We start from the raw sequence: 72,089 nt of genomic DNA on the forward strand, positions 1-72,089 counted from the left end.
ACTTATATGCCCACAAAAGCTGCTTTTCCATAAGAATGGCTAGTCTTGGCTCAGACTTCACAACTTCCTAAATCCTATCAAATAAGCAACAGCTAAGTGGCCTTAGATCCAGCAATAGCAGCAGCCAGCTTAGATTCACACTTGGCTTCTCCCAGGGATCTCCAAGCCCAGCACAAGTAGCAGCTATCTCAGATTGCTTTATAGCTCAGGCAGGGTAGCCCCAGGCAGAAAATAGGTGGGAACTGACCTTGGTCTGCACCACCTGGGAAACCCCATAGTCTGCACACCAGTGGATGGCTACAGACTACATTGAAGCACCACCACACTTCCACTGCACACTGATCCTACACAGAGGGCAGAGCTGGTGGTCCATGGTCAGAGCCAGTCTGTGCAGCTGACTGGCCTAGGTAAATCCCTCCCATTGACCTGCCAACAGTAACCAAGGCTCAACTACAAGAGGAGGGTATACTCAGCACACACAAAAGGCACATCTCGAGCACCCAGATTTGGTGATAGAGGAGGCTGTACCACTGGACCCTACAGGACACCTATTACCTTAGACCACACTACCAAGACACAGAGTCAAAGCATTTCTACCTAATACATACAAACAGGCATGGGGAGGCTGCCACAATGAGGAGACAAAGAAACATGACCCAAATGAAAGAACAGGTCAAAGCTCCAGAAAAAGAGCTAAATGAAATGGAAGTAAGCAATCTATCAGATGCAGAGTTCAAAACACTGGTTATAAGGATGCTCAAGGGACTTAGGGAGGATCTCAACAGCATAAAAAAGATCCAGTCAGAAACAAAGGATACACTAATTAAAATAAAGAACAATTTACAGGGAAACAACAGTAGAGGGGATGAAGCTGAGAATCAAGTCAATGATTTGGAACACAAGGCAGCAAAAAACAACCAATCAGGACAACAAGAAGAAAAAAAATCCAAAAGAAAGAGGGTAGTCTACACAGCCTCTGGGACAACTTCAAGAGGTCCAACATTCACATCATAAACATGCCAAAAGAAGAAGAGAAAGGGCAAGGAATTGGAAATCTATTTGAAAAAAAAATGAAAGAAAACTTCCCTAATTTGGTGAAGGAAATAGACATGCAAGTCCAGGAAGCACAGAGAATCCCAAACACATTGCATGCAAAGAGGCCCACTCCTAGACACATCATAATTAAAATGCCAAAGCTTAAAGACAAAGAGAGACTCTTAAAAGCAACAAAAGAAAAGCAGTTAGTTACCTACAGTGGAGTTCCCATAAGACTGTCAGCTGATTTCTCAAAAGAAACTTTGCAGGTTAGAAGGAATCGGCGAGAAACACTCAAAGTCGGGAAAAGGAGGGAGCTACAGCCAACATTCCTCTACCCAGCAAAGATAGCATTTAGAATTGATGGGCAGATAAGGAGCTTGTGAGACAAGAAAAAAATAAAGGAGTTTTTAAAGAAAAAAATAAATGGTTGGTCACCAAACCATTATTATATGAAACATTAAAGGCACTTACTTAAGAAAAAGACCAAAACTATGAACAATAAAATGGCAAAAAAGTACAAACCCATCAACAATTGAATCTAAAAAACAAACTAAGCAAACAAGAAGAACAGAGGCAGAACTGTGGATACAGAGAGCATTTTGATGGGAGACAAATGAGAGGGAGTGTGGGGCAATGGGTAAAGAGGTAAGGGAATTAAGAAGTACAAATAGGTAGTTACAGAATAGACACGAGGATGTAAAGTAAAATGTAGGGAATGGAGTAGCCAAACAACTTATATGCATGACCCATGGACATGAAAAATGGTGTGGGGGATTGCCTGGGAGAATGGGGGTGTTAGGTGGATGGGGCAAAAGGGAAAAATTGGGACAACTGTAATACCATAATCAATAAAACATAATTAAAATATATATTACACCTTGTCCCAAACCTTTGCATCAGGGGAGCCTATAAATTTTTTTCTTTTTTTTTTCTACAATGATTTGGTCTTGTTTTATGTTACTTACACCAAGAAGATCCTTTTTTATAGCTCAGTGTGCAGGATAATCACTGCCTGGCATACAAACCTCCTTCACTACTGGCAGATGTGAGTAAATTTTAGGTAGATAATCAGATGACTGAAGAGATATATGACAGACAGCATTGTCAACATATGAAACAGATAAAAGTTACCATTTGTCCATGCATAGAAAAAAGGATCAGAAAGATATATACCCAAGTCCTCACACAGTTAACACTCTGGGATGAGAGAAAGGGGATTTTACTTTTTAATTAACAGCTTCTATAAAGTTTATATTTAAAGAGAAACAGGGATCATTTTAAATATTTAAAAACCTATTGATCTGGAAGGTGTGTAAAGAGATGCCTATGCCATGTCATACACAATAAGTCCTTAGGGGTCCATTACGCAAAGTAGCTGCCAAGAAAATGGCACAAATGACAGGTCCCCTTGCTCTTTCCTGCATAGCTTCCCAACCTTTTTCATGTAAGTACAGTGGGAAGTTAGCATGTCTGTGTGGCTCACAGGATAATGAAAAAAGGCCACATGAAACCAGAATCTGTTTCCTGAGCTCTCTGTCAGGCCCAGACCCTGCCCAGTTGTACCAAGAGCTGAAGGGATTAATTTCTTTAAATGGAACCCATTCCCTGAGCAACATTGGGCCTGGTGATAAGAAAAACGTTCTTTCTACTGAAAATGCATTATTCCCAAGTGAGTCTCCTTTATGCCAAGGGAACTGTATCTTTGTCAAAGTTCAGAAATTTGAGAAACATTATTACAGTTACTTTGATTTGGAAATATTCATGGAACTGATCATTTTACTTTTATTTTACCAGTTTGGGAATGATTTTGGGGTCCCCTCTCTCGGATACTTTCATTACACCATGGATTGTTCCTGAATTATTATTCTACATGAATGCTTCTTAGAGTTCAAAGTCCCACATAGATTCCAGCTTTGCTATTGTTTAAAGAGAGCGAAATTTTATGCCAATCTTGTCAGAAAACTCTTGATGATTATAATAGAATCAGTGTTCTTTGTTGTTTCTTCCAAGTTTGGAAAAAAATTGTAATTTTTATGTAGCTAATTATATTTGGACCCAAATAAATTGTGTGCTAAAGCCTTTTAAAGCTATAGCCACTAAAACATTCCTCTTGCAATTTACTTTTTTGTTTAATCACATTGTCCATAGAAAACAAAACCACAAACTCCTACCTAGGGAAGGTTTAATTACCATAAATTCAAACTTTAGGGAACCCACATTAATGAGATTTTATGGGATTTTTCTAGCCAAGAAAGAACTGTCATCCTCCTCCCATGGGACTGTGATGCTTTTAACTTTACTTACAGGCATACAATATCATTCCCTAGAGAAGGAATTATGGTCAGACTTCAATTTAGATCAATAGATAAAATTTTTAAATCTCTTGAGGGAAGTGTCATTCATTATGTACAAATGTACATAATTAAAGGAATGAGATGTATACAGAAGAAAGACTGTAGTGTTTGTAGAGCAAAGACTTTAATGTAAGTTGAATTTCCTGGGATCTTACCAGGTACATTGTTCTAGACACTTAAAATCTACAACTTGGAAAAATTAGAGATATATGCCAAACTATTATCTACGCTTTTCTCTGTGGATTAAGAGAAGAGGTGGTCATTGAGGGTTAAAGTTAACTTGATATAAAATATCACTGTGGTATTTGGTTTATTTAAATAGTAACTTTAGCAGGTATTTATTAGTCTCCATGACCACCCAACAACTAGAATACCTATCTTATATTTGTAGACTCTATGTCTAAATAAGAAACTCACTTTCTGTGTCTCGCTTGTAATTCAGAAGGCTAATACATTTTGTAGGTGTATTAATTAGAGTCCTTCAGAGAAAAAGAACCTATAGGATAGTAGAGACAATGAGAATGAGAGAGCAAGAGCAATTAGGAGTGACTATGTCTTCTAAGCAATTGGCTCACACAATTATGGAGACCCAGGGAGAAACTGATGTTGCAATTCTAATTCACAGGCAGTATGCTAGCAGAATTTCTTCTTGTTCAAGGAGGTCATTCTTTTTTTCTTTGTAGACCTTCGACTGAATAGATGAGGCCCACCCACATTGTGGAGGACAGTAGGCTTTAATCAGACTCCACTGATTTTAATGTTAATCTAATTTTTAAAAAAATTTCACAGAAATGCCCCCAAATAATGGCTGACCAAATATCTGGGTGTCATGACCTAGCCAAATTGACACATAAAATTAGCCATCACAACAGAATATACACATATGACCTGATCCTTACACAAGGCTTTGGTTTAAAAGTGAGTACAATATGGAATACGTTCTTCAAGAGGAGTGATTGTCAAGAAGTTTTTTTGAGCTTACAAGGGCAAAACTGTGGCAGTTCTAGCAGCAGCACCCTGTTGCTAGAGCATGTGGGTTTTGTGCCAGCAGTGGTGACAGAAGGGTCTCCATAGGAGGTTTCATAGCTTTGTAGTTCCAAGGTTCATTTTTTAGTCCAGGAATTCAGTAAACTACCTAGTTTCCTTAACACATTTCTTCTCTATTTAAACCAACTAAGGTAGATTCTATTGTTTACAACTAAGAGCCCTGAAATTTAATAAGTTATATTAATTATCTATTACTGCATAACAAATTATCCTAATACTTAGTATCTTAAAACAATAATAAACATTTATTATTTCCCACATGTTCTATAGGTCAAGAATTTGGAGCAGCCCTGTTTGACACAATTGGTAGCAGCAGCATCCCGTAACCAAAGGATGGCAGATTCGATTCCCAGTCAGAGCACATACCTAGTTTGTGGGTTCAGTCCCTGGTCTAGACACTACAATCCCCAGTCTGGGCGCATATAATCTCTGGTGTGAGCTCATAGGGAAGACGATCAATTGCTGCTTCTCTCTCGCAGAAGACAGAGATGTTTCTCTCTCTCCCTTCCTGTATCCCTTCCTCTCTCTCTAAAAAGCAATGAGAAAATGTCCTCAGGTGAGGATAAAAAAGAATTAGAGCAGCTTAGTTGGCATGTTCTGGGCCAGGGTCTCTCATGAAGTTGGCTAAGGTTATAATCATCTGAAGGTTTGACTAGGGCTAGAGGATCCAATTTCAAGATGGCTTATTCACATGGTTTCTGGCTGGTGGGTGCTACCTGAGATTCTCTCATGTGAGCCTCTCCGTGGGGTTGTTTGAGTATCCTCACAACAGGTAGGCGGTCTTCTCCCAGAGAGAGTGATGCAAGAGGAAAAGGTAAATGCAACTATGCTTTTTACAACCTTGTCTATATGGAGTCAAACACCATCATTTCCACCCTATTTTATTTGTTACAAGAAAGTCAGAGCACAGCTTATTCAAAAAGAGGAAAATTAGTTTTCCCTTTTTGAAGGAGAGACTGTCAAAGAATTTATGGATATATTTTAAGGTAGCCAGGTAGCCAGCCTCAAAATGACCCACTAATGTTCTTTACCCCCTGATATTCACCCCTTTGTGTATTTCTCACTTATATTGTAACACAGTTGTTCCATTTGACCAATAATAGCCCAGGGAGAAGTGATGATGTGTCATTCCTGAAATTAGGTCAGAGAACACTGCAATCTCATATTCTCTGTCACTCTCTCAGGGCAGCAAGCAACCATGTGTGAGCAGCCTATGGAGAAGATCATATGTCAAGGAACAAGAGTTTTCAGCTAATAGCTAGCAAGAAACTGAGGCTGGCCAGCAACTATATGAGTGAACTGGAAGCAGACCCCTCAACACTAGCTGAGCCTTCATAGACCTGCATCAACTGACAATAGGCACCCTTTCATGACCTCATGAGAACTAGACTCAGAACCACCCAGCTCAGGATTCCTGATCCTCAGAATCTGTATGAGATAATAAATGTTTGTTGCTTTAAGTTGCTATGTTTATCACCATACAAGTATTACTTTTTTCCAGAAGAGAAGCTGCATGTGTGTGTCTGCACATGCGTGTACACAATTCAAGTGGAGATTAATAAAGTAAGATTAAGGCCAGGCTTCTGCTTACCAAGCTGTAATTGCTGCCACCTAGACGGTGTTACACAAGGCCTGGGAAACATCTCCTTCAACATGAGAGTTGGGCACCATCTTGGTAAATTCAGTCCTGAATCGTCCCACAACCACATCAAAATTACAACTAAACTACAGAACAACTATTATTCAGAACCACCTGAAATCTAGCTGAATGGAAGTCTTACAAGTAAAGATTTTAAAAAGAAGCTGCATAGAGACTGGGAGGAGGAGTGCAGATGTGGAATAGGCTGTCCCCATACTTATGAGTGTCAGATAAAATTTGGAAGGGATATCTCAGCTGTGGAGCCCCCCTCCCCAAAATTGAGGAGTCCTGGCCCCACACCAGGCCTCCCATCCCCAGGTTCCAGTGTCAGGAAGAAAAATCTCCATAATTTCTGGTTGCAGAAACCAGCAGGGATTGAGGCTGAACAAGATAAAGGCTTCTGGAGTCACAGGCAGTGCCTCTTACAGGGCCCATGCACAGACTTACTCAGACTCACTCTCTCTAAGCTCCAGTGCTGGGGCAACTTAAAGGCAGCAGAGACCTAAGCAGAATTGAATTGTCCAGCATTAAGGTGAGAGCTGAAGGGACAGCTTTTTACCAGACAGAAGTGCTGTTGGAGGCTATGCTTCCTTTTCTGAGATGCCTACCACAGAAATGGCTGGCAGGCACACACCATATCTGAGTCTCTTTCAACATGGCTAACATAGCTCACCCCATCCCGGTGATTCCCTGACACCCCACCCCCACCCAAATTCCAGACCCACCCAAGGCTTTTCCATATGAATGGTCCGCCTTGGCTCATGCTTCAAACATTTCTAAAATCTCTTCAACAAGTAGTGTCTGGCTTCAGTGTGCCCCATACCTCTTGCTAACTGGTGCTAAGCCCAGCACTTAGCAGCATCTAGCCTTGGTTCACAGCTTCGCTTCACCTGGGTACCTTCAAGCTCAGCACAAGTAGCCACTATTTGCAGATCACTTTGTAGCTCATGGTGGGTGACCTCTGGCAGAACACAGGCATCAACTAACTTTGACCTGCAACTCCCATGAGGCCCCAGAGCCAGAACATGCCATGGACAGATTCAGACCATGTTGAAGCACCACCCAACTACCTCCACAAGCAACAGACTCAAAGGGCAGACTAAGTAGGCATCAGAGCCCTGTTGAAGAAAGTCCTGATCTGTGGGAACAGTCCTGGCATAGCTGATCTTCCACAGTGATTGGTGGTTGCATCCAGTCCTTGTAGCTGATTGGTCTGGCAGCAGGTAACTACCTCCCATTGAAATGCCAACAGCAATCAACAAGAGGGTGTAAACAGCACCACATGGTAGGGGGCACACCTAAATTGCCCAGTTTGGCTGATCTGGGAGGCTGTGCCACAGGACCCTGCAGAACACCTACTACACAAGACCACTCCACCTAATATATAGAAACATACACAGGGAGACTGCCGAAATGGGGAGGCAAAGAAACGTGTCCTGAAAAAAAAGAGTAGAACAACACTCCAGAAAAAAAAACAACTAAATAAAATGGAGACAAGCAATCTACTAGATGCAAAGTTCAAAACATTGGCTAAAAGGATACTCAAAGAACTTAGTGAAGACCTCAACAACATAAAAAAGGACTAATCAGAAATGAAGGACACACTAATTGAAATGAAAAATAATTTACAGATAATCAATGGTAGAGTAGATGAAGCCAAGAATCAAATCAGTGATTTGGAATATAAGGATGCAAAAAACACCTAATCAGAACAGCAAAAAGAAAAAGGAATAAAAAAGAAATGAGAGTGTAAGCAGCAGCTTCTGGGGCAAGTTCAAGCATACCAACATTCACATTATGGGGGTGCCAGAAAAAGAGTAAGAACAAGAAATTGAAAACTGATTTGAAATAATAATGACACTAAACTTTCCTAACCTGGTGACAGAAATAGACATGTAAGTCCACAGAGAGTCCCAAACAAGATGAACCCAAAGAGTTCTACACATTATAATAAAAATGCAAAATGTTGAAGGTGAAAAGAGAATCTTAAAAGTAGCAAAAGAAAAGCTGTTACCTACAAGTGAGCTCCCATAAGACTGTCAGCTGATTTCTCAACAGGAACTTTGCAGGCCAAAAGAGACTGGCAAGAAATATACAAATTGATGAAAATCAGGATCCCACAACTGAGATTACTAAACCTAGCAAAGCTATCATTTAGTCTCAAAGGACTAAAGAGCTCTTCCAACAAGAGAAGGCTAAAGGAGTTTAACACCACCAAACCAGCATTATATGAAATATTAAAGGGTCTTCTTTCAGAAGACAAAAGAAGAAAAATATGTACAATAAAATGACAATAAATACAGACCTATCAACAATTAAATCTAAAAACAAAATAAATGAACAAGTAGAACAGAAACAGACTCATAGACACTGAAAACATTTTAGCAGTTGCCAGATGGAAAGGGAGATTGGGAGGCTGGGTGGGAAAGGTGAAGTGATTAAAAAGTACAAATTGCCAGTTTCCAAATAGTCATGTGGATGTGAAGTACAGCATAGGGAACATAGTCAATAATATTCTAATTATTATATATGGTATCACATGGGTACAAGATTTATCAAGGTGAACACTTAGTATGTTTAATAATGTCTAATCACTGGGATGTACACCTGAAACTAATACAATATTGTATGTCAACTGTAATTTAAAAAATAAAAAATTATTTAAATTTTAAAAAAGGCATTTTAAAAGATGGCAGGTTGGGGCCATATTGGGTTGTTGTGTATATTAACAGACCCTGTGCTTCAATACCAGCAATGATTGTTTTTTTTACTTTTATTAGCCTTATTACTTTAGAAAGTCTTTAGTTGCAGACTATAACTAGTACCTTGTGGGTTATTAATTATGTTTTTAGATTTAATGGTGAAAACAATCATACAATCTATATTTTATCAATTACTCAAGGTAATATAACATCTATTTGTTCAATAAATATTTGCTGAGCACCTACTGGGTGCCAGCACTGGCCTAGACACTGGACTACTTGCTTTAAATGTCTTCAGCACTGCCAGAAGTGAGAAAATGCCATTGTGGTAATTACAGGAAAGCTAAAAATCTTCCTCTTCCACTTCAGATGAAAACTAGCAGTCAGTTGCCAAGGAACCCTATGGGGTGACTTGTGAACTCATCCAGGTCCATGCCCCAGCTATCAGCTTTACAGGCAGAACACCAGGAATATATCTGTGCCCCAGGGAAAATCTATTAACCATGCTCATGGGACTGTTGCATAAAACTAGAAGGTCAGTTCATTAATTTACAGTGAAAATTCTAACTATCCTAGGGACCAGAACACCATGTTTGCATGCCCAGCCCCAACCTTCCTCCGTCCCCACTTCATTTTTCTTTCCACTTTCTTTCCTCCACTTTCCTTCCTCCCCTGCTATGACAAAAACTTAGAACATGTCTTATGGGCCAGGCATGAGGCTCAGAGCTGAAGGAACACTGGTATGTGGATCAAGAGAGCTCCTGCCTTCTGTCTCAGAGGTAGAAGAAAACACTAAGACATTCACAGAGATAAATAGCAGGTCCCCTTTTTGTGTGATGGAACCCTATGGTACTCTCATGACCATGAGAGTCCTGTGCTCAGAACAATGTGCATTCTCACACATACACAACACTGTGCATACAATTTCAGGGAATTTTCTGTTACCCTGAAACCCATATGGGGATATGTGGTACAGAATTTCACCCTCAGTTGACAGAACTACATGAGAAGCAGCCAAGTCATACCAAGAACTCTGCTTTGTGATCATAGAGTTGCAGCATTTACACAAACTAAATGTTCATGGGAATTAGGCTGAGATCACCTTCAACATGGTAGAAATGGCATTACCACTAGAGATTCTCCACCTATTGAAGGTCTCCTCTCACCTGGAGCAGTATTCACAGAGTCCTGCCAACACTAACATCTATCTTCTTTCTAAAGCTTGCCAATCCCTGGTTTGTTGACTAGTCTCTCTTTAGATAAACCAGTACCTTGATCCATTGGGAGCCACAGATGCATAGCATTGGAGTGATACAATGGCCTCCAGGCAATGTCACCCATCTCAGCTTTGAACCATGATGATTAGATTTAAAGCTTAACTTTAGTGGGGACCTATACCTTCCTTACTTGCAAGTTATTCGAATGTGTCCTGATTTGGGCCCCAACAATTCAGCTGGCTTTTCCAAGAGCATCCAGAAAACAATGAAAGACTCACATCTGGCTCATCAGAAACCTCTTTAGCCTACCCTTCATCTCTCCACAATCTAGAACAAAAGTTGGTGAATGTTTTTTTTTCCATAAAGGGCCACAGAATAAATATTTTAGGTCTCTCTCATAACTCTTAGACTCTCTTGTTATAGTGCAAAAAGCAGCTATAGATAATACATATATAAAACCTTATCTATCAAAAGCAGTGGGCTGGCCAGATTTGACCTGTGGGCTGAAGTTTACTGATCCCTAGTCTAAGAGATGATCACCATCCTGATGGTTCTTATTAGCTCCCTCTTTTCTCCCTCATTTGTCTGTTTGAAGGATTCAATTACATTGTATTTCTGAAGATTTAAACAACCAAAAGGTGAGAGTAGTCCTTCTGTGGAGACAGCAAATGGAAGATTAACTTCAAGTAGAAAATGCTAAACATTCTAGTTTGTGTGGTGAAATGAGTAGGAAAGAAACAAATTACAAATAAGGGAAAAAATGAACAGTGTTTAATCCAGAGAACAAAAGAGTCTGGCAAGGCACAAGGAGTGGTTAAGAGCACTTACTCTTAAGTCAGATAAAATAATAACAAGAACAACAACAAAAGAGACAGCACTTATTGAATGCTTACCATGTGCCAAACACTCTCTAAGTGTTTTTAACTATATTTTATTGATTATGGCATTACAGTTGTCCCAATTTTTCTCTTTTGCCCCCCATCCACCTAACACACCCATTCTCCCAGGCAATCCCCCACACCATTTTTCATGTCCATGGGTCATGCATATAAGTTGTTTGGCTACTCCATTCCCTACATTTTACTTTACATCCTCGTGTCTATTCTGTAACTACCTATTTGTACTTCTTAATTCCCTTACCTCTTTACCCATTGCCCCACACTCCCTCTCATTTGTCTCCCATCAAAATGCTCTCTGTATCCACAGTTCTGCCTCTGTTCTTCTTGTTTGCTTAGTTTGTTTTTTAGATTCAATTGTTGATGGGTTTGTACTTTTTTGCCATTTTATTGTTCATAGTTTTGGTCTTTTTCTTAAGTAAGTGCCTTTAATGTTTCATATAATAATGGTTTGGTGACCAACCATTTATTTTTTTCTTTAAAAACTCCTTTATTTTTTTCTTGTCTCACAAGCTCCTTATCTGCCCATCAATTCTAAATGCTATCTTTGCTGGGTAGAGGAATGTTGGCTGTAGCTCCCTCCTTTTCCCGACTTTGAGTGTTTCTCGCCGATTCCTTCTAACCTGCAAAGTTTCTTTTGAGAAATCAGCTGACAGTCTTATGGGAACTCCACTGTAGGTAACTAACTGCTTTTCTTTTGTTGCTTTTAAGAGTCTCTCTTTGTCTTTAAGCTTTGGCATTTTAATTATGATGTGTCTAGGAGTGGGCCTCTTTGCATGCAATGTGTTTGGGATTCTCTGTGCTTCCTGGACTTGCATGTCTATTTCCTTCACCAAATTAGGGAAGTTTTCTTTCATTTTTTTTTCAAATAGATTTCCAATTCCTTGCCCTTTCTCTTCTTCTTTTGGCATGTTTATGATGTGAATGTTGGACCTCTTGAAGTTGTCCCAGAGGCTGTGTAGACTACCCTCTTTCTTTTGGATTTTTTTTTCTTCTTGTTGTCCTGATTGGTTGTTTTTTGCTGCCTTGTGTTCCAAATCATTGACTTGATTCTCAGCTTCATCCCCTCTACTGTTGTTTCCCTGTAAATTGTTCTTTATTTTAATTAGTGTATCCTTTGTTTCTGACTGGATCTTTTTTATGCTGTTGAGATCCTCCCTAAGTCCCTTGAGCATCCTTATAACCAGTGTTTTGAACTCTGCATCTGATAGATTGCTTACTTCCATTTCATTTAGCTCTTTTTCTGGAGCTTTGACCTGTTCTTTCATTTGGGTCATGTTTCTTTGTCTCCTCATTGTGGCAGCCTCCCCATGCCTGTTTGTATGTATTAGGTAGAAATGCTTTGACTCTGTGTCTTGGTAGTGTGGTCTAAGGTAATAGGTGTCCTGTAGGGTCCAGTGGTACAGCCTCCTCTATCACCAAATCTGGGTGCTCGAGATGTGCCTTTTGTGTGTGCTGAGTATACCCTCCTCTTGTAGTTGAGCCTTGGTTACTGTTGGCAGGTCAATGGGAGGGATTTACCTAGGCCAGTCAGCTGCACAGACTGGCTCTGACCATGGACCACCAGCTCTGCCCTCTGTGTAGGATCAGTGTGCAGTGGAAGTGTGGTGGTGCTTCAATGTAGTCTGTAGCCATCCACTGGTGTGCAGACTATGGGGGTTTCCCAGGTGGTGCAGACCAAGGTCAGTTCCCACCTATTTTCTGCCTGGGGCTACCCTGCCTGAGCTATAAAGCAATCTGAGATAGCTGCTACTTGTGCTGGGCTTGGAGATCCCTGGGAGAAGCCAAGTGTGAATCTAAGCTGGCTGCTGCTATTGCTGGATCTAAGGCCACTTAGCTGTTGCTTATTTGATAGGATTTAGGAAGTTGTGAAGTCTGAGCCAAGACTAGCCATTCTCATGGAAAAGCCCTGGTAAGAGTTTGGGTGGGCCCCTAAATTGGGTGAGGTGGAGTCAAAGGACCTCTAGGGTGGGGCAAACAGTGTTAGCCTGGTTGATGGAGTCTGAGATATGGCACGAGCCTGCTGACTCTGTGACTGTGTGGGGGGAGGGTTTAGAAAAGGAACAATGACTTTTGCCCACCTTCTGTTTGGCAGAAAACTCTCCTCCAGATTCCACTCTGCTGCCTTTCAAGCTGCTACCCTAGTGGTGCTAGAGCTCAGAGAAAGTGTGTCTGTAAGTGTGTGTGGGGGTTCTTTAAGGGAAACTGCCTAGGATTACAAAATTTTCTTCCCCTCACTCAGTCCCCCAGTTTTTGCAGTCAGAAATTATGGCGACTTGTCTTCTTGGCACTGGAGCCCTGGGCTGGAGTGCCTAGTGTGGGGTCAGACTCCTTACTCCCAAGATATTCCCTCCAGAATTTTTATCTACCATACCTGGGTGTCTGACTAGTCCATTCCACATCTCTGTCCTTCCTAACAGCCTGGATGGATTGTTTTCTTTAATTCTGTAGTTGTCAGACTTCCATTCAACTCAATCTGTGATAGTTCTGAGTGATGGTTGTTCTACATTTTAGTTGTAATTTTGATGTCATTGGTTGAGGAGGCAAAGCCATGTTTACCTATGCTGCCATCCTTACCAGAGGTCAGGGGCAGGTATTATTTCAAGTACAGCACAATTTAGGGGCTCAGAAATGTCATCAGAATCTCATTTCTCTCTCTTTTCTTCTCCTTCTCTTCCCCTTTTTGGCTTTATTTTCATACCCCAAGGATCAGCAATATGGCTTCCTGCAATTGGGAGTGCGCACCTCCCTCCAAGTTCAAGTCTGGTAGCAATATGAAGAGACCCAATATAAGTCCCACTGCCTCGGGCTCTGGCCAACCTCTCTATTCCTTGTTACTTTTATTTCTCATTACCCTGTTTTATTTTATTTTTTGAAACACTATTAATAACTGAAATTATGCCAAATATTTGTTACTTATTTATCATTTGTCTGCCTGCAATGGAAAATAACTCCACCAGGGCAGCATCTTCATCTGTCTTAATCTCTATCATATATGCCATGTCCTCTCATCAAATATTTGTTAAATGAATAAATGAATGAAACAGTGAGTTACTGTAGCCAGGGAAATATCATGTACTGATTGGCCAGGCTCAAGTTATATGATTTCCTTTCCCCAAACATGTGGAGTGAAAGTTGGGGAAAAACTGGTAACCCAGAGGAAATCGATGAACTGTTAGCAGAAGAAAAGTGACTAGAATAAATGTGTTGAGAAGCAAAAACCACACAGGTCCACTATGTCAGCTAAGCTTAGACATACATGGATGTCCCAAATGTGAGACAAAATACTGGAGTGCTATGTTTAAATGGGTGGTTTTTCACCTATTTATTAGTTGAATGACCTTTTGCAAGTTACTTTGCTTCTCTCAGCCTTAGTTTCCCTTATGTGGAAAATAAGAAACAGACCTAACTTTTCATGTGACAATTAGAAATAATATACATAAAATGGCCAATAAACAGCAGATCTAGTAAAAAGTCACCTGCTATTTTGTAGCCCTGGTTATTAATTCCTAATGATCTTATCCTTTCCCTATTTTAAATAAAATTTAATAAAGGCACACTTCAAAAATTTTTTAGGGGAAATTAGGGATTGGTCAAATGATCACTCCACATTTTTTAAGCAAAGTTATCAGAAAATTTAACTCCAATGCAGTGTCACTCTGACACTGGAGGCTGCCGGCAATGATTTGAGAGGATCTCTGGTCAGTGTGATTTTAGGTATATTTAACAGCTGGTGATTAACCAATCAGAATGATTAACTGGATTAATTAGAAGGAGTGCTGGCCTTAAGTTACAAGTCCAGTTGTCCTTGGATGCACTAGTTGGAGTCCAGTCTAGCCAGGAGTCACTTCTGGTCAAACCAATCATCAGTGAAAGGTCACACATCTTCATATCAGGAGTGATGAGTGGCTGCACTCATCGCCACCTAGCAAGATCTCTTCCACTCCAATTTAATACTGAGAGGTACAACTTGGCATTTGTGATGCCATAGTAGATGCTAGCAGCCTGAACTCAGAGGAAGCTCCTAACTTTCCCACATGGCTAAACATACCTGCTTAGTTAAGGTGACCAGTCATTCACAGAAAAGAGTGCACATGCTTGTTAACTTGAGGGAGCTGAGAAATACCTAACAGCTTGGGCCAACACTCAGTCTTTAAATGATGTGGGTTATGGCCACTGTCCCATGGGTTATTGGAAATTGGGTGGCATTATAAAATCACTGAGCTGGAAGATTCAATCCTCTGATTTCTCAGGCCGACCAAATCTGAAACTTCAAACACAAAAAGCAAACTCTCAATGCCAGCCCAGAAAATCCATATCAGCTTTTCATCAGTAATCACCTTTAAGCATTTCAGTTAATTGAACTATTTCCTGCTAAACTTTAAATCCATTTTAGCTTCTTTACTTATGATACACTCTTATTAGTACCAAATTTCATCCACTTGAAATAAGTCAGTTTTTAAAAACTGTGGTAAAATAGGTACAGCATAAAATATACCATTTAAACCATATCTAAGTGTCCAGTTCAGCAGCATTAAATACATTCACATTGTTGTGCATCCATCAACATCCATCTGCAGAACTTTTCATTTTCTCAAACTAAAACTCTGTACCCATTAAACAACTCCCCATCGCCACTTCCTTCTACCTCCTGGCAGTGACCACTCTACTTTCTGTCTTATGAATTTGACCACTTGTATAAGTGGAAGCATACACTATTTGTCCTTTTTTCCTGGCTTACTTCACTTAACATAAATCCTCAAGGATCATCCATGTTGCAGCATGTGTCAGAATTCCCTTACTTTTTCAGACTGAATAATATTCAATTGTGCATTTATGTCATATTTTGTTTTTCCATTCACCTGTTGATGGATGTTCGGGTGGCTTCTATTTTTTGGTTGCTGTGATTAATGCTGTTATAATCATGGGGTAAGTCAGTTTTTAAAGTTATTTTTCCCCCCAGGGACTTGTTAACTGTATTCACATTTTGACTGTCAGTTCTTGTATCTACATTAAATGATTAATACAATGACCACCTACTAGGGTTTATACATGAATTTAGAGAGAAAACATGAGGTTTATGGCAGAATTTAAATCCAAGCAAGATCCTAGGTGGCTTCTTGTAAACCACCCACAGTCAAAGTTCACTTGCATCTTGTCTAACTGGGCACCAGAAGCCAATCCTCACTTTCATCTGAAACTGGAGTGTTTTTCATTTTTTAAATATTTAAATTGTATTTTATTTTTTATGCTGTTACAGTTGTCCCAATTTCCCCCTTTCCCTCTTCCTTCCAGCCTCTCCCAATTCCTCAAGCAATCCCCCCACCATTATGTTCTTTCACTAATCTCTTCACTTTTTTCAACCAGTCCTCCTTCCCCCTCCCCTATTACAACTGTCGGTCTATTCCATGTTTTTATGCCTCTGATTCTATTTTGTTTGTTAGTTTATTTTCTTTATTATATTCCATCTGTAAATGACATCATATAGTAATGTGTCTTTCACTGACTGGCTTATTTCAGTTAACATAATAGCCTCCAGGTAAAAGTTTCTTTTTCACTGCTGCATAGTATTCTATTGTGTAAATGTACCACAGCTTTATTGTCCACTGATGGGCACTTAGACTATTTCCTGATATTAATGCTGTTATGAACATAAGGGTTCATATATTCTTTTAAATTGGTGTTTCAGGATTCTTAGGATATATTCCCAGAATTGGAATTGCTGGGTCAAAAGGCAGTTCCATGTTTAATTTTTTGAGGAAACTCCATACTGGTTTATACAGTGGCTGCACCAGTCTACTTTCCTACCAACAATGCAAAAGGGTTCCCTTTTCTCCACATCCTCGCCAGCATTTATTGGTTGTTAATATATTGATGATCATTATTCTGGCATGTGTGAGGTGCTATTGCACTGTGGCTTTAATTTGCATCTCTCTGATGATTAGAGATGCTGAGCATTTTTTCATATGTCTATTGACTATCTATGTGTATGTCCTCCTTGAAGAAGTTTCTATTCAGATCCTTTGCCCATTTTTTTAAATTGGATTGTTTGTCTTCCTGGTGTTGAGTCATATAAGCTGTTCATATATTTTGGGAATTATACCCTTATCAGAGGTATCATTGGCAAATATGTTCTCCCATACAGTCAGTTCCCTTTTAATTTTGATGACTGTTTTTTTAGCTCTGCAGAAGCTTTTTAATTTGATCTCACTTTTTTGAGATCTCATTTCTTTATTTTTTTTTCTTTGTTTCCTTTGCCCTAGAAGATATATTGGCAAAAATATTGCTATGCAAGATATCTGAAATTTTACTGCTTATGTTTTTCTCTAGGATTTGTATGGTATTTCGACTTACATATAAGTCTTTTATCAATTTTAAGTCTACTCTGGTATGAGGTATAATTTGGTTATCTAGTTTTATTATTTTTGCATGTAGCAGTCCAGTTTTCTCAAGACCATTTATTGAAAAAACTGTTTTTACTCCATTGCATGCTGTTTCCTCTTTGGTCAAATATTAATTGACCATAGAGGCTTGGGTTTATTTCTGGGCTCTCTGTTCTGATCCATTGATACATATGCCTGTTCTTATGCCAGTAACAGCTTGTTTTGATTATAGTGGATAGTGGCCTTGTAGTATAGTTTGATATCAGGCATAGTGATACAGCCAACTTTGTTCTCCTTTCTCAAAATTGCTGAGACTATTCCAAGTCTTTTTGGATTCCATGTAAATTTTTGAAATATTTGCTGAAGATCTGTGAAATATGCCATCAGCATTTTAATAACAATTGTATCAAATCTACAGATTGTTTTGGGTAGTATGGTAGTCTGGGTCAAAAGGCAGTTCCACTTGTAGTTTTCTGAGGAAATTCCATACTGTTTTCCATAGTGGTTGCACCAGGCTGCAAACCCACCAACAGTGTGCTAGGGTTCCCTTTTCTCTACAACCTCTCCAACATGCTGTTTGTTGCTTTGCTTATGATAGCAATTCTCACCGGTGTGAAATGGTATTTCAATGTAGTTTTAATTTGCATCTCTCTGATGGCTGGCAATGCTGAACATCTTTTCACATGTTTCTGGACCCTCTGTATGTCCTTCTTGGATAAGTGTCTGTTCAAGTCTTTTGCCATTTTTAAAATTTGGTTGTTTATCTTTCTAGAGTAGAGTCCTATGAGTTCATTCTATATTTTGGAGATCAAACCGTTGTCTGAGGTATCATTGGCAAATATGTTTTCCCATATAGTTGCTTCTCTTTCTATTTTAATGCTGTTTTCTTTAGGTGTGCAGAAAATTTTATTTTGATGAGATCTCATCTGTTTATGCTTTCCTTTATATCCCTTGCTCTAGAGGACATATCAGTGAAAATATTGCTGCACGGGATATCTGAGATTTTCCTGCCTATGTTCTTGTGAAGGACTTTTATAATGTCATGACTTATATGTAAATCTCTTATCCACCTTGAATTTATTTTTGTGTATGATGTAAATTGGTGGTTGAGCTTTTGTTTTTGGTTTTGGTTTTTTGCATGTAGTTGTTCAGCTCTCTGAACACCATTTGTTGAAGAGGATACTTTTACTCCATTTTATGCTGCTGAACTTTTTGTCAAATATTAATTGACTGTAGAGACTTAGGTTTATTTCTGGGTCCTCTGTTCTGTTCTATTGGTCCATGTGTCTGTTCTTATGCCAGCACCAGGCTGTTTTGATTACAGTGGTTTTGTAATACAGTTTGATATGAGGTATTGTGATACCTCCTGCTTTGTTCTTCCTCAAAATTGCTAAGGCTCTTCAGGGTCATTTATGGTTGCATATAAGTTTTTGAAGTGATGGTTCTATGTCTGTGAAATATGACATTGGTACTTTAATAGGTATTGCATTGAATCTATAAATTGCCTTAGATAGTATGGACATTTTGATGATGTTAACTCCATGGATCTGGAAATCCAGTAACACAGTATATGTTTTCATTTGTTTGGAAATCCATGAACATGGTATATATTTTCATTTGTTTATGTCTTCCTTAATTTCTTTCTTCAGTGTTGTGTAGTTTCCTGGGTACAGGTCTTTTACTTTCTCAGTTAGGTTTATTCCTAAGTATTTTGTTTTTCTTGTTGCTTTATCAAATCGGACTTTCTTCCTGCTTTCTGTTTCTGATATTTCATTGTTGGTGTACAAAAATGCCTTTGATTTCCAAATATTGACAATGTATCCTGCAGTTTTGCCAAATTAATTGATTAGGTTGAGCAGTTTTTTCATGGAGTCTATAGGATTTTCTATGTACACTATCATATCATCTGCAAACAATGACAGTTTTGTTTCCTCTGTTCCAATTTGGATGCCTTTTATTTCTTTTTCTTGTCTGATTGCTGTGGCTGGGACTTCCAATACTATATTGAATAGAAGTGGTGAAAGTGGACAGTCTTGTTTTGTTCCTGCTCTCAGTGGGAAAGATTTTAGTTTTTCCCTGTTGAGTATGATGTTAGCTATAGGCATCTCATGTATGGCTTTTATTATGTTGAGGTATGCTCCCTCTACTCGCACTTTGCTGAGTGTTTTTATCATAAACAGATGCTGTACCTTATCAAATATTTTTTTCTCATCTATTGATATGATCATGTGATTTTTGTCTTTGCTTTTGTTTGCATGATGTTTTACATTTATTGATTTGAAAATATTGTACCATCCTTGCATCAAACCCACTTAATCATGGTGTATGATCTTTTTAATGTATTGTTGGATGCAGTATGCCAATATTTCACTGAGGAGTTTAGCATCTATGTTCATCAGAGATAATGGCCTGAAATATTCTTTCTTTGTTGAGTCCTTATCTGGTTTTGGAATTAGGATGATGCTGGCATCATAAAAAGAATTTGGAAGTCTTCCATCTTCTTGGAATTTTTGCAATAATCCATGAAGGATAGGGGTTAACACTTCCTTAAATGCTTTGTAGAATTCTGCTGTGAAATTGCCTGGTCTAGGGTTTTTGTGTGTTGGGAGTTTTTTGATTACTGCTTCAATTTCATCAGCTGTTATTGGTTTGTTCAGGCTTTCTGCTTCTTTTTCATTGAGTTTTGGAAGATTATATTTTTCTAGAAATTTGTCCATTTCACCTAGGTTTTCAAATTTCTTGGCACACAGTACTTTGTAGTAATTGCTTACAATGCTTTGTATTTCTGTGGTATCAGTTGTAATCTCTCCTGTTTCATTTCTAATTGTGTTTAATTGGGTCTTCTCTCTCACTCCTTTTTTTTATGAGTCTGCTTAAAGGCTGGTTGATTTGTTTATCTTTTCAAAGAACCAGCTCCTGGATTCATTGATACTTAGAATTGTGGTTTTACTGTCTATGTTGTTTAATCCTGCCCTGATCTTGGTTATTTCCTTCCTTATATTTGCTCTAGGTTTTGTTTGTTGTTGTTCCTCAAGTTCTTATAGGTGTAAAGTTAGGCTGCTTATTTGAAATGTTTTTCTTTTTTAGGTAGACCTGTATTGCTATGAACTTCCCTCTCAGGACTGCCTGTGTTGTGTCCCATAAGTTTTGCATTGTTGTGAGTTCATTTCCATTTTTTTTTCCAGGAACTTTTTGATTTCTTACTTGATCTCCTTCTTAATCTATTCATTGTTTAATAGCATGCTATTCAATCTCCATGAGTTTGCATGTTTTTGAGTTTTTCCCTTGAGGTTTGCTTCTAGTTTCAGTCCCTTGTGGTCAGAGAAAATGCTTGATATGATTTCAGTTTTCTTGAACTCGTTGAGGCTTGTTTTGTGTCCTATCTTTGAAAATGTTCCATGTGCATTTGAAAAGAATGTGTATTTTGCTTCTTTGGGATCAAAGGCTCTCTCTGATATATATTAGTTAAGTCCATTTGATCTAGGACATTGTTCAATGCCACAATATCTTTATTGATATTTTGTTTGAAAGGTTTATCTATTTTTGACAGTGGGGTATTGAAATCCCATATTATAATTGTGTTGCTGTCAATATCTTTCTTGAAGTCCTCCAAAATTTTCTTTATGTATTTGGGTGCTCCTATGTTGGTTGCATATGTATTTACAATGTTTATGTCCTTTTCCTGGATCAATCCCTTGAGTATTTTTTTAAATTTTTTTTATTTTAATCATTGTTCAAGTACAGTTTTCTCCCTTTTACTCCCATTCCAGCCCACCCACCCACCCTCCCCACGTCTCTCCCATTACCACCCTCCCCCTAGTTTTTGTCCATGTGTCCTTTAAATTTGTTCCTGTAAACCCTACCCATTCTCCCCTGAAATTCCCTCTTCTCTCCCCTCTGGTCACTGTCAGTCTGTCCCCTATTTCAGTGTCTTTAGTTATATTTTGCTTGTTTCTTTGTTTTGTTGTTGAGGTTCCTGTTAAAGGTGAGATCATATGGTATTTGTCTTTTACTGCCTGGCTTATTTTGCTTAGCATAATGCTTTCCAGCTCCATCCAAGCTGTTGCAAAGGGTAGGAGCTCCTTCTTTCTTTCTGCTGCATAGAATTCCATTGTGTAAATGTACCATAGTTTTTTGATCCATTCATTTACTGATGGGCACCTAGGTTGCTTCCAGCACTTGGCTATTGTAAATTGTGCTGCTATGAACATCAGGGTGCAAAGGTTCTTTTTGTATTGGTGTTTTAGTGTTCTTAGGATATAGTCCCAGCAGTGGAATTGCAGGGTCAAAAGGCAAATCCATTTTTAGTTTTCTGAGGAAGTTCCATACTGCTTTCCATAGTGGTTGTACCAGTCTGCAGTCCCACCAACAGTGCACTAGGGTCCCCTTTTCTCCACAACCTCTCCAACACTTGTTGTTTGTTGCTTTGTTTCTGATGACCATTCTAACTGGTGTGAAGTGGTATCTCATTGTGGTTTTAATTTGCATCTCTCTCATAGTTAGCGATATTGAACATTGTTTCATGTGTCTTTGGATCTTCTGTATGTCCTCTTTGGAGAAGTGTCTGTTCAAGTCATTTGCCCATTTTTTAATTGGGTTGCTTGTCTTCTTAGAGTGGAGTCGTTTAAGTTCTTTATATATTTTGGAGGTTGAACCCTTGTCTGAGGTATCATTGGCAGGTATGTTTTCCCATACAGTTGGTTCTCTTTTTATTTTGATAATGTTTTCTTTAGCTGTGCAAAAGCTTTTAATTTTGATGAGGTCCCATTTGTTTATTCTTTCCTTTATGTCCCTTGCTCTAGGAGACATGTCAGTAAAAAAGTTTCTGCGTGAAATATCTGAGATTTTCGTACCTACGTTCTCTTCTAGGACTTTAATGGTGTCATGGTTTATATTTAACTCTTTTATCCACCTTGCATTTATTTTTTTATAAGGAGTAAGTTGGTGCTCGAGTTTCCTTTTTTTTCATGTAGCTGTCCAGTTCTCCCAACACCATTTGTTGAGGAGGCTATTTTTATTCCATGTTATGTTGCTGCCCCCTTTGTCAAATATTAATTGACCATAGAGACTTGGGTTTATTTCTGGGCTCTCTGTTCTGTTCCATTGGTCCATGTGCCTTTTTTTATGCCAGTACCAGGCTGTTTTGATTACAGTGGCCTTGTAGTATAGTTTAGTGTCGGGTATTGTGATCCCTCCTACTTTACTCTTCTTTCTCAAAATTGCAGCAGCTATTCGGGGTCGTTTATGATTTCATATAAATTTTTTAAGTGTTTGTTCTATGTCTGTGAAATAAGCGATTGGTACTTTAATAGGTATTGCATTGAATGTGTAAATTGCTTTGGGTAGTATGAACATTTTGATGATTTTACTTCTTCCAATCCATGAACATGGTGTATGTTTCCCTTTGTTTGTGTCTTCATTGATTTCTTTCCTCAGTGTTATATAGTTTTCTGAATACAGGTCTTTTACCCCTTTGGTTTGGTTTATTCCTAGGTATTTTATTTTTCTTTTTGCTGTTTCAAATGGGATTTTTTTTCTTGATTTCTGCTTCTGCTGTTTTATTGTTGGTGTACAGAAATGCCTTTGATTTCTGGATATTGACTTTGTACCCCACTGTTACACCAAATTCATTTATTAGGTCAAGCAGTTTTTTTATGGAGTCTATAGGAATTTCTATGTACACTATCATGTCATCTGCAAACAATGACAGTTTTGTTTCCTCCTTTCTGATTTGGATGCCTTTTATTTATTTTACTTGTCTGATTGCTGTGGCTAAAACTTCCAATACTATATTGAATAGAAGTGGTGAAAGTGGACAGCCTTGTCTTGTTCCTGATCTTAGTGGAAAAGATTTTAATTTTTGCCCATTGAGTATGATGTTGGTTGTAGGTCTCTCATATATGGCCTTTATTATGTTGAGGAATGCTCCCTGTATTCCCACTTTGCTAAGTGTTTTTATCATAAATTGGTGTTGTACCTTATCAAATGCTTTGTCTGCATCTATTGATATGATCATGTGGTTTTTGTCTTTGCTTATGTTTATGTGATGTACTACATTTACTGATTTGCAAAAATTGTACCATCCTTGCATCCCTGGAATGAATCCCACTTGGTCATAGTGTATGACCTTTTTAATATACTGTTGGATGCGGTTTTCCAGTATTTTGTTGAGGATTTTAGTGTCAATGTTCATCAGCGATATTGGCCTGAAGTTTTCTTCCTTTGTTGTGTCTTTATCTGGTTTTGGAATTAGGATGATGTTGGCCTCATAAAAAGAGTTTGGGAGTCTTCATCTTTTTTGGATTTTTTTGGATAGTCTGTGAAGGATAGGGGTTAGCTCTTCCTTAAATGCTTTGTAGAATTCTCCTGTGAAACCATCTGGTCCAGGGCTTTTGTGTGTTGAGAGTTTTTTGATTACTGCTTCAATTTCTTTTGCTGTTATTGGTTTGTTCAGGCTTTCTGCTTCTTTTTCATTGAGTTTTGGAAGATTATATTTTTCTAGAAATTTGTCCATTTCATCTAGGTTTTCAAATTTCTTGGCATACAGTTCTTCATAGTAATTTCTCACAATGCTTTGTATTTCTGTGGTATCTGTTGTAATCTGTCCTCTTTCATTTCTGATTGTGTTTATTTGGGTCTTCTCTCTTTTTTTCTTGATGAGTGTACTTAAGGGCTTGTTGATTTTGTTTATCTTTATAAAGAACCAGCTCCTGGATTCATTGATCCTTAGAATTGTGCTTTTAGTCTCTATGTCATTTAAATCTGCTCTGATCTTGGTTATTTCCTTCCTTCTGCTTGCTCTGGGCTGTCTTTGTTGTTGTTCATTGAGTTCTTGTAGACGTAGGGTTAGGTTGTTTGTTTGAAACATTTCTAACTTTTTTAGGTGGGCCTGTATTGCTATGAACTTCTCTCTCAGGACTGCCTTGGCTGTGTCCCATAAGTTTTGGGTTGTTGTGAGTTCGTTTTCATTTGTTTCCAGAAACATTTTGATTTCTTCCCTAATATAATTGTTGACCCATTCATTGTTTAATAGCATGCTATTTAATCTCCATGATTTTGAGTGTTTTGTTTTTTTTTTTCCCTTGGCGTTGGTTTCTAGCTTCAGTCCCTTGTGATGTGAGAAAAGGCTTGGTATGATTTCAATTTTTTTGAAATTGTTGAGGCTTGTTTTGTGTTCTATCATGTGGTCTATCTTTGAAAATGTTCCATGTACATTTGAAAAGAATGTGTTTTTAGCTTCTTTGGAATGGAGGCCTCTGTATATATCAGTAAAGCCCATTTCATCAAGGGTATTGTTCAATGCCACAATATCTTTGTTGATATTTTGTTTGGAAGATCTGTCCATTTTTGACAGTGGGGTGTTAAAATCCCCTACTATAATTGTGTTGTTCTCAATATCTTTGTTGAAGTCCTCTAAGATTTTCTTTATGTATTTGGGTGCTCCTATGTTGGGTGCATATACGTTTACAATATTTATGTCTTCTTCCTGGATTCTTCCCTTGAGTATTATGAAATGACCTTCTGGGTCTCTCTTTATGACACTTTTTGGAAGTCTATTTTGTCAGATATGAGTATTGCTACCCTGGGTTTTTTTTTGTACCCTATCCATTCGCTTGGAAAATTTGTTTCCAGCCCTTCACTTTCATCCTGTGCAGGTCTTTTATCCTGAGGTGGGTCTCCTATAGGCAGCATATGTGTGGATCATGCTGTCTTGTCCATTCAGCTATTCTATGTCTTTTGATTGGAGCATTTAATCCATTTACATTTAAGGTTATTATTGATAGGTACTTATTCGTTGCCTTTATGTATATGTGTTCCTCTCTCTCTCTTTTCCTTTATTTCCTAAAGCAGTCCCTTTAGCATCTCTTACAGAGCTGGTTTGGTGGACGTGTATTCTTTTAGACTTCTTTTGTCTGAGAAGCTTCTTATTTGGCCTTCTATCTTGATTGACAGCCTTGCTGGGTAAAGTAGCCTTGGTTGCAGACCTCTGGTTCTCATTACTTGGAATATTTCTTGCCATTCTCTTCTGGCTTGGAGTGTTTCCATTGAGAAGTCAGCTGTTAGCCTTATTGGGTCTCCCTTGTATGTTACTTTCTGTTTTTCCCTTGCTGCCTTTAATATTCTCTCTTTGTCTTGAAATTTTGCCATTTTAATTATGATGTGTTTTGAGGTGGGCCTCTTTGGGTTCCTCTTGATTGGAACTCTCTGTGCTTCCTCGATTTGTGTGACTTTTTTCTCTCACACATTAGGGAAGTTTTCCATCATTACTTTTTCAAATAGGTTTTCTATTCCTTGCTGTTCTTCTTCTCCTTCTGGTATCCCTATTATATGGATATTATTACGTTTCATATTGTCTTGCATTTCTCTTAATCCTTTTCATTCTTCCTGAGCCTCTTTTCCTTTTCTTGCTCTTTTTGGGTGTTTTCTTCTACTTTGTCCTCGACCTCGCTGATCTGATCTTCTGCTTCATAGATCCTGCTTTTCATTCCTTCTACTGTGTTCTTCAGTTCAGAAATTGTACTCTTCATTTCCTCTTGGCCCTTGTTGAGAGTTTCTATTTCCTTTTCCATGTTGATATAGTTTGCAGTGAGTTCATTGTAGTCTCCCTATAGTTTCTGGTAGCTCATTGTGAGCTCATTGAGCTTCCTGACAATCATTGCTTTGAACTGAAAATCTGATAGTTGAATTTCCTCTATTTCATTTAGTATTCTTTCTGAGGTTTCCTCCTTTCCTTTTATTTGGGGATTGTTTCTTTGTCTTCTTATTGTTTGTGAGACTCTTCTTGTTAGCCTGAGCTTCTTAAATTGACCTGTTCTGGCTCCCTGGGTTTGTGGTGTGAACTTCTGTAGTAGAATAGCAGTGAGTTTCAGTGGTGCAGTCTCCTTTGGGCATCCTGGTGTTCAAAGCTTCCACCTACTCTTTTTTTTTTGTGATCAGTTGGAGGGGTAAGGCAAAATGGTTTAAGACAGCAACAGAGTATTCTATGATATTTACAACAGCAGCCAGTAGAGAAGAGATAGGAGATCCTTTGACTATGTATAGGGTTAACTGTTATCTTCCAACCAACTAGCCACTATTTAGAAAGGAGGGAAAGAAGATAAGATTCTTGTTAGAGAGGTAAGGATTGTGAGTTGGATCTAGAAAACAGTGAGGTTGTGGGAGGTCAGATTTTTAGGTAAGGTGAGAGTAAAGGATAGTAAATAGGTGTAGTGTGTGAGAGCATAGAGTTAACCACTACAGTAATAGAGTTCAGGAAACTTTGAAATGGGCTAAGATCTGGGAGGGGTGTTGTGAAGTAATTACAATTGCATGGAACAGGAATTATTTACAATAATATTAGGGCAAAAATCATATGACAGAATCTATGAGATCTAGGTAACAAGAATAGGGAGTACAGACCCTCGAGCAGTGTGCTAATGGGACACAGGTGAGTTAAAGGACAGTAGATTAGCAATACACTATGAAATAGATATCAGGGGAAAGCTGTCAGGTCATACAATATATCCAGCCTAGCAAAGCAAACTATACAAAAAGAAGAGGGATACAAAATACTATTAAAAAAAGATGTAAGAATACAGGAAAAATAATAATACAAATATGCAATAACTTGTAGGTTCTCTGTAATAACAGAGTGAAATTTGTCTCACTGTCCCAGCTGTTGTGATGCCCCTTCTTTGGGTTCAACTTTGGTCTTTTCACAAATCCAGGATTTTGTCTCACTTGTAGGTATTTAGAAAAAAATTTTAAAAATAAAAATAGAAAAGGCAGACCATGGAAGGAAGAAGAGATAAAATTGGAGGAAAGGAAGGAGGAAGGAATAAAACAAGAAATCGGGAACAAGAGGAAAAAGAAGTCAAAAGAGAATAAAAACAATAAAAATTAAAAAATTAAGAATTGTTTAAAAAATAGAATAAAATTAAAAAGTCTCTTGGTTTCAAAGTGGCCAAACCAGTTTTTCTGCTCTTGCTGGCTGCAGCAGGCTGAGGGGTGATTGGTATGGCTTTTCTTCCTCAGTCAGCAGCACTCACACTGGCTACCCCACTGTCTGGGAAGCTAAGGTGGCTCCTCAGCCTTGCACCCTGGGTGTGGGAATCAGGTCTTTCCCCAAGGTTACTGCTGTGGACTGGGATGCAGGATGCTCTCCCTGCACAGGTGCCCTTCGTTGGGTGGCAGGGAGGCTGGAGTGATTGATTACTTTAGGAGAATTCCCCAAACAGTGCCTGTCTATTCACTCCTTCCTCTTGAGAAATTCGTCCTGTTCAAGCCTGCCACTCCACACAGTGGCCTGGCTTCTCCCGCAGCCAAACTCTCCAGCCAGACCAGTGACTGTGGGGATCAGGGCCCGCTGCATGACCCAGTCCCTCTGGTGTCCACAGCCTCCAGAGTTGCTCACAGCCCTTGTGTGTTTGCTAGCACCTGGAATACTCCCAGTGCCGCTCAGAGCTTGTTTGGCTGGGGATGGAGCAGTTGTCCCAGCTCTCTCCCAAGGACTCTGTGGCAAACCCAACAGCAGGCACTTGGCCTGGGGCTGCAGTTCCCAGACCCCACGCTGGTCCCTGGGACCCTACCTTGTTGCAGCACTCTTCTTAGGGTCCAGTTTTTCGTTTCTACCCCAATCCTTGGTCCCCTATTTTCACATATGCTGTAGTATGTTGGTTGCTTGCTTCTCTACTCCATAGATCGGTCAGGATTTTCTCCCCTGAGCAGAGGGAATCCGAATCTGCTCCTTCCTACTCCAATGCCATCTTAGCTCCCCCTCCCTTGAGTATTATGAAGTGACCTTCTAGGTCTCTTCTTATGACCATTTTTTTGAAGTCTATTTTGTCTGATATGAGTTTTGTTACCCTGGGTTTTTTTTCCTGTCCATTTACTTGAAATGTTTGTTTCTAGCCCTTCACTTTCATCCTGTGTAGGTCTTTTGTTCTGAGGTTTGTCCCTTGTAGGCAGCATGTGTGCAGCTCATGATTTTTTATGCATGATTTGAGCATTTAATCCCTTTACATTTAAGGTTATTATTGATAGGTACTTATTCATTGCCACTTTTTTCATATCTCTGTTCTTCTCCCTCTCGCCACCATCCTTTTTTTCCTTTTCTTAAAGCAGACTCTGTAGCATCCCTTGCAAAGCTGGTTTGGAAGAGGTGTATTCTTTGAGGCTTCCTGTGTCTGGGAAATTCTGTATGTGGCCTTCCACTTTAATCGATAATCTTGCTGATAGAATAGTCTCAGTCGCAGGCCCAAGTCGCAAGTTTAATTTTAAACTTATAAAATTATAAGTTTATAACTTATAATATTCCATGTCTTTCCTTTCTGGCCTGGAGCATTTCCACTGAGAATTCAGCTGCTAGTCTTAGCAGGGCTTCCTTGTATGTTGCTTCCTGTTTCTCCCTTGTTGCCTTTAAGGTTCTCTCTTTGTCTTAGGATTCACCATTTTATTTATGATGTGTCTTGAAGTGGGCCTCTTTGGGTTCCTCTTGATTGGGGCTCTCAGTTTCCTGGATTTGTGTGACTTTTTCTCTCATCAAATTAGGGAAGTTTTCCATCATTCTTTTTTTCAAAGAGATTTTCTATCCCTTGCTATTCTTCTTCCCATTCTGGTATCTCTATTATACGGATATTATTCTGTTTCATGTTGTCCTGAAGTTCCCTTTACACTTCTTCATTCTTTCTGAGTCTCTTTTCCTTTTCTTGCTCTATCTGGGTGTTTTTCTACCTTGTCCTCCACCTCGCTGATTTGATCGTGTGCTTCATCCAGCCTGCTTGTAATTCCTTCTACTGTGTTTTTTATTTCTGAAATTTTATTGTTCATTTTTTCCTGGTTTTTGTTTATAGTTTCCTTTTCCTCTTTCATATCATCATAGTTCTCTCTCAGTTCCTTGTAGTTGTGTGTTAGTTCCTTGTGCATCCTTATAACCATTAATTTGAATTCTATATCTAATAGTTTGGTTACCTCCATTTTGTTTATCTCTTTTGGTGGGGAGTCTTCCATTCCTTTTGATTGCATGTTCTTTTTTTGTCTCCCCATTTTAAGATTTCTTTTTTGTTTGTTTCTGTGCTTCCTGATGCTTTGCTTTGCTAGCTGTCTTTGTAGGGTGAACTTCTATGGTAGGAATTCTTTGTGGTTCAGTGGTGTGGTCTCCCTGATCTCCTTGTCTCAATGCTTTAGGTGTGCCCTTTCTTCTGTTTATGTGGATTCTCTTATTGTACTTGGGTTTTTACCTTTTGGTGGTTCCTTTGTTGGTGTTTTCTCTTGTCCAGTGGTTATATAATGTTAACAACTCCCACTTATTCTTGTATGTGATCAGTGGCATGGGATAGGCAAAATGGATTAAAACAGTGGGAGACTATTCTATGTCATTTAACGTACCAACAAATGGAGAAGAGATAGGAGATTCTTTGGATAAGTATAGCATTAACTATGATATTTCACCCAACTAGCCACTTTTGATAAAATGTGAAAGAGAGGTAAGACTCTTGTGAGATGGGAGGATGATTATGAGCTGAATCTGAAAACAGAACAGTTGTGCAAGGTTAGATGATGACATATAGTGGGAATAAAAAATAAAAAGAAGGTGTTGTGTGCAAGAGAATAGAGTTAACCACCACAATAATAATGCTCAGGAATAAAGTGAAGTGGGTTAAGATCAGGGAAGATTGCTGTGCAGTATGTATAATTGTATGGAACAAGAATTATTTATAATTGTATTAGAACAACAATAATATGACAAGAAGTGTATGATTTGGATAACAAGACTAGAAAGTACACAATAAAGAGTAGTGTGTTATTGGAACATGAGTGAAATGAAAGAAGGAAAATTAAAATACAATAGAGAATAAGGAAAACCAGTGAAACAATGCAATACAACAGAGAAATAAAATGAAGAAAACTAAACATAAAGAAGAGAAATAAAAGAATACTCATAAAATAAAAGAAGTAAAAATAATGAAATAATACTAATATGAATAAAGAATAAAATGCCAGTTCTACAGGATAGCAAAGTAACATTTGTCTCACTTTCTCAGTTTGTGGGGTTAGCTTTGTGCTCCCCCTTTCAATCTGTCTCTGGACCTTTCATAATTTCATGATTTATTGTCTAACTTTGGGAAAAAGAAAACAGAGATGAAAGGGAAAAAAAGCCTCCTGCTGGCTTTAAACTCCTTGAGCGAGTTCCGCAGGTCTTCTGCGATGCCACAGGAAGAGGGCGATTGGGCATCGCTTTTCTCCCTTCCTATGATTTGAGAGGATGGGGACCAGGTCTGGGCTGCAATATACACAGTTGCTTCACCTCCAACCCAAGACCTCCATGAGCTGCCAGGCCCCCGCTCTCATTTGCGCCAGGCCTGCACCTTTAATTCACCAGGTGCGCTACGGTCCACGTGGTGCACCTCTTCCTTGATCTTTTGGAACCCATTGTGGCCAAAGCTGACCGCTGGGCAAGCAGTGCCCATCAACCTCTGGGTACACGGTGCCACTCATCCTCTGGGAGAGCAGCAGGAGTCAAACTTGGGTACACTGCTGAAATTACACTTGGGGCTAGCCAGCCGTTTTTTGACAGTTCCTTCCAGCCATTTTTTGACAGTTCCTTTTCTTCTTGATGATTCTAGTTAAAGGCTTGTCAATTTTGTTTATCTTTTCAAAGAACCAGCTCCTGGATTTATTGATCATTAGAATTGTGCATTTTGTCTCTATGCCATTTGATTCTGCTCTGATCTTGGTTATTTCCCTCTTTCTAATGGCTCTGAGCTTTGTTTGTTGTTCAACCAGTTCTTGTAGGTATAGGGTTAGGCTGTTTACTTGAAATGTTTCTATCTTTCTTAGGTAAGCCTGTATTGGTATGAACTTCCCTCTCCAGACAGCCTTCACTCTGTCCCATAGGTTTTGGATGGTTGTGAGTTCATTTTCACATGTTTCTAGAAACTTTTTGATTTCTTCCTTGACCTCATTTTTTGCCCATTCATTGTTTAATAGCATGGTATTCAGTCTCCATGAATTTAAGTTTTTTCCTTGAGGTTGGTTTATACTTTGAAGCTCTTGTAGTCTGCGAAAATTCTTGATATCATTTCAATTTTTTTGAATTTGTTGAGTCCTGTCTTTTGTGCTGTCATGTGGTCTGTCTTTGAAAATGTTCCATGTGAATGTGAAAAGAATGTATACTTTGCTTCTTTGGGATGAAAGGCTCTCTATATATCAGTTAAGCCCATTTGACCTAGGACATTGTTCAATGCCACAATATCTTTGTTGATATTTTGTTTGGAAGATCTAACCATTGTTGACAGGTTTAATATGGGAATAAGAATATTGTAGAAAAATGAAAAGTGAATATGAGATGTCTACAGTAAAGAATAATTATTTTGAGATGATGGGGGAAGCAAAACTAGTAAGAGTAAGGAGTAAAGCCCAGGCTGACAGAGAGGGGAAAAAAGAGAGCGAGAGTGAGAGTGAGTGTAAGAGCAAGCGAGAGAGAGAGAGAAATGAAATAAAATTCCTCACTCAACTGATCAGGGATAGGGTGTTGGTGAAATGGAATAAGACAGCAGAAGAGTATTCTAGGGGATTTAAAGTACAAATAGTAAATAGGAGTTCCATTGGAGAAGTACAGCAATAACCATGTTATTTAATCCAACTAGCCACTGTTTATAACAGGTGGAAAAGAAATGTCTCTTACAATAGGGGAAAAAGAATGTGAGCTGACTTAAGAAAGAAGAGTGCTTATGTGAGGTTAGATGGAAGAGAAATAGTGAGGGTAAGGGATAAAAACAGTGTAGTGTGAGAGAAAATAAAGTTTACACCAACAGTAATAAATCTCAGGAAGATGGCTACCTGGATTAAGACCAAGGAAGGGTGCTTTGTGAGATTTGGAATAAAAATAGTATGATAAGAAATATATAATCTGAATAAAAAAATAAAAAGTAAAAGAACAGTGAGTTATTTGGAATACAAGTGAAGTGAGAGAAGAAAAATCAAAATGCAATATAAAAGGGAAATTTAAAAAACGCAAATCAAACAATAAACACAGTAAACAAAACAAAAAAACTAAATAAATGAAAATAAAGAGGGATTAAAAAAGCATGCAAGTTCTGATGAAGAGCAAAGTGAAATTTGTCTTAGCTGTTGGTTTTTGACTTCTGACTTCTCTAGATCTGTCCCTGGTTTCCTCTCAGCTCTAGGACTTACTGTACTATTCTTGAAATGAAGAAAAAACAAAGGGGGAAAAAAAGGAATAAAACAGCCTCCTGCTGATTGTTAAGCCTGCCCAGCTGGTTCTGCAGATCTTCCTGGTTCCTGCAGACATTTTGGAGCTGGGCCCCATTTTTCCTTTCTTGTGTTTTGGCATGGATGGAGGCTCAGTCTTGGCTATAATAATCACAGGTGCCCAGTTTCTAGTCCATGCAGCCTGCACTCTACACTCTGCACAGTTGCACCAGGCTGGCACTGATAAGCCACCTCACTTTCCACCCATTTGATCAACTCATGAGGTACCCAGAATAGAAACAAATTGAACCCACAATCCCCCTCTTTGTTGGCTGGGCCACTCTGCATGCATGAGGCCCCTGCACCATGTGCCTCAGTTCCCCTGTTGAAAAAAGTCTCTGTAGGCACCCCTGCTGCTCAAAGCCAGTGCCTGGTTTTCCATACACCCCAACTTTCTGGCAAGACCAGAGTCTATCTGGGTCACAGCCAGTTGCAGCCCACCTCCTCTCTCAGATCCAGGTACCACTAGGATCTCCCAAATTCTCTGGTACTGTCTGAGCTGTGACCACTGCCCCAGCCTGGGTACAACTCGGGCTGTGTTTGCACTGTTGCCTTGCTCCCACCCCCACCCACAGCAACTTTAGGCATCCAGGTCTCCCTTGGGGTGAGTCTGGGACTTCCCCACCCTGGGAGTGGAGGGAATTGCTAGGCTGTTATCATCCAGCTGTCCTCCAATGTCCCTGCAGCAGCTGTGTTCTCCAGTGCCAGGCCTGGTGACCTTTCCTGTTGGCCTAAAAAACTTTCTTACCCAGAACATCTGTCTTGAAGAATCCTCTGTATACTTTGGCTTCCAAACTTTATATAAGCTAAGATTCTGTTCGCTGTTCACTTTGTTTTTTTGGAAGATCAGTTAAGTGTCCCAGTTGGGTGCACAAGCAAGTGGGATCAGCTCCCACCTACATCACTGCCATCTTCTCCCTCCCCAGTTACAATTTTCTTTAATTTTTAAGACTTATTTTGTGTCCTAACATGTGGCCTAGCTTTAAGAATGATCCCTGTATACTTGAGAAGAATGTGTATTCTGCTGCTTTAGGATGAAATGTTCTCTAAATATTAATAAAAACCATTCAATTTAGTGTGTCATTTAAGGTCATTTTTTCTTTGTTGATTTTTTTTTGGTCTGGAAGATGTATTCATTGGTGACAGTGAGGTGTTAAAATTTCCTGCTATGACTGTGTTGCTGTTGATCTCTTGCTTAAAGTCCTCCCAGGTTCTTTATATTTTAAGGTGCTCCTATATTGGATACATATATGTTTACAAGTGTTATATCCTCTTGTTGGATCAATTCCTTTACTATTATGTAGTGACCTTCTTTGTCTCTTGTTATGGTCTTGGTTTGAAGTCTTTTTTTATCTGATATAAGTATTGCTACCCCCAATTTTTTGTCTCCATATGAATGAAATATTTTTCCCTTCCCTTCCCTTCCTTTCCCTTCTCTTCCCTTCAGCATGTGTAAATCCTTTTTCTAAAGTTTGTCTTTTGTAGACAGCATATATATGGGTTATATCCTCCCATGCAATCAGCTACCCTATGTCATTTGATAAGAACATTCAATTCACTTACATTTTAGATTGCTGATTGGCACCTAGTCATTGACATTTTTTCTTTATACCTATGTTCCTATATCTATAGAGAAAAATAAATATCTATATTTAGTCTTCTTCTAAAAGTAGTCCCTTTAACATTTCTTGCAATGGAGGTTTGGTGGTAATGGACTTCTTCAGTCTTTCTTTCTTTCTTTCTTTCTTTCTTTCTTTCTTTCTTTCTTTCTTTCTGTGAAGATCTTTATTTTGCCTTCAGTTTTAAATTATGGCCTTGCTGAATACAGTAATATTGTTTGCAGGTATTTACTTTTCATTACTTTGAATACTGCATGACAATCCATTCTGGACTGAAGTGTTTCTGTTGAGAAATCAGCTGACAGCCTTAAGGGAACTCCCTTGTGGGTAACTAGCTCTCTCTTACAGACGTTAGGATTCTCTCTTTCTCTTTACACTTTTCCACTTTAATTATGATGTGTCTTTGTGTCAGTTTCTTAGGGTTCATGTTTTTTGGGACTCTGTGCTTCCTGAACTTGTGTGACTTTTTCTCTTCACCAGGTTAGCAAAGCTTTCTGTCATTATTTCTTCAAATAGATTTTCTATCTCTTGCTCACTTTCTTCTCCTTCTTGTACCCTTCTGATCTGGATATTGCTATGTTTCATGTTGTCCCAAAATTTCCTTAAAGTATCCTTGTCCTTTTAAAGTCATTTTTTCTTTTTGTTGCCCTGAATGGGTATTTTTTTACCTTGTTTTCCAAATTGCTGGTTTGATCTTCTGCTTCATTTAGCCTACTTTAGGTTCCTGCTGGTTTTGTTTTCATTTCAGATATTGTATTTTTCATTCTACGTCCTTTTTCATACCGATGTTGTTCCCACTAAATTTCTTGTAGTTCCCATAAAGGTCCTTATAATTCTCACTAAGTTCTTTGAGCATCTTTATTACCATTACTTTGAACTCTATGTCTGATAAATTGCTTGCCTCAATTTCACTTAGCTTTTTTTTCTGGAGATTACTTTTTCTTTCAATTGGAGGTTGTTTATTTGTCTCCCCCAAAATTTCAGTTGTGCTTTGTGTTTATTTCTATGTATTAATAGATTTTATTTTACTACCAGTTTTTGTAGGATGGGCTTATGTGGTAGGAATCCTGTGGGATCCAGTGGCACAGTCTCCTTGATCTCCTGGATTCCTAAGCTGGATGCTCTAGGAATGACCCTTGTGTGGGTTATGTGGACTCTCGTGTTGTAATTGGGTCTTGATTGCTGCTGGCCCATTTGTGGCTGAGATCTACCCTCTGGCTGGCTGACTGAGGCTCAACCCTAATTACATTTTATAAGCTGTTATATGGGTGCTGATGGAACAAAACAACACACACAAAAACAACAGCAAAAACAACAAAAGAGAAAAAGAATAGTAAATGAAAAAAAGACAGGGAGAGGAAGATGGCGACGGGGTAGGAGGAAGCAGATTCCATTTCCTCCTACACATGGGAGAAAAACCTAGCTGATCTACAGAGGAACAGAGCAAACAGCAAACAGTATCCCAGCATATGAAAATAAGAGACCAAAAATTGTAGCAGACACTGAAAAACCAGACGGTAAGGAGAGTACTTCAGGTCAATAAGGTCCCAAGGACAAGCTGGGGAATGAGGGCAGCTGCAGCTCCAGGCCCAGTGCCGCAGAGTCCTTGGGAGAGAGCTTGGTCAACTGCTCCCTCCCTCCCTGGCCAATCAAGGTTTAAACAGCACTGGGAGAGACCTGGTTGCTTAAAGTGGCAGAGAGGGGATCACCCGCAGAGTCTGTGGAAGCCACCTTGGGAGAGTTGAGAGTAGCACATTAATGAGTGCCGACCTGGATGATCACTGGTCTGGCTGGAGAATTGGGTTGTATGGAGCTGCAGACTTGAGTAGGAGCAATTTCCCAAAAAGAAAAACTGTTCGGGGAATACTCTGGCATCAGCTGCTTGGCCTCCTCCCCAACCAACAGGGCAGCGATCACGAGGTGTCAGGAAAGTTTGTGCAGAAGGCCCTGTGTACCTCCATACCATTAGGAAGGGTGCGCGCCCAAGCCTGTGGCACTGAGACAGCCTGACCAAGCGAGAGCACACTGCACTCTAGTCCACAGCAGTAACCCTGGGGTAATGAGCACTCTCAGGAAGACCTAAATCTGACATCCAAGAATCCAGGGAGAGGTGTCGGACTAGCTCTAGGGATAGTGGGTGCAAGACTGGTTGAGTGCAGAACAGGAAGGGAAGAAAGCCATACCAATCGCCCCTCAGCCAGCAAGACCAGAAAAAACGATTTGGCCAGTTTGAAACCAACAAGAGGTTTTTGTATTTTTAAAAAGAAATCTTTTATTTTTTATTATTGTTTTATCTTTCAATGCCTTCTTCCTCTCCTTTCTTCTTGTTTTATTCCTTCTTCCTTTCTTTCCAATTTTATCTCTTCTTCCTCCATTCTTCTGCCTTTTTTTTTAAATACCCACAAGTGAGACAAAAAACCAAAAAAGCAAAAAACAAAAAACCTGGAACTGTGAAAAGACCAGAGTTGGACCCAAAGAGGGGGCATCCCAACAGTTGAGACAGTGAGACAAAATTCACTTTGCTATTACAGAGAACCTGCAGTTATTGGATATTTGTATTATAATTTTTTTCATTATTCTAACATCTTTTATTTTAATAGTATTTTTGTACTTCCCTTCTTTCTGTATAGTCCTCATTGCTTGACTGGTTATATTGTATCATTTAACAGGTTTCCCCTGTTCTCTCTGACATAGTGTATTGCTAATTTACTGTACTTCACGTCACTTGTGTTCCTTTACCACACTACTTTGATCCTATATGCCCTATTCCTATTATCCAGATCACAGAGATTCTGTCATATGATTGTTGCTCTAATATTATTGTAAATAATAGCTGTTTCATACAATTGTAAATACTTCACAACACTCCTCCTAGATCTTAGCTCAAATCACAGTTTCCTGAACTCTATTGCTATAATAGTTAACTCTATTCTCTCACACACTACACCTATTTACTATCCTTTACTCTCACCTTACCTAAAAATCTGACCTCCCACAACCTCACTGTTTTCTAGATCCAACTCACAATCCTTACCTCTCTAACAAGAATCTTATCTTCTTTCCCTCCTTTCTAAATAGTGGCTAGTTGGTTGGAAGATAACAGTTAACCCTATACATAGTCAAAGGATCTCCTATCTCTTCTCTACTGGCTGCTGTTGTAAATATCATAGAATACTCTGTTGCTGTCTTAAACCATTTTGCCTTACCCCTCCAACTGATCACAAAAAAAAGAGTAGGTGGAAGCTTTGAACACCAGGATGCCCAAAGGAGACTGCACCACTGAAACTCACTGCTATTCTACTACAGAAGTTCACACCACAAACCCAGAGAGCCAGAACAGGTCAATTTAAGAAGCTCAGGCTAACAAGAAGAGTCTCACACACAATAAGAAGACAAAGAAAGAATTCCCAAATGAAGGGAATGGAGGAAGCCTCAGAAAGAATACTAAATGAAATAGAGGCAATTCAACTATCAGATACTGAGTGCAAAGCAATGATTATCAGGAAGCTCAATGAGCTCACAATGAGCTACCAGAAACTATAGGGAGACTACAATGAACTCACTGCAAACTATATCAACATGGAAAAGGAAATAGAAACTCTCAACAAGGGCCAAGAGGAAATGAAGAGTACAATTTCTGAACTGAAGAACACAGTAGAAGGAATGAAAAGCAGGATCTATGAAGCAGAAGATCAGATCAGCGAGGTCGAGGACAAAGTAGAAGAAAACACCCAAAAAAGAGCAAGAAAAGGAAAAGAGGCTCAGGAAGAATGAAAAGGATTAAGAGAAATGCAAGACAATATGAAACGTAATAATATCCATATAATAGGGATACCAGAAGGAGAAGAAGAACAGCAAGGAATAGAAAACCTATTTGAAAAAGTAATGATGGAAAACTTCCCTAATGTGTGAGAGAAAAAGTCACACAAATCGAGGAAGCACAGAGAGTTCCAATCAAGAGGAACCCAAAGAGGCCCACCTCAAAACACATCATAATTAAAATGGCAAAATTTCAAGACAAAGAGAGAATATTAAAGGCAGCAAGGGAAAAACAGAAAGTAACATACAAGGGAGACCCAATAAGGCTAACAGCTGACTTCTCAATGGAAACACTCCAAGCCAGAAGAGAATGGCAAGAAATATTCCAAGTAATGAGAACCAGAGGTCTGCAACCAAGGCTACTTTACCCAGCAAGGCTGTCAATCAAGATAGAAGGCCAAATAAGAAGCTTCTCAGACAAAAGAAGTCTAAAAGAATACACGTCCACCAAACCAGCTCTGTAAGAGATGCTAAAGGGACTGCTTTAGGAAATAAAGGAAAAGAGAGAGAGAGGAACACATATACATAAAGGCAATGAATAAGTACCTATCAATAATAACCTTAAATGTAAATGGATTAAATGCTCCAATCAAAAGACATAGAATAGCTGAATGGACAAGACAGCATGATCCACACATATGCTGCCTATAGGAGACCCACCTCAGGATAAAAGACCTGCACAGGATGAAAGTGAAGGGCTGGAAACAAATTTTCCAAGCGAAATGGATAGGGTACAAAAAAAAACCAGGGTAGCAATACTCATATCTGACAAAATAGACTTCCAAAAAGTGTCATAAAGAGAGACCCAGAAGGTCATTTCATAATACTCAAGGGAAGAATCCAGGAAGAAGACATAAATATTGTAAACGTATATGCACCCAACATAGGAGCACCCAAATACATAAAGAAAATCTTAGAGGACTTCAACAAAGATATTGAGAACAACACAATTATAGTAGGGGATTTTAACACCCCACTGTCAAAAATGGACAGATCTTCTAAACAAAATATCAACAAAGATATTGTTGCATTGAACAATGCCCTGGATGAAATGGACTTAACTGATATATATATAGAGAGAGAGAGCCCTCCATCCCAAAGAAACTAAATATACATTCTTTTCAAATGTACATGGAACATTTTCAAAGATAGACGACATGATAGGACACAAAACAAGCTTCAACAAATCCAAGAAAATTGAAATCATAGCAAGCATTTTCTCAGCCCACAGGGGACTGAAACTAGAAAGTAACCCCAAGGAAAAAAACCCAAAACACTCAAAATCATGGAGATTGTTTAGTATGCTATTAAACAATGAATGGGTCAAGATTGAAATTAGGGAAGAAATCAAAAAGTTTCTGGAAACAAATGAAAATGAACTCACAACAATCCAAAACTTATGGGACACAGAGAAGACAGTCCTGAAGGGGAAGTTCATAGCAATACAGGCCTACCTATAAAAGATAGAAACATTTAAAGCAAACAACCTAACCCTACATCTACAAGAACTGGAGGGATAACAACAAAGACAGACCAGAGCAAGTAGAAGGAAGGAAATAACCAAGATCAGAGCAGAATTAAATGACATAGAGACCAAAAGCACAATTTTAAGGATAAATGAACCCAGGAGCCAGTTCTTTGAAAAGATAAATGAAATCGACAAGCCTTTAATCAGACATCAAGAAAAAAAGAGAAGACCCAGATAAACTCAATTAGAAATGAAAGAGGAGAGATTACAACTTCTACCACAGAAATACAAAACATTGTGAGAAATTATTACAAAGAACTGTATGCCAAGAAATTTGAAAACCCATGTGAAACGTACAAATTTCTAGAAAAGTATAATCTTCCAAAACTCAATGAAGAAGAAGCAGAAAGCCTGAATAGACCAATAACAGCAGATGAAATTGAAGCACTAATCAAAAAACTCCCAAAACACAACAGCCCTGGACCAACTGGTTTCACAGGAGAAATCTACAAAGCATTTAAGGAAGAGCGAACCCTTAGTCTTCACAGACTATTAAAAAAAAGTCCAGAATGATGGAAGACTCTCAAACTCTTTTTATGAAGCCAGCATCACCCTAATCCCAAACCAGATAAAGACACAACAAAGAAAGAAAACTTCAGGCCAATATCTCTAATGAACATAGACACTAAAATCCTCAACAAAATATTGTCAAACTGCATCCAACAATACATTAAAAAGATCATACACCATGACCAAGTGGGATTCATCCCAGGAATGCAAGGATGGTACAATATTCACAAATCAATAAATGTAAAACATCATGTAAACAAAAGCAAAGACAAAAATCACATGATCATATCAATAGATGCGGAAAAAGCATTTGACAAGGTACAGCACCTATTTATGATAAAAACACTCAGCAAAGTGGGAATAGAAGGAGCACTCCTCAACATAATAAAGGCCATATATGAGAGACCTACAGCCAACATCATCCTCAATTGTAAAAAAACTAAAATATTTTCCACTAAGACTGGGAACAAGACAAGGTTGTCCACTTTCATCACTTCTGTTCAATATAGTATTGGAAGTTTTACCACAGTGATCAGACAAGAAAAGGAAATAAAAGGCATCCAAATTGGAGAAGAGGAAACAAAACTGTCATTGTTTGCAGATGACATGATAGTGTACATAGAAAATCCTATAGACTCCACAAAAAAACTGCTCAACCTAATAAATAAATTTGGCAAAACAGCAGGTACAAAGTCAATATCCAGAAATCAAAGGCATTTTTGTATACCAACAATGAAACAGCAGAAGCAGAAATCAAGAAAAAAAAGATCCCATTTGACATAGCAACAAGAAAAAGAAAATACCTAGGAATAAACCTAACCAAGCATGTAAAAGACCTGTATGCAGAAAACTACAAAACACTGAAGAAAGAAATCAAGGAAGACACAAACAAAGGGAAACATACACCATGTTCATGGATTGGAAGAACTAACATCATCAAAATGTCCATACTACCCAAAGCAATTTACAAATTCAATGCAATACCTATTAAAGTACCAATGGCATATTTCATAGACATAGAACAAACACTTCAGAAATTTATGTGGAACCATAAATGACCTCGAATAGCTTCTGCAATTTTGAGAAAGAAGAGTAAAGTAGGAGGGATCACAATACCTGACACTAAACTATACTACAAGGCCACTGTAATCAAAACAGCCTGGTACTGGCATAAAAACAGGCACATGGACCAATGGAAGAAAACAGAGAGTCCAGACTTAAACCCAAGTCTCTACAGTCAATTAATATTAGACAAAGGGGGCAGCAACATAAAATGGGGTAACAATAGCCTCTTCAACAAATGATGTTGGGAGAAGTGGACAGCTATGTGCAAAAAAATGAATCTCAAGCACCAACTTATACCATACACAAAAATAAATTCAAGCTGGATAAAAGATTTAAGTATAAGCTGTGACACCATTCAAGTCCTATAAGAGAACATAGGCAGGGAAATCTCAGATATTTCATGTAGAAACTTTTTTACTGACATGTCCCCTAGAGCAAGGGACATAAAGGAAAGAATAAACAAATGGGACCTCATCAAAATTAAAAGCTTTTGCACAGCTAAAGAAAGCATTATCAAAATAAAAAGAGAACCAACTGTATGGGAAAACATACCTGCCAATGATACCTCAGACAAGGGTTCAACCTCCAAAATATATAAAGAACTTCCACAACTCCACTCTAAGAAGACAAGCAACCCAATTAAAAAATGAGCAAGGGACATGAACAGATACTTGTCCAAGAAGGACATACAGAGGATCCAGAGACACATGAAACGATGCTCAATATTGCTAGCTGTCAGAGAGATGCAAATTAAAACCACAATGAGATACCACTCTACACCAGTCAGAATGGTCATCATAAACAAAGCAACAAATAAGAAGTGTTGGAGAGGTTGTAGAGAAAAGGGGACACTAGTGCACTGTTGGTGGGATTTTAGACTGGTACAACCACTATGGAAAACAGTATGGAACTTCCCCAGAAAACTAAAAATGGAACTGCCTTTTGACCCAGCAAATCCACTGCTAGTATATCCTAAGAACCCTGAAACACCAATCCAAAAGAACCTATGCACCCCAATATTCATAGTGGCACAATTTACAATAGCCAAGTGTTGGAAGCAACCTAGGTGCCCATCAGTAAATTAATGGATCAAAAAACTATGCTATGGTACATTTACACAGTGAAATTCTATGCAGCAGAAAGAAAGAAGAAGCTCCTACACTTTGCAACAGCATGGATGGAACTGGAAAGCATTATGCTAAGTGAAATAAGCCAGGCAGTGAAAGACAAATACCACATGAGCTCACCTTTACAGGAACCTAAAGAACAAGACAAACAAACAAGCAAAATATAACGAAAGACACTGAAATAGAGAACAGGCTGACAATCACCAGAGCGGAGAGGGGAGGGAATTTCAGGAGAAAAGGGGAAGGGTTTAGAGGAACACGTATAAAGGACACATGGCCAAAGACTGGGGGTGGGGGGTGTAAATGGGAGGGAAGTGGGGAGCACTGGGCGGTGGGCTGGGATGGGAGTAAAAGACAGAAAACTGTACTTGAACAACAATTAAAATATAAAAATGGTAAAAAATAAAGAGAAAGAAAAAAGAACATGAGAAGACAAAAGGAAAGGAAAAAGATTATGAGAGCAAAGAAGGAAGAGAAACAATAACATTAAGGAGTATAAAGAGAAAAATATAAAAAAAACAAAGAAAGAAAAAATAGGAAAAGAAAAGAAGAAGGAAAAATAGAGCAAGAAAAGGAAAGGGTAAAAAAGAGATATGAAAGAAAAATAGAAAAAAAACAAAGGTATGATAAAGAAAAAAATAATGAAAATCATGAAAAAGAACAAAGCTGGATTTATCTCAGCAGAATTTAGTGCCTGCCTGCTGGGATCTCTCTTTGGATACTGCTCTGATGTTGTCAGAAGCTGGTGTAAGGCTATATCAATTGCTGTCAATGGGTGGCCTTCAGGAGCCTGTTTGAAACTACAAGTGATCAATAGTTTGTAGATGCCTCCATCAGTCTTGGCTGTGCATGAGAGAGGCCATGTAGTGCTCTCAGGCTGGTTTTTTTTTTTTACTGGCACAGGGCCCAGGGGTGGGTTAGCAAATGTCCCAGAGCACCACAGTATCCTCCTCTATTTGCCTCTGCTTGCAGACAGGCTGTCAATCTTAGTCACCAAAATGGTTGTATCTGAAAGAACTTCTGTTAGATTTGGGACAGTGGAGCCTCTGGATTTCCCATGAGGGGCAGGTGCTGTTCAGACTTCAGGGAAGATGTGGGATCCCAGAGTCACACATCTGGATCTGTCCAGGGTTATGTTCCTGAACTCAGAAGGACAGAGCTCCTTGTAGATAGGTGAGGCTTCTGGTGCCCAGAGTTTGGGTCAACCAAAACCCATAAGGATTTTCATATTGAGTGTTCCTTAAAGAAAAAAAAAGATTTTCTTTATCTTTAGAGAGAGGAGAAGGCAGAGAGAAAGAGAGAGAGAGAGAAACATCAATGTGTGGTTGCCTCTTGTGCACCCCATACTGGAGACCTGGCCGGCAACCTAGGCATGTTCCCAAACTGGAATCAAATCAGTGACCCTTTGGTTTGCAGGGGGCACTCAATCCACTTAGCCACATCAGCCGGAGCAGATATTGGGTGTTTCTATTGTTTCTCCCATGAGGGGGAAGCACCAGTTTGGTTTTCATGGAAATGTAGAGAATGGCTGTGTCCCAAAGTCAGTCTATGACACCCTCTGAGTCTGCTCCTGTTGCTGTCTCCTCAGCAGGGGTTAAGATGTAGGGTGGGGTGAGCAAGGTTTTAGAGGATGTGAAAGATTTCAGATTTGTAGAGGGTGGGGTGGACAGTATCCCACAAGGTGGGGTAATTGCTTTTCCCCAGGTTGATTCTCCTGGGAGGGGTGTACTCTTCTGAAAAAAAAAAAAAAAAGGCTGCTGTGATATTGGGGAATGACTCCATGAAGGGATCCTGGCAGTTGCTCCCCAATGCCTCCAGCTCCTGACTCTCCGCAGGCAAGTCGAGTGTGCATGGCCCTCCCTTTCCTGAAGCCCTTAGTAAGTAGCTGTGAACAAAAAAAACTTGTGCTTTGGCCCTTTAAAAAAAGTGGCTTTGTCTTCAGTGAGCTCTGTCTCTCCTTGGCAGACAGAAACACCCCTGCGTGCTACATGGGTGGCTAATCCAGGCTCTTGAGCTCCATGATGGGGAGTCCTATCTGGGGTCCAGACTTCACTCCTCTCAGGGGGAAGCTCCCATAGCCATGCTATCCCTCTATAACATCAGCCTGCCACCTATGGGAACAGCTATCCACTTTCATCTCTGTTCTTCCTACCAGTCTTGAGATGGCCATCTGCCTGTCCTTGGTTGAAAGTCTCCTCTTCGGGTAGTCTTTGGTTGGTAATTCTGAGTGACTGTTGCCCTATTTAGTTTTATTTCCAGTTTTGTTTTGGGAGGAGGTGCAAGAAAGATCCTCCTACTTTGCCACCCTCTTATGATCCCCCTGAATGATCTTTATTGGAACAGGTCTAATTTTGTCAACATTTGGTCAACAAGAAATAGGAGGAATGATTTTAAAAATAGGTGCTTAGTGGATGATGTTCATTTTCCTTTCTATGTTCTTTGGCGTATTCTACATTGTCTACAGTAGTCTTGTATTACTTTTCTAATTTAAAAAGAAAACAATATTGATTTTTGAAACAAAGTTATGCATGAATAAATCCTCTTCTAAAAGAGGGTCAGCAACTTTTTCTATAAAGGGCCATATTTTAGGTTTTGTATCGCACATGGTATCTGCCAAAAAGACTCAACTCTGCCTTTGTAGCATCTAAGCTGTCATAGACAAGATATAAACAATGGGTGTGACTCTTCCAATAAAACTTTTTTGAAACTAAAATTTGAATTTTGTGCAATGTGCACTTTTTCAATCATTAGTAAAAACCATTTATAGCTTATAAGCTGTGTAAAAACATTTATATCACTGGTCATATTTTGCCAATCCATGTTCTAAAATGAAAATAGTGCACATAAGATAAAAAGTACCTCTTATATTTGGCTCCAAATTCTAGTCTTTTCCATGCCTTCTCTTATTGTTATTTATTTATTTATTGCATTTTATTATGGAAAGTTTTTAATTAACAAAAGCAGGGAAAATAATACAATAATCCTCATGGATCTATCAGCAAGTTTCAATGATGATCAAGTGATGTCTAGTCATGTTATATCTGTTGCCACTTATCCACTTCTTGTCCCCTTCATTACTCAAAGTGAATCCTAGATAACATATTTTATCCATAAATATGTTAGTGTATATTTCTAAAGACAATACTTCATTTAAAAATATCATCACACCTAAAATAAATAACAATAATTTTAAATTTTAAACATTCAAAAACAATTTCAAAAACTCTTTAGGTAACAAAACATCACCAATGGCATCAAAAGTTCATTATAAGCATAGTGGTTTAAAGTAGGGGTTTTAAAACCAGACATAACATAGTAGTGATGTGGTTATGGGACAAGTCTCTCAACCTCTCTGTGCCTCTGCTTCCTCATCTGTGTAAAAGTGAGAGTGTTAAATGTATACAAAGTATGTCCAGAAAGTATCCATTCATGTACTATAAAAAATAGAGCCATTTACTGAAGAAGATACAAGATACAAGAAACATTGTACATAAGACAATGACACCACAGTTCCCTTCAAAGTAGGTACCTTGGGACTTCATACAGTTCTCCCAATCACCAACACCTACCTCATTGTATTTTCCTGAATCTCACTGACAGTCTGAAATCTCTTTCCTTTCAAAGGTGATTTTAGTTTTAGGAAAAACCAGCAGATGCAGGGTGCTAAATCTTAGCTGCAGGGAAGCTTAATCACCTGGATGATTTTATGTTTCACCAAAACACTCTGCATGAAACATGCATGAGTGGGCACATTATCATGATGAAGCTGCCAATCACCAGTTGCCCATAGTTGTAGCCTTCCAAATTATCTGAATAGTTTCCACAGAGGAATGTTCAAGCTTAATGCAAAATTTGATGCGGATTCATTGTTCTACTAACTGTCATGTAAAATGCAACAGTTACACAGTACCCATGCTCAATGGTACCTACTGCCTACACTGGCTAGTCCAGTGAAGTCATCATTGTTCCCTCATGCACATTCCAGTCCACTCTCCTTGGCTGCCAAATTATATAGGTTACATGGATGTTGCACAAACCATTCTCGTTATAATAACAAAATCTAGCTTTTTCCAGCCAAACCTCATATACCTCATAATGTTCCTGTGATACTTAGATGAGCTAACATATATAATATGCTTAGAGCAGTGCCCGGCCCACAGTTAAGTCTTAGTAATTATTATTAAGTTCTTGCTTTTGTTAATATTCTATTCTTAGGATTTTTTTTGAGGTACAGAAGCACCCTCGACTAGTTCAAGTAAAAGGGGTGGGTGTTTAGGAGTTAGTGTTGTTAATCTATAGGAATCTTGTAGAATCTAAAAACAGAAAACTAAGCACAAACAGCTGCACAGGAATGAACTGGAAAGTCAAAATTAGGGTTAGTTGGGGGGCTGTACTTTCTTTCTCAGCCTCCTCTCTCTCCTCAGCCCTTCCATTTACCAGTCCCTCATATCAGGTCTTGTATTTTCCTTGTACTTGGTCCATCATGGCTCATAATCCCAATGATCTGTTAGCTCTTTCTGGCTGCAGCTCTTACCAGGGAGTATCAATCATCTATATGTCTTAGCATACAAATGTTTGAGAAAGAATCTATGGGCTGGTGTTTGATCAGAAATAAAGTATCCACCACCCTTGGCTTAGAGTTGGGAGTAAGGAGCCAAGGACACAGAGCTAGATGACCATTTTCAGAGACACTGGTGGGCAGCTTAATCATTCAGGGCAGGCTAGGCTACGCTAGGATGTAGTAGCAAACCATTCCAAAATTTCAGTGGCTGAAGCAACAGCAGTTTACTTCTTGTTCACAAACATGACCAGCAAGGGTTGACTTGGGGTCTTGCTTCCTCTGGAACCCAGACTGCTGAAGCAGCCACTAGCAGAAACCAAGTCTTTGGGGAGAAATCACAGTGGCACTTAAAGTACCTGCTTTAAACATGTCACTTCTTCTCACATCATTGGCTAAAGTAAGTCACATGACTGTGTCTATTTTCAAGCAGGCAGAGACTACAGTCCTACCATTTCCTCAGAGGAAAGAGAGAACTGAAAAGATTGTGGACACCCTCATGTGTACCATAGAAGCAATGATATATAGTTATTATCTATGTTCTTTTCTTACTAGTCCAGTCATATATGTAAAGGCATAGAGTTACAGTGAAACTACACCATTGCCTTCTTTTTGTACTGAAATACCCATGGAAAGGGTAGTAGAGTCTTTTCTTAAAGTGAAAACTGCCCTCACTTTACTAACTTGTTCACTTTGGCCCCATTTTTATTTCTTAAGTCATTGAGATTATTTGAGAACCTCCCCAGGTGCCTCCCATTTCTCTTAAGATAAACAAGTTGAAATTAGTCAGAATAGAGCCCTTGACCACTGCAGGATGACTAATTGTGCACCTTTCCAAATGAGTTTAGTGTTTCTTTGATGATTGTTACCCTGATGACTTAAGTTCTGTTAGAGCCTTCTATGAACCCAGCATTGCTTCCCAGTTCGAGGTGTTCACTCAACTTTTCCATATCTTCTGAATATTTTCCCCTAGAACTCATCCTGTTTTTGATGTACAACCTCTCAAATGTCTCCCTTCCAAGTTGTTATGATTTTAATAGTAGCCAACAACTGGTCTACTTAAGCCTAAAGCCACCATTTTTATTAAGAAGCCATAGTAACAGGGCAAAATGTACACTCCTCAACTCAGATTCACACAAAAAATATGATTTAAAACCATCTATTAACTGACTTCATTGACTTCTGGAGCCCTCATTTCTGTAGCTGCTTGTGAAAATGTAAACCTGGCAGTTGGAAGTCATTCTGCCTATTTTGGGTTAAAATGGCCTCTTTCAGGTCCAAATTCCCTAAGGGGGTGGTTTCTCTCATCTTAAGGGTTTCCATACTTTATATTTTTTCTCAGGATGAAATCTATGAATACCCTGAATGTTTACCAACAGTAGAATGGATAAATAAATTATGGCACAGTCATGAAGTGGAATACTACCCGCTAACAGGGAAAAATTGAACTGCTCCATGTCAGAGCATGGTCAAATCTCAGAAGTATAATGGGGAATGAAGAGAACTAGACAACAAAAATTACACACTCTATGATTTTACTTACATGGAGTTCAAAAACTATACTAGGGCAATCAAGTTAAAAAGTGGTTCAAAAACTGTGGCAGCAGGTATTGATTGGGAGGGAACATGACATGGTCTATATCCTAATTTGGGTAGCAGGTATATAGGTGTAAACATGAGTAAACATTTATCAAACTGTATACTTAGGATTTGTATACTTCTCTGTGTGTATGCTATAGCTCAATAAAACAACAAAGATGGCATTATGACATGAGGAAAAGCTTAACTATCTTTATTTGGGTGGTGGGAAAGGAACAGCTCATCTATGGAAATTCAGTGGCCTCCTTTGAGGGATTTTCTTGTCTGGTCAGGGCATCCTTCACAGGTATCTATGTGCTGAGGGGTGTTTGGTTTTACCTCTTTTAGGGGACTTCTACCTCAAGTCTCCTCTGCCTCAGCCTCTAGTCCCAAGCTCCTATTTTTAAGCCCAGGCTTCTGGCTCGCTCTTCTCTGAATATTTCAGCTCCTTTCTCCTTTCCAGGTAGAAAACACTCAGGACCTAAGTAAAGGGGCCTACCTGATTGCAAATCTTTCTTCTCAACTGAGTTGGCATCCACCTCAACTGGAGCCTTCCAGAGGATGTGTTGTGTCTCTGCTATGCCCAAAAGGGCTGTTTATTCTTTCTGGGTCTTTTAACAACCGCCTGGGACATTTCCTTTCTGGGGCTAGCTCCCTCCTATTTTCTAGGACAATCATGGGGCAAGGGCTACAAGTAAAGAAACAGCATTGACATTTATGAAAGTAAGGTACACTGGGAAGTATTTAAACATTTATTATATCACTTTTTAAAAATATATAATAACATGTAATAGAATAACATATTATATATAATATAATATAAACATAATAAATAATACAAGTAATAAAATAAATAATAGATTATTAACATGCAACATTCACATACAATATTAATAATATATTAATATTATATATTCATAATATATTATAAATATATAATGGTTAAATAATAATATGTTGATATAAATATATTATTTATATTAATATATAACATATAATGTATAATATATTATATATTTATAGCAATATAATATATTTTAATATAATAATTAAATATATTTATATAAAATATAAGTTACACACATAAAATATATTATTATATATTTATATAAAGTACATTATATTAATAAATGTATATTATTAAACAGTAATTAATATATTATTAATATTATATATTAATACTTATAATGTGATAAATAATATAATATAAGCATAATAATATATAAAACATATAATATGTTTTTTAAATAAACATGTGTTACATCACTTTTGATTTGCACAGTCTGATTTTTTTTCATTATGTGATTTTAGTGATTTGAATCAGTGTGGCTGGAATAGAATCACAGCATTTTCACAATGAAGCAGTTCTTAATTATTGTTCTAGATTCTAAATGGGATATTTTCTCATTGTGTGGTCCTTAGCATTGAGTACATTTAGCATCCTTGCTCTGCCCCCACAACACACACAGAAATGTCACTGATCAATCATTATGACCACCAAAAAACTCCCAACATACCCATGGTTCTAAATGCTCAAAGGCAGGGTTTTAGTTCAAAATGTTTATTTTAAAGATTAGAAAACTAATGCCCAAATAAGAAAAAAAGACCATCCAAGTAAGTGGCAAAGCAGGCATTTGACCCTGATATCCTAATTTCTAGTTCCATGAGATTTTTTTAAAGATTTTATTTATTTATTTTTAGAGAGGGAAAGAAGGGAGAAAAAGAGAGAGAGAGAAACATCAATGTACAGTTGCTGGGGGCCGTGGCCTGCAACCCAGGCATGTGCCCTGACTGGGAATCGAACCTGCGATGCTTTGGTTCACAGCCTGCACTCAATCCACTGAGCTATGCCAGCCAGGGCTTCCATGAGATTTTTATGACACTATACACTTTCAGTTTAGGTTTGAGGAACAAAAACAAGACACTGACAGGGAACTTCTGCTTCTCACTGGGTCTCTTCTTTCCTTTCTTACAGTGGAAGCTGCACTGTCATTTCTTCTTTTCTTCCCTTAGAGTCAGCAGATATTGTAGTTCTGGAGTCCTGGGTTCCCTCCATTAGAACAGCAGTGGAGGACATGTTTGAGAACTTGCTGGTGACACAGCAAATCGTTCTTGTCCTGTTTATTTCTACTCTCCACTCAGACAGTTTACACAAATATGTAAACACAGGGTCTAGCCATCCTTTACCACCTTCCACTTCCCACCAAAAATCAATGAAAGAAAATGGGAATGCATTTTCTTTTTCTCATTTATTCTACTTCAGATGCAGACAGTACTCAATCCTAATGCCTTCTGTCATTCAAGTACAAAAAACATGATGCTGGCAGAGTGTAGGGCAAAATGAGGAGATTCAGCAAGGTTGCTGAGAATACAGGAGTTAGGGTCATTCATTCATTCATTTTTTATCCCAGTATTGAACACTTACAATGACTAAGTCGATTCTGGACACCAGGTACCACACTGGCAAACACAACTTTCCCAGTCATGTATCTTACAGTCTATCGTCTTAGTACCATACCTGGCTGATGCCTGCCAGCTGTGTGAACTTGAGTGAGTAACTTAATGCAATGGTCCCCAACATTTTTGGCACTGTGACTGGTTCTGTGGAAGACAGGGTGAGGGGATGTGGTGGTAGGTGGGAGGTAGGGGGAGATAGGAGGCAGAGCTCAGGTGAGTTTTGCTTGGGGTCAAGTTCCTAACAGGCCATAGCCGGGCAGTTGGGGGACCCCTGATAGTTTCTGAAAATCTATTTCTTCATCAGTAAAAAGGAAGAGTGGACACAGAATTGTGATGATTAAGTGTAAAAAAGTATGGAAAGGGACTAGCCCCATTCCTGGCACATAGTAAGTGCTATATAGTGACAGCTACTATTATAACTAAAAATTTAACAATCCATAGGATAAATCCCTAAATCCTCATACCTATAATCTGGCCCTGAAGTTTTGGTGAAGAACTTTCTATTCATTCCCAAATTACGTATAATAAACCTACTTTTTCTAAAGTTATATAGTTTTATATCATAAACATATATATTATATCTATATTTTACTTATTTGGATATATGTGTTTTTTTGGCTAGTCTTGTATCATGTTTTCTATATTCTAAAGTGAGAATAGCAAACATTTCTAATTGTGGCACACATTTATAAAGCCTTGGACAAAAACTTACGCCATCAGCTATGAATTTTTAAATATTCTTTTCTCTCTCCTGGGCCTTCACTTTTGACAAATACTTTATTTAGCCTCTGTTGCTTAGTCTTGAAACCTTTAAAGCCTCCAAATAGTTTGCTTATTTCAGGCTGGCCAAACTCTCAAAATTACTTTCCAACAGACTTTGGAAACATTCCCTTACTATGAGCAGCAGTAGCCAAAGAGAAGGCCTGTGTGCCTGTTCCCAGCTCTTTTTCCTCTAAGCTGCTGTGCCCACTGCCCAACTGGCAGAAGGAACTATAAGCAGAGGAAGAAGCCCAGCTTTGAGGTCACTGCCAAGTGTTCAATGCTCTGCAAGTTACAAAGCTTTGAGAGACTCTAGTTTTTAGGTTGGCAAAGTGGGGAGCATTCTTTTAGCTTTGAGGGTTGTCAGGTTAATTGACTAAGGAATGATTAGAATAGTCATTCATAAAGGACATCTCACAAATAGATAAGACTTCTAATTACAAATCAAAGATTAGCCTTCAAAAACACAAGCTCCCTGGGAGGGGTGATGGGCTTTTCATTCACCCTTCTTTGAGTATATGACATTTCTGGACACTTTCCATGGTCATTTTACATGAGGAAGGGTGCAGAGAGAAATCTCCTCTAAGACTTCAGGTGTAGGAAGGGAGGGGAGTGTGTCAAGGGAATTGGCTAAAGCACCAAGGGGACACTTCCATCAAGGTTGGCCTTGTCTCACTCTGGGGCTACAGGCTTCCTTAAAGCTCATCATCAGTCCACAAGCTTAGATGTGGTTCTAACAGATGCTTTTCTCAGCAAAGCTGAACATTGTAGGTATGTCAACCTGCAGACCTCTCACATGGTTTTCCAGATGACCCAGAAACTATGTACACACACTATGGCTCTAGGGTTCTGTATACTTTGAAAAGACTTTCTTACATGTTTGTTTGTTTTTCCTTTGACAGTGTTCATTGAGAGTCTACTATGTCCTAACTTCCATCTTTGTAGCTGGGACTCCTGCAGCAAACAGGCTAAATTTCTCCTTCCCTTTTTAAGCTTGTACTCTTGGGGGTTGAGTAAAGACAGCCCATGGTACATGGATGATAAATGTGAAGTTGTGATATACTCTATAAAAGAATTAGATCAGGGGTCAGTGAGTATGTCTAGAAACCTCTGTGAAGAGGTGGCATTTGAGCAGAGACCTGAATGAAAGTAAGGGGGTACCATGCAGAGCTCTGTAGGAGGAACATCCAGGGAGAAGGAACTGCTTTGCAAGCTCAGTGGTGGCAGTAGGTTAGGATTCCCATTCTACTCATGAGAACACTGAGATTCCAGAAAATTAAGTGGCTTGCCCATTAGTGGCTTGCCCAAGGCTACCCATTAGGTAAAAAGAAGACTTAGATCTTGAACCCAGTTGTTCATCAGTTATTTCAGAACTCTTGGTACTCATGTAACACAATTAACCCAGTTACAAAATTATTTCTTCCAGCTTACCCCCACACCAAGGGATAGCCATCATTATTTGGATAAATATTATTATTAATGGCTAATATTTATCAAGTGCTTACTACATACCTGGTGCTATGCTGAGAATTTTACAAGGGTTATCTCATTTCAATCAATTAGGAAATCTATTGTATACTAATTTCACTGATGAGGAAACTAAGGCTTAGAAAGGATAAATTATTTGTTGTGGTACCCATTGCTAATGAGCAGTGGTACAGAGGTTTGAAGACTTGCAATTTGACCTTCAATCACTAAATGACTTTTTTGAAATTTAATGCCTAAAAGAAAAGAATTTTAATAATAAGTGAAGATATGTTTTTTTCTAAACTGGCGCCTTGGAGGAGCATAGGCCTGGGGTTTTCCAATGCAACTGGGCTCTAAGAAACCTTTGCAAGGACCAAGTTGGGGCCAAAGTTGGCAGCAAGGCAAATAGGAAATGAGTTCCAGAGGAACACTGGGAGATCCAAACAGACAGCAGACCAAGGCTGACTCACAGGATTGGACAAGGAAATAAAAACTGGGTACAAGACTTCAGACACAAACCAGAAAGCCCAGGACTAAGCAAGCCACAGGGATGGAAAAACACAGAGGCTGGAGAGGAATGCTGAGAAATGGCGTCTCAGCTGGGGCCATACAGAAAGCCAGGGAGGACTCTGAGTCCCCTACATCTGTGGGCTCTGCATTCACAACGCACTTTCCCTACATGTTCACCTAGGATCTTTCCTTCCACCCTGGTCCTTAATGCCAACCTCAGAGGTGCAGATGGAAAGTTAACTTTCTTCAGAAGAAATCCAAGAAGCAAAGACAATGAGACATAAATTTTATAAGTATCTGTGAAATCTTTGGGCTTTGAGAACTTGAAATAGCAGTAAAGAACAGGGGCTTTAGATTGAAACAAACCTGGGTTTAAATTCCAGTTCTACTAGGGAGCTGTGGGCCCTAAGTGACCATTCTCTCTTGAAGTCTCCATTTACTCAACTGTGAAGTGGGTAAAAACATGTACCTTATGGGGTTATTAGGATTAAATTAAATTGTTATATGTGAAGTATGTAGTCTAGAGTAAGTAATAAGTGAAAGATATTATAATTTTAATTATTATTATTATGCAAGTTTTAAAAAGCTTCTGCAGTTTGGCAGTTTCTTATAAAACTGAACATACAATCTAGCAATCATGCTCTCTGGTATTTACTAAAATTAACTGAAAATTTATGTCCACATAAAAACCTTCAGATAGATGTTCATAGCAGTTTTATTCATAGTTGCCAAAACCAAGACATCCTTCAGTAGATGAATGAATAAATAAACTGTGATACATCCAGATAATAGAATGTTATTCAGCACTAAAAAGAAATAAGCTATCAAGCTATAAAAAAACATGGAAAATTTTAAGTGTTTATCAACAAGTGAAAGAAGCCAATTTGAATACATTACATTCTGGAAAAGGCAAAACTACATAGACAGTGTCAGATCTTTGGTTGTCAGCTTTTGAGGTTGGGGGCAGTGGTAAAAAGATGAAGAGGCAGAAAAGAGAAGGTTTTTAGGGCAGTGAAGCTGTTCTATATGATACTATGGGTTTAGATACTACCATTATAGTATCTAAACCCATAAAACACACAATACCAAGAGTGAACCTAATGTAAACTATGGACTTTGAGTGATAATTATATTTCCATGTAGGTTCATCAATTGTAAAAAATGTGCCAGTCTGGTGGGGAATGTTGATAGCTGGGGATGCTGCATAGGGGCAGGAGTTATATGGGAATTCTTAAGTTTCTACTCAATTTTGGTGGAAACCAAAAATTCCCCTAAAAAATTACAGTCTATTTTTAAAAATTGCAAAATAAAATTAGCAAATAACAAAACAATACAAAGTAAACAAGTCCATTCATGGCTTCTAATTTTTTTAAAGCATCTTTTAATGTCATCTGCTTCATCAATCCACTTCTGACCACTCCAACCAGATGATTAAAATATATTTCCTTTCCTGGAAATCTCATTGCATTGTAACTTGTCTAGCAATTACCATTTCGGCTACATTAAAATTGTTAGGGGATTTATCTTAATTTTTTTTTTACTATAATGTACTTGAAGGTTCATGCAGGAACGACAGTGTACTATTCATTTCTCTATTTGCAGTGACTTCACCATGCTTTGTACATACACCATGCTCAAAAAAGCATAGTTATAGAACTTAATTTATAGATTAAGAGCCTAGATTTCTTGCACTGTCTGATAAAGTACTCACTAACCACATATGACTACTTAAATTTGAAATTAATTTAAAATCAACCTTAGTGTATTTTTTAAAATTATAGTTGACATTCAATATTATATTAGTTTCAGGTGTACAGCATAGTGATTAGACATTTATATAATTTATGAGGTGATTCCCCTCCCCTATAAGTCTAGTACCCACCTGGCATGATACATAGTTATTACAATATTATTGACTATATTCCCTGTGCTACACTTTACATCTCCTACAAGTACACTTTACAAGTTGGTAGTTTGTAACTAAACCCTTCACCTTTCAATCCAGCCCCTCAACCCCTCTCCCATGTAGCAACCATCAGTTTGTTCTCTGTACTTGTCTGTTTCTGTTTTGTTTATTTACTTAGTTTTTTAGATTCCACATATAAGTGAAATCATGCAGTATTTGTCTTTCTCTGTTTAACTTATTTCACTTAGCATAATGCCCTCTTGATCCAATAACGTTGTTATAAATGGTAAGATTTCAGTCTTTTGCATGGCCAAGTCATATTACATTGTATGCAGGTACCAATCTTCTTTATCCACTTGTCTATCAAGATATGGGTTGCTCCAATATCTTGAATATTGTAAATAATGCTGCAGTGAGCATAAATATGAATATATCTTTTCAAATTAGTGTTGGACATTTCTTTGGATAAATATCCAGAAGTAGAATTGCTGGGTCATACTACTTCTATTTTAATTTTTTGAGGAACTTAACATACTCTTTTCCATAGTGTCTGCACCAATTTGCATTTCCACAAACAGTGCACAAAGGCTCCCTTTTTTCCACATACACTTGTTGATGATAGCCATTATGACAGGTGTGAGGTGATGCTCATTGTGGAGTTTGTTTTACATTTCCATGATGATTAGTGATGTTGAGCATCTTTTTATATATCTATTGGCCATCTGTATGTTCTCTTTGAATAAATGTCTGTTCAGGTCCTCTGCCCATTTTAATTCAGGTTGTTAATTTTGGTATTAAGTTGTATGAGTTCTTTAAGTATTTTGAATAGTATCTCTTATGGCATGTATCATTGGTGAGTACCTCCTCTAATTCAGTAACTTGCCATTTTCTCTCTCTCTCCCTCCCCCCTCCCTCCCTCCTTCCCTCCCTCCCCCCTTCCTTCCCTCCCTCCCCCTTCCTTTCCTCCCTCCCCCCTTTCCTCCCTCCTTCCTTTCCCCTTCCTTCCCCCCTTCCTTCCTTCTTCCTTCCTTCCTTCCTTCCTTCCTTCCTTCCTTCCTTCCTTCCTTCCTTCCTTCCTTCCTTCCTTCCTTCCTTCCTTCCTTCCCTTTCTTTCCTTTCTTTCCTTCTTTCCCTCCCTCCTTCCCTCCCTTCTCCTTCTTCCTTTCATCTTCACCTGAGAACATGCTTATGCTTATTGATTTTAGAGGGGGGTAAGGAGAGAAATATAGATGTGAGCGAGAAACATCAAGTGGTTGCCTCTCATTCACACCCCAATGGGGGACAGAACCTGCAACCTAGGCATGTACCCTGACTAGGAATTGAACCCATGACCTTTTAGTTTATGGGATGATGCTCTAACCAGCTGAGTCATATTGGCCAGTGCAGCTTGTCTGTCTTTTGTTGATGGTTTACTTTGGTGTACAAACACTTTTTAGTCTGATGTAGTCCCATTTCTTCTTTTATTTCCCTTACCCAAGAAAACATATCCAAAAAAATATTACAAACAGCAATGTCAAACATTTAACTGCCTATGTTTTCTTCTTATGGTTTTAGGTGTTACATTTAAGCCTCTAATCCATTTTGAGTTTATTTTTTGTGTTGTACAAGAAAGTGGTCTATTTTTATTTTTTCCATGTGTTTGTCTAATTTCCCCAACATTATTTATTAAAAAGACTGTCTTAACACATTGTATATTCTTGCTTTTTTTTTATCATAGATTAATTGGCCATTTAGGCATGCATTTATTTCTGGGGTCTCTATTCTATTCTATTGATCTATGTATCTGCTTTTAAACCAGCACTATGCCATTGTGATTACGATAGCCTTGTAATATAGTTATCAGATAGCATGATAACTCCAACTTTGTTCTTTCTTAAGATGGCTTTGGCTATTCAGGCATTTTTGTGATTCTATATGAATTTTAAGATCATTTGTTTTAATATTATGAAATGTGCCATTGGTATTTTGATTGGATTTCACTGAACCTGTAGATTGCTTTGAGTATACCAGATGGGCATTTTAATAATGTTAGTTCTTCTAATCCATAAGAATGGAATATGCTTCCATTTATTTGTATCTTCTTTAATTTATTTCATCAATGTCTTACAGTTTTCTGGGTATAGGTCTTTTACCACCTTGGTTAAATTTATTCTTAGGTATTTTTTGATGCAATTGTAAATGGGATTGTTTCTTAATTTCTCTTCCTGATAGTTCATTTTTGGTGTATAAAAATGCAACCAATTTCTGAGTATTAATTTTGTATCTTTGTTTCTTACTAAATTCACTCATCAGTTCTAATAGTTTTTTTGTGTATTCTTTAGTGTTTTCTATATATACAATAGTATCATGTTATCATCAAATAATAAAAGTTTTACTTCTTTCTTTCTGTTTGGATGCTTTTTATTTCTTTTTTCTTTTCTGATTGCTGTGGCTAGGACTTCCAGTACTATGTTGAATAAAAGTGGAGAAAGTGGACATTCTATGCTTATTCCTGATTTTTAAGAAAAATATTTTTAGCTTTTCACTGTTGAGTATAATATTAGCTGTAGGTTTGTCATACATAGCCTTTGTTATGTTGAGATATGTTTCCTCCACTTCCACTTGGCTGAGAATTTTTATCATAAATGGATGTTGAATTTTGCCAAATACTTTTTCTGCATCTATTGATAAGATAACATGATTTTTATCCTTCATTTTATTTACATGGTGTATTACATGAATTGATTTGAAGACATTAAACTAAATTTACATTCCAGAAGTTAATCCCACTTAATCATGGTATATGATATTTTTAATGTATTGTTAAATTTGGTTCCTAATATTTTATTGAGGGTTTTTGCATTTACATTCATCAGAGATATTGGCTCATAATTTTTTTTTGTAAAAATTTTGGTAAAAACTTAATAAAAATTTACTAAAAAAGAAAATTACAGAGTAGTGTTTTACTCTGACTTTAGAGTCAATATAATTCTGGCCTTGAAAAATGACCAAAGGCACCTTCCTGCCTCTTTAATTTTTCAAAGTATTTTGAAAAAGATACATTACCATTCTTTAAATGGTAAAATCCTCCTGTAAATCCATCTGACCCAACACTTCTGTTTGTTGAGAGTTTTTAAATTACTGATTCAATTTTATTAGTAGTTATCAGTCTGCTCATATTTTGTTTCTTTTTGATTTTCAGTTTTACAAGATTGTATGTTTCTAGGAATTTATCCTCTTCTTTGAGGTTGTCCAATTTCTTGGCATATAATTCTAGTATTTTCTTATAATCTTTTGATTTTCTGTAGTATCAGTTGTCACTCCTCTTTCATTACTGATTTTACTTATTTAGAAACTTTTTTTTTTAGGAATGAATCTGGTTAAAGGTTCAGAAATTTCATTTATCTTTTCAAAGAACTAGCTGTTGGTTTCATTGGTCTTTTGTATTTTTTATGACTCTTTTTATTTTGTTCTGATCTGTATTTTTTATTCCTTCTACTCACTTTGTGGTTTGTCTATTCTTCTTTTTCTTGTTTTTTTTTTTTGAGGTAGACTTATATTGCTATGAATTTCTATCTTAAAATGGCTTTGGCTTTTTTTCTATAGATTTTGAGTCTTTGTGTTCTCATTTTCACTTTTTTCATAGTATTTTTTTATATCTTTCTTGATTCCTTTGCTGACCCATTCATTGTTTAGTACCCTCCATGTGTTTGTGTATTTTTTGTACCCTCCATTTGTTTGTGTATTTTTTGGTTTTCTTCTTGTAATCAATTTCTAATTTATACCATAATGATCAGAAAAGATGGTTGATAAGATTTCAATTTTCATAAATTTATTGAGACTTGTTTTGTGTCCTAACATGTGGTCTATCCTTGAAATTGTCCTATGTGCACTTGGAAAGAATGCATATCCTGCTGTTTTCAGATGAAATGTTCAAAAAATACCAATTAAATCCATCTGGCCTAATGTGTCATTTAAGGCCACTGTTTCCATGTTGATTTTCTGTCTAGACAATCTATCCTTTGATGTGAAAGGGTGTTAAAAGTCCCCTACTATTACTGTATTACTATCTCTCTCCTTGTACCAATATTTTTAAAATATATGTAGGTGTCCCTGTGTTGGGTATGTAAATGTTTACAAGAATTCTATTTTCTTGTTAGATTGATAACTTTATCATTATGTAATGTCCTTCTTTGTCTATTGTTAAAGCTTTTGTTTTAAAGTCTATTTTGTCTGATATAAGTAATACTACCACAGCTTTTTTAAACCTTACCACTTGCATAAACTGTCTTTTTCTATCCCTTTAGTTGCAGTCTGTATGTGTCATTTAATCTGAGGTGAGTCTCTGGTAGACTGCCTATGTGTGAGATTTGTTATCTCGTCCATTCAATCACCCTATGTCTTTTGATTGGAGCATTTAATCCATTTACAGTTAAAGTGATTATTAATAGATTTTGGTTATTGCCATTTTATTGTTTTCTGATTGTTATAGATGTTTCCCATTCCTGTTCCTTTTTATTTATTTTGTTTTATTTTTAATTATATTTTATTGATTAAGCTATTATAGTTGACCCAATAATTCTCCCTTTGCCCCTCTGTAACAAACACCCCCACTCACTCAGGGAATTCCCAAACCATTTTTCATGTCCATAGGTCATGTATATAAGTTTTTTGGCTACTCCACTTCCTATACTGTACTTTACATCACCATGTAAAGTACATGGCTATTCTGTAACTACTTATTTGTACTTCTTAATCCTCTCATCTCTTCAGTTCCCCCACACCTCCTCCCATCTGACAACCATCAAAACACTCTCTGTATCCATGATTCTATTTCTGTTCATCTTGTTTGCTTTGTTTATAGATTTAACTGTTGCTAGATATGTATTTATTGCCATTTTATTGTTCATAATTTTGATCTTTTTCTCAAATAAGTGCCTTTAACATTTCATATCATAATGGTTTAGTGATGATGAACTTCTTTAGATTTTCTTGTCTTGGAACATCCTTATCTGCCCCTTGATTCTAAATGATAGTTTTGCTTGGTAGAGCAATCTTGGCTATAGGTCCCTGCTTTTCATGACTTTGAATATTTCTGGCCAATCCTTTCTAGTCTACAAAGTTTCTTTTGAGAAATGAACTGACAATCGTATGGGAACTCCACTGTAGGTAACTAACTGCTTTTCTCTTGCTGCTTTTAAGATGATCTCTTTATCTTAACCTTTAGCATTTCAATTATGATGTGTCTGGGAGTGGGCCTCTTTGCATGCAATGTGTTTGGGATTCTCTGTGCTTCCTGGACTTGCATGTCTATTTCCTTCATCAAATTAGGGAAGTTTTCTTTCATTATTTTTTCAAATAAATTTCCAATTCCTTGCCCTTTCTCTTCTCTTTCTGGCATGCCTATGAAACAAATGTTGGATCTCTTGAAGTTGTCCCAGAGGCTGCTTACACTATCCTCATTTTTTTGGATTCTTTTTTTCTTCTTGTTGTTCTGGTTGGTTGTTTTTTGTTTTTTGTTTTTTTTTTTGCTTCCTTGTGTTCCAAATCATTGATTTGATTCTCAGCTTCATCCCCTCTACTGTTGTTTCCCTGAAAATTGTTCTTTATTTCAATTAGTGTATCCTTTGTTTCTGACTGTATCTTTTTTATGCTGTTGAGATCCTCACTAAGTTCCTTGAGCATCTTTATAACCAGTGTTTTGAACTCTGCCTCTCATAGATTGCTTACCTACATTTCATTTAGCTACTTTTTTTTTTGAGTTTTCATCTGTTCTTTAATTTGGGCCATGTTCCTTTGTCTCCTTGTTTTGGCAGCCTTCTTGTGGTTATTTCTATGTACTGGGTAGAGCTTCTATGCCTCCATGTCTTGGTAGTGTGGCCTAATGTAGTAGGTGTCCTGTAGAGGCCAGTGGCATAGCCTCCTCTTTCACACAACCTGAGTACTTGAGGTGTGCCTTACATATGGGCTGAGTATACCCTCCTCTTGTAGTTGAGCTTTGGTAGTTATTGGCAGGACAATGAGAGGGATTTACCCAGGCCAGCCACCTGCAAGAACTGATAGTGACCACCGACCATCAGCTTCTGCCCTTCATTTAGGGTCAACTATTAGGGGCAAGGAGAGGGTGTTTCAGTGTGGTCTGTTGCTGTACATTTGGTTCACAGGCATGGGCATTCATGGGTGATGTTGGCCAAGGTCAGCCCCCACCTTTGTTCATCTTGAAGTCACCCTGCCTGAGCTATAATGCAATCTGCATATGAATGCTGCTTTTGCTGGGCTTGGATATTCCCAGGCAAATCAAAGCTGTGAATCTTGGCTGGTTTCTGGTAGAACTGGGCCTTCAGTCATGTAGCAAGAGGAGCTAGAGGCTCACTGAAGATGGCTGTTGCTTGTTTAAGAGAATTTAGGAAGTTGTGAAACAGGAGGCAAGAACAGCCATTCATATTGAAAAACAGGTTAGATGGGCCCATAAGTTGTGTGGGACAGAGTCCCTGGGGATCTCCAGGGTGGGAGAAATAGTGGTAGCCAGATTAATGGAGTCTCAGATATGGCACTGGTCTGCTGATGCTATGGTTCTGTGTGGGGAGGGTTCAGAAAAGGGACAATGGCCTCTTCCTGCCTTTCCATTCCCCAGCTTTCACCTTGATGCCAGACACTTCAGCTTCTCCCTGTATGCTACTAGCACCTTTCAAGATGCTATGCAGGTGCTGTAGCTGAGAGGGAGTGAGTCTGAGGAAGTCCGTGTGTGGGTTCTTTAAAAAGAACTGTTTGAGACTCCAGAAGTTTCTTTTACCACCTCAATCCCCACTGGTTTTTCAGCTAGAAGTTATGGGGACTTATCTTCTTGGCACTTGAACCCTGGACTGTGAGGCCTAGTGTGATGTTGGGAAACCTCAGTCCTAAGATATCCCTCCCAAATTTTTATCCATTACATATGAATGTGGGACTAGTCTATTCTGTGTTTCCACCCTTCCTACCATTCTGGATGGATGTGGTTTCTTTAATTTTGTAGTTGTCAGACTTCCATTCAACTCAATTTCTGACAGTTCTGAATTATGGTTGTTCTATATTTTAGTTGTCATTTTGATGTGGTTGTGCGAGGTGGTGAGCCATGTTTACATATGCCACCATCTTGACTGGAAATCTGCACCTTTCTTATTCTCTTGCTCTCTTGTGTGTTGATGAATTTCTGTAGCGTGTTTGGGTTCTTTTCATTTTTATTTATTGTATATTACATTTAGATTTTTGGTTTATGGTAACCATTTAGTTCATTTATATTAACTATGTTCATTATGCTCTCTTTTAAGTTGATGTTCACTTAAGTTTGAACACATTCTAAAATCACTACAATTTTTATTCACTCCCTCTGAGTTTCTTTTTGTCTTTTCTATTTCTTTTGTGTGCTCGTGTTTATGTGTATCCCTTTATTTACAGTTGTAATTACACATGATCTTTCTATCTTTGCATTTTAGTCTTTGTATTAGCTTTAGTGTTGGTTGATCCATGGCTTTTATTGTATTTGCCTTTCTCAGTGAGAATTATTTTATTTACAATATATTCTTATTAATAGTTTTGATCTTTCTTTATTCACATTCTGCTTCTTCATCTTAAAGACATCTCTTTAACATCTCTGGTAATGATGGTTCAATGGTGATGAGCTTCTTCAGCTTTTTCTTGTTGAGAAAGCTCTTTATCTCTCCTTTAATTACAAATGGTAGCCTTGCTCGCTAGAGTAGTCTTGATTGTAGGTACTTGGTTTTCATCACACTGAATATTTTGTGCCAGCCCCTTCTAGTTTGCACAATTTCTTTTGACAAATCAGCTGAAAGTTTTTGGGGAGCTTTCTTGTAGGTAACTAACTGATTTTTTTCTTGCTCCTTTTAAGATTCTCTCTTTGGAGCTTTCTTGACTTCCAGTCAGCATGTTTCTGGAATAGGTAAACATGCTTCACTGCTTCAAAGAATTACAACTAACCTCAAAATAAATAACACCCAGAACTATCAGAAAATTGAGCTGTATGGAAGTCTGACAACCAAAGATTTAAAGAAGCCACATTCATTCTGATTGGTAGGAAGGGTGGACATATGGAGATTTGGAGACAAGTGGAGAGGTATGGAGATGTGATGTGGCACATAGAGGTGGCAGTGACAAAATAGGCAGTCCCACATTCATGTTTGGTGGATTAAAATTGGGAGGGATACTTTGGGAGTGAGCAATACCATCCCAGTCCATACCACACAGTACAGGGTTCCAGCATCAGGAAAATAAATTCCCTTAACTTCTGGCTGTAAAAACCAGCTGGGGTTAGGGTGGCAGAAGAAACTGCCAGGTTTTCAGGAGACTCCACTTAAAGGGCTCACACAGACCTAGAACATATAGCCTCTGGACCCACCACCTCTGGAATTCAGAACAAGGGCAATAGCTGGAAGAGCACCAGTTGCATACAGGGAGGAAGTAAAATGACTGGAAAGAGGGAAAGTGTCAGGAAAACCTCCAGAAGACAGGCAATGGAATTTTCCCCTCTCTGAGCCCTCCTCTCACACAGAGGCACAAAGTGGTGAAGTGGGTTGCCCCACCCTGGTGGTTACCAAAGGCTCCACCCCGCATAATTTACAGGTGCCTTTTCTACAGTAGGCCATGCTACTAAGACAGGAGTCAAAGCAGATCTACCTAATACACAGAAACAAATACAGGGAGGCTGACAAATTGAGGAGTCAAAGAAATATGACCCAGATTAAAGAACAGGAAAAAAAATCCCAGAAAAAGAACAAATGAAATGGAGATAACCAATTTATCAGATGCAGAGTTCAAAACACTGGTGTTCACGGGTGCTCAAATAACTCATTGAGTATGGTAAAAACATAAAAAAGACATAGGAAGAAATGAAGGTTACACTAAGTAAAATAAAAAAGAATCTACAGGGAACCAACAGGGGAGGGGAAGAAAGTGGATTTAAATATATGATCTGGAACAGAAGGAAGAGATAAACATTTAACAAAAACAACAAGAAGAAAAAAATTCAAAAAAGAGGATGGTGTAAGGAGCCTCTGGGACATCTCCAAATATACCAACATCTAAATCATAGGGATGTCAGAAGGAGAAGAGGAAGAGCAAGAAATTGAAAACTTATTTGAAAGAATAATGAAAGAAAATTTCCCTAATTTGGTGAGGGAAATAGACATACAAGTCCAGGACACAAAGAGATCCCAAACAAGCTGGACCTGAAGAGGACCACACCAAGACACATCATAATTAAAATGCCAAAGGTTAAAGATAGAGAATCTTAAACGCAGCAAGAGAAAAGCAGATAGTTACATACAAAGGAGTTCCCATAAGACTGTCAGCTGATTTCCCAAAAGAAACTTTTCAGGCTAGAAGGGACTGACAGGAAGTGTTCAAAGTGATGAAAAGCAAGGGCCTACAACCTACCTATATTACTCTATCCAGCAAAGGTATCATTTACAATGGAAAGGCAGATAAAGTACTTCCAAGACAAGGTGAAGCTAAAGGAGTTCATCATCACCAAACCATTATTACATGAAATGTCAAAGGGGCTTATTTAAGAAAAAGAAGATCAAAACTATATACATAAAAATGGCAAAAAATTCACAACTCTCAACAACTGAATCTAAAAAATACAAACTTAAGCAAACAACTGGAACTGGAACAGAATCATAGATATGGAGATCATTTGAAAGGTTATCAGCTGGGAGGGGGCAGGGGGAATGTGGGTGAAAAGATGCAGGAATTATAAAGCATAATTGGGCCCTGGCTGATGTAGCACAGTGGTTGAGCATGGGCCTGTGAACCAAAGGGTCACTGGTTCAATTTCCAGTCAGGGCACATGCCTGGGTTATGGCCAGGTCCCCAGTATGGGGCACATGGGAGGCAACCACACATTGATGTTTCTCTCCTTTTCTTTCTCCTTCCTTCCCATCTCTCTAAAAATGAATAAATAAAATCTTTTAAAAAAGAAACATAATTGGTAGGTACAAAATAGAAAGGGTAGTGTTAAGAATCGTATAGAAAATGGAAAAGCAAAAGAATGTATATGTATGACCCACAGAGATGAACTAAGGGGGAAAATTGCTGGTGGGAATGAGGGTACTGGGTGGAGTGTGGGAAACGGGGAAAATTGGGACAACTGTAATAGAATAATTAATAAAATATATATATATTTTAAAAGATTATCTCTTTAATGTTTTGCATTTTAATTATGTGTTTTGTTTGGGCCCCTTAGGGTTCATCTTATTTTGAACTCTCTGTGCTTCCTGGACTTGTATGTCCATTTTCTTCACCAGGTTAGGGAAGTTTTCAGCCATTATTTCTTCAAATAGGTTTTCAATTTTTGCTCTCTCTTCTCCTTTTGGTACTCTTGTGATGTGAATGTTGTTACACTTGACATTGTTCCAGAGGTTCTTTAAACTATCTTTGTTTTGATGATTCTTCATTTTCCTGTTATGATTGGGTGTTTCCACTACATTGTCATCCAAACCACTCATTCAGTCATTTGCTTTGTCTAATCTGATGTTGATTCCATCTAATATCTTCACTTCCAACTGTCTTTTAAATGGTTTCTATCTCTTTGTGTGATTTCTCATTGAGTTCATCTTTTTCTCCTAAGTTCATTGGATGTTCTTATAACCAGTGTTTTGAACTCTTTATATAATAGATTGTTTGCCTGCATCTTGCTTAGTTCTTTTTCTGGGGTTTTCTCCTGTTCTTCATTTGGGGCATAGTTCTTTGCTTTCTCATTTTGGCTGACTCCCTGTGTTTCTATGTATTAGGTAGACTTACCATGTCTCCCATTCTTGGTAGAGTAGCCTTATGTAGTAAGTATTCTGTGGGGCCCAATGGTTCAGTCTCCTTGATTACCTGAGCCAGGTGCTCCTGGGTTGTCCTTTGTGTGTGTTTTATGCACTCTACTGTTGTAGTTGAGTCTTTGTTGCTGTTTGCACATCAATGATGGGATTTCCCCTCAAACTGACTGGTTGTGAGGACTGGTCATGACTCTAGTGGACAAGCTGTTTTACATGGTCTGATGCCATGAGTGGGATTTGCTTTAGCAGGGCTGTAGTGCATGCTGAGTGATGCGTGGGTCACCAGCCAGCAGTGACCACAGAACGCTGCAGATGGCTTGCCGAAAAACACGCGAGAAAAAACATGCACAGAGACAAACTAGTTTCTGTGGAGAAGTAGGGACGAAATGGCCACCCCCCCTAGTGGGGAGCGCGCCGATTTACCGTCCATACCTGCTTTTATTGGGCTCATTTTGCATAATAATTCAGATAAAGTACAGTACTCATTAGGGGAAGTAAGGAACCATAGAAAAAAAAGAACTCTACCGGTCTATTTTGAGTCGGGGTCAAAGAGCTGTAGGATTTTGAGGAACAAACTAACTTCCTCCTTGGACCCCTCTCATTCAACTGAGAGCATTCTAAACAAAGAAGGTTTCACAGTAATTTACATATTCTTTCTTAGGCCTGATCACCCGGGGAATCCGCCCTTTTCAGCACAGAGCTACACCACCTTGTCATTGTTTCAGGCTTAGGTGGAGCAAGGGAACCAAGGCAACCAAGAGATAAGGAGATTTTCTCCCAGATGGTGAGAACTCCTGCTATGTCAAAGCCGAGGAGCGAGGGTCCATCACCCCCTTTTGCTGCAGCCCCCCAAGTCCTTCTTTGGGGGGGCCTCCCAAAGTGATCGTGCCTGTCTTAGATCATTCCCCCCTTGGGGAATCTTACCTGTCTTTGGCTAACCGACCAAGCTTTTTGGGGTTCAGTTATGAATAAAGCAGCAGAAGCAGCATTCCTGCCAGGGAGATAAGCTTTTGTCTCCTTGCTGGCTTACGGTTCCAAGGGTGTTCCCTTAGCCTTAGCCTAGGTGGGGGTTTCAGCTTCTGATACCAGTCAAGGCGGTTCCCAACAGCTGAGTCCATCTTTGGGTGTGTCATTTGTGGACTAATTGAGTGGTTTGGTGTGATCTGAAGCTGGCCGCCAGGTGTGTTGGCTCTGGGGCCTCTTGGGAGGGGCCCCAGCACAGGCCAAGTTCAGCTGATACTGTGCCCTGCTGCTAAAAGCTACAAAGTCATCTGCATTTTTTGAAACATGTTTTATTGTTATTCTATTATAGTTGTCCCAATATTTCCCCCCTTAGCCCTCATCTGCCCATCCCACACCCTCACTCCTGCAGTGAATTCCCACACTATTGTCTGTGTTCATGGGTCATTCACACATATACTTTGACTAGTCCCTTCCCCTTCTTTCCACTCTTATCTCCCTCATCACTCTCCTCTCATCACTGTCAGTCTGTTCCTTGTTTCCAAGCTTGTCATTCTATTTTGTTCATTAGTTTATTTTGTTCATTAGATTCCTCTTGCAGGTGAGATCATATGGTAGTTATTTTTCATGGACTAGCTTATTTCACTTAGCGTAATATTCTCCAGTTTCATCCATGCTTTTGCAAAATGTAGGAGTTCCTCTTTCTTTCTGCTGCTTATTAGTTCATTGTGTAAATGTGTTTTGATGCACTCATTTACTGATGGGCACTTAGGATGTTTCCAACACTTGGCTATTGGAAAGAGTACTGCTGTGAACATAGGGGTACATAAGTTCTATTGAATTGGTGATTCAGGATTCTTAGGATATACTCCCAGCAATGGAATTACTAGGTCAAAAAGCAATTTCATTTTCAGTTTTTAAGGACATTCCATACTGTTTTCCACAGTGGCTGCACCAGTCTGCATTCCCACCAACAGTGCACTAGGGGTCTCTTTTTTCCAAATGCTTGCCAGCACTAGCTGTTTGTTGATTTATTAATGATAGCCATTCAGCCATGTGTGAGGTGATATCTCATTGTGGTTTGAATTTGCCTGTCTGATGGCTAATGATATTGAGCATCTTGTCATATTTCTTGGACCATCTGTATGTCTTCCTTGGAGAAGTATCTGTTCAGGTCCTTTGTCCATTTCTCAATGGGATTGTTTGTTCTCCTGGTGTTGAGTTGTATGAGCTCTTTATACATTTTGGAGATCAAACCCTTGTTTGATGTATCATTGGTAAACATGTTCTCCCATATGGTCGATTGCCTTTTCATTTTGATGATGGCCTCTTTAGCTGTGCATAGCTTTTTAGTTTGATGTAGTCCCATTTGTTTATTTTTTTCCTTTATTTCCCTAGCCTTAGGAGATATATTGGCAATTATATTGCTATGTGGATTATCTGGAATTTTTATGCCTATGTTTTCCTCCTGGACTTTTATGATGTCACAACTTGTATTGAAGTCCTTTATCCATTTTGAGTTTATTCAGCTGTATGATGTAAGTTGATGGTCTGGCTTCATTTTTTTTTCTTTTTGCATGTACCAATCCAGTTCTCCCAACACCATTTATTGGAGAGGCTACTTTTGCTCCATTTTATACTCCTTCCTCCTTTGTCAAATTTTGATTGACCATGGAGATATGAATTTATTTCTGGACTAAGTACTCTGTTCTGTGGATCTATATGTCTGTTTTTATGCTATACCAGACTGTTTTGGTTATAGTGGCCTTGTAGTATAGTTTGATATCAGGTATTGTGATCCCTCCTACTTTGTTCTTCTTTCTCAAGATTGCTATGGCTATTCAGGGTCTTTTTTGGTTCTGTATAAGTTTTTGAAATATTTGTTCTAGATCTGTGAAATATGTAGTTGGCATTTTAATAGGAATTACATCGACTCTATAGATTCCTTTGGGTAGTATAGACATTTTAATGATGTTAATTCATCCAATCCCTGAACAGGGTATATGCTTCCATTTATTTGTATCTTCCTTAATTTCTTTCTTTAGTGTTCTATAGTTTTCCAAGTATGGGTCTTTACCTCCTTGGTTAAATTTACTCCTAGCTACTTTATTTTTCTTGTTGCTCTAGTAAATGGTATTTTTTCCCTAGTTTCTGTTTCTGATATTTTACTATTGGTATACAAAAATGCCATTGATTTCTGAATATTGACTTTGTATCCTGTTATTTTGCCAAATTCACTTATAAGGTCAAGTAATTTCTTGGTGGAGATTATAGGTTTTTTTATGACACTATCATTTTATCTGCGAATAATGACCTAATGACCTTTTTACTTCCTGCTTTCCAAGTTGGATGCTATTTATTTATTTAGTTAGTTAGTTAGTTAGTTTCTGAGTGCTGTGGCTAGAACTTGTAGTACTATGTTGAATAACAGTGGTGGAAGCAGACACCCTGTCTTGTTCCTCATCTTAAGGAGAAAGCTTTAATTTTTGCCCGTTGAGTATAGTGCTGGCTGTAGGTTTCTTTTTTTTTTAAGATTTAATTTATTTATTTTTAGAGAGGGAAGGGAGAGAGAGAGAGACAGAGACAGACAGACAGACAGACATCAATGTGTGGTTGCTGGTGGCATGGCCTGCAACCCAGGCATATTCCCTGACTGGGAATCGTACCTGTGACACTTTGGTTCGCAGCCCGTGCTCAATCCACTGAGCTATGCCAGCCAGGGCGGCTGTAGGTTTCTTGTACATTGCCTTTATTATGTTGATGTATGGTCCCTCTATTCCACTTTGCTGAATGTTTTTATCATAAATGGGTGCTGGACTTTAACAAATGCTTTTGCAGCATCTATTGATATGATCATGTAGGTTTTTCCCTTTATTTTCTTTACGTGGTTTATTACGTTTATTGATTTGTGAATATACCATCCTTGCATCCCTGGGATGAATCCCCCTTGATTATGGTGTATGATCTTTTTAATGTATTGCTGAGTCCACTCTGCCAATATTTTGTTGATGATTTTAGCATCTATGTTCATCAGCAATACTGACCTATAGTTTTCTTTCTTTGTTGTGTCTTTATCTGTTTTTGAGACCAGAATGATCCTAGCTTCATAAACAGAGTTTGGGAGTCTTCCCTTTTCTTGGATTTTTTGGAGTAGTTTGAGAAGGATAGGAGTTAGTTCTTCTTTAAATGTTTTGTGAATTTCTCCTGTGAAACCATCCAGCCCAAGGCTTTTATGTGCTGGAAGATTTTTGATTACTGCTTCAATTTCACTAGCTGATATTGGTCTGTTCAGGCTTTCTGCTTCTTATTGATTCAGTTGGAAGATTGTATGTTTCTAGAAATTTGTCCATTTCACCCAGGTTGTCCAATTTCTTGGCATACAGTTATTCATAGTAATTTCCTACAATCCTTTGTATTTCTGTGGTATTGGTTGTAATCTCTTCTCTTTCATTTCTGATTTTCTTCATCTGGGTTATCTTTCTTTTTTTTTCTTGATAAGTCTGGTTAAAGGATTGTCAATTTTGTTTATCTTTCCAAAGAACCAGCTCCTGGATTTGTTGATCATTTGAATTGTTCTTTTAGTCTCTGTGTCATTTAATTCTGCTTGGATGTTGATTATTTCATTCATTCTACTGTCTCTGGGTTTTGTTTTTTTTGTTGTTGTTGTTATTCCTCTGGTTCTTGTAGATCTAGGGTCAAGTTGTTTATTTGAGATATTTCTATCTTCTTTAGGTAAGCCCGTATCGCTGTGAACTTCCCTTCAGTGCTGCCTTTAAAGTGTCCCATAGGTTTTGGCTTGTTGTGTGTTCATTTCCAGATACTTTTTGGTTTCTTCCTTGATCTCATTTTTGACCCATTCTTTATTTAATAGCACGTTATTTAGTCTCCGTGTATTTGAATGTTTTTGAGTTTTTCTCTTTGAGTTTGTTTTCAGGTTTCAATCCATTGTGATCTGAGCACATGCTTGATATGATTTCAAGTTTTTTGAATTTGTTGCGGCTTGTTTTGTATCATTCCATGTGGTCTATATTTGAAAATGTTCTATGTTCATTTGAAAGAAGTGTATATTTTGCTTCTTTGGTGTGAAAGATTCTATATATATATCAATTAAGTTCATTTGACCTAGAATGTCATTCGGTGCCACAACATCCTTGTTGATTTTTGGAAGATCTATCCATTGTTGACAGTGGAGTATTAAAATCCCCTACAAGGGGATGGCCTCTAAAATTTTGTTTATATATTTAAGTGCTCCCATGTTGTGTTAATATATGTCTACAAGGTTTTATATTGTCCTGCTCTATTATTCCCTTAAGTATTATATAGTAATGTTCTCTTTTTTATGGCTTTTATTTTGAAGCCTATTTTGTCCAGTATATGTATTGTTATCCCAGCTTTCTTTCTGTGTTTGTTTGCTTGGAATATTTTTTCCCATCCCCTCACTTTCCACCTGTGTAGATCTTTTGTTCTAAGCTGGGTCTCTCATAGTCAGCATATATACAGATTGTGTTTTCTTATCCATTCAGCTACCTTATGTTTTTAATTGGAAAAGTTAATCCATTTACATTTAAGGTTATTATTAATAAGTACTTATTCATTTTCATTTTTACTGTACCTATTTTTCTCTTTCTCTCTCTTCTTTTTATATTAGTCCCATTAACATCTCTTGTTGTGCTGGCTTGGTGGAGATGTACTCTTTTAGCCTTCTTTTGTCTGGGAAATTCCTTATTTCACCTTCCATTTTAAATGAGAGCTTTGCAAGGTAATATACTCTTAGTTGTAGGACCTTGCTTTTCATACCTTGAGATATTTTGTGCCAGTCCCTTCTGGTTTGCAGTGTTTTGGTTGAGAAATCAGCTGATAGTCTTATCAGAGCAACTTGTATGTTATTAACTGTTTCTT

This window comes from Phyllostomus hastatus, unplaced genomic scaffold (genome assembly GCF_019186645.2).
Source record: "Phyllostomus hastatus isolate PE091 unplaced genomic scaffold, TTU_PhHast_1.1 phas_contig_16, whole genome shotgun sequence".
Classification (NCBI taxonomy): Eukaryota; Metazoa; Chordata; class Mammalia; order Chiroptera; family Phyllostomidae; genus Phyllostomus; species Phyllostomus hastatus.